Source organism: Bubalus bubalis, chromosome X, assembly GCF_019923935.1.
Source record: "Bubalus bubalis isolate 160015118507 breed Murrah chromosome X, NDDB_SH_1, whole genome shotgun sequence".
In the NCBI taxonomy this organism is placed as follows: domain Eukaryota; kingdom Metazoa; phylum Chordata; class Mammalia; order Artiodactyla; family Bovidae; genus Bubalus; species Bubalus bubalis.
In genome coordinates this window covers 56,088,725-56,159,024 of record NC_059181.1, presented here as the reverse complement: position 1 = coordinate 56,159,024, position 70,300 = coordinate 56,088,725, and the positions used below count along the sequence as shown (strand labels likewise).

Below are 70,300 nucleotides of genomic sequence, written 5' to 3'. Positions count from 1 at the left end.
TCAAAATCTCACTGTTAAGCTTCCCACGGGGCTGCTGCAGCTGCTGCTAAGTCACTTCAGTTGTGTCCGACTCTGTGAGACCCCAAGGACAGCAGCCCACCAGGCTCCACCGTCCCCGGGATTCTCCAGGCAAGAACACTGGAGTGGGTTGCCATTTCCTTCTCCAATGCATGAAAGTGAAAAGTGAAAAGTGAAAGTGAAGCCGCTCAGTCGTGTCCGACTCTAAACGACCCCATGGACTGTGGCCTACCAGGCTCCTCCTATGGGATTTTCCAGGCAAGACTACTGGAGTGGGTTGCCATTGCCTTCTCACGGGGCTAACTACTGCCTAACTCGGGGCCATGGGGAACACTGAAGGAATTAGTACAGGTAAAGCGCTAAGAACAATGCTTGACATAGAGTAATTGCTCAATAACATCTTTGTGAAAGGAATTAATGAACTCTTCTCATCCAGTGAAAGCAGTCCCCCACTGAGCTGGATTTAGGATTCTAATCTCTCCTTTCAGGCAGGCTTCCCATGGACAACTTTTCTGTCCCTCAAAGCAGCCCCTGGACAGCAAGACTTCTTGAGTCAGTGTCTGGTCCCCTGCGCCTGGACACCCACCCCCCTCTCCCCGCCTGGACACCCCTCCCCGGCCCCGCGTTTCCCTCACGTGGTAAGATGCCCTCCGGCACAGGCCGGCCTGGCAACTCCCCTCTCTGACCTTTCTGGAGGCTGAGGGGAGGACAACTTTACACTCAGTGGGGTGCTGGGTGGGAGTTGCAGGCGGACACCTCACTTCGGGAAGAGCCTGGAGAGTTCAGAGCTTGGCTCCTGTCCCCCAATCCCCCCAGCCCTGCTGGAGGAAGCAAGTTTCTTTGCAAAAAGTTAAACATCCTCTTTGTGAGAGGCAAGAAAACAGGACGTGGGAAGCGTCCCACAGGGTAAACCTGGGCCCCCAATGCCTGGCACCTCCTCCTCTCTGTGGAGCAGCGCCTGGTGGCTTGAACCCTTGCTTTCTCACACATACTAACCTCTGAAGGGGGGCCATGTTCCCACTGCCCCCCACAATGCCCTTGAACTCCAGTGACAAACTCTGGCTTCCTCCCTGGCTCTCCAGGGTCTGTGTCTGGCTGTCTACACCTCCTCCCAGGGCCCCACATAAACGCAGAGCACACCACTAGGGAAAGAGTGAAGGAACAAAGCAATAAAAGGGTGAATTCAACAAACATCTACTGAATACCAACTGTGTGCTGAGCCCTATTCTAGGCGCCAGGGAGGCAACAGTAAACAAAACAAAAGAAACCCCTGCCTAGCAATGCTCACATTTCTAAGGAATGATGAATTGGTTGTTCAGTTCTTTGGATACTCTCCAAGCTCATTCCCACCTCAGGGTCTTTGCACTTGGCGTTCCCTCTGCCTGAAATGCTCTTCCTCCAAATATTCGTAGCATGTGCTCCCCTTCCGGCTCAGCTCAAATGTCACCTCCTCTGAAAGCCTTAGATGACCACACTAAAATAGCAATTCAACCCCTGTTACTCTCCATTCCTTTCATCCTTTATTATTCTTCACAGCTTTTATCACCACCTAACATTAGATCCAACCAGTCCATTCTGAAGGAGATCAGCCCTGGGATTTCTTTGGAAGGAATGATGCTGAAGCTGAAACTCCAGTACTTTGGCCACCTCATGCGAAGAGTTGACTCATTGGAAAAGACTCTGATGCTGGGAGGGATTAGGGGCAGGAGGAGAAGGGGACGACAGAGATGAGATGACTGGATGGCATCACTGACTCGATGAACCTGAGTCTGGGTGAACTCCAGGAGTTTGTGATGGACAGGGAGGCCTGGCGTGCTGCGATTCATGGGGTCTCGAAGAGTCGGACACGACCAAGCAACTGAACTGAACTGAACTGAACATAACATTATTTATTTATACTTAAGTGCAGTTACTTTAGTAAGTAGATATATATAGCAGATTTATATATATATATATCAGCATATAAATTTATATAAGATGATATATATATTGTACATATACTATACAAAATGCAAAAATATATTCTATATTTCCATATAATGGCATATGTATATTTATTGTATTGTTTACTAATATATAATTTATATACCAGTAAAAATTAGACATCACTATATATTTCTATGTCACCATATACATAGTAAATGGCATGTGTTTACATCTCTATTATATACATATATACATATCCTCCTTTTCCTCATCTGTAAACGGGGGAAACAGCTATTATTAAACATGAAATTATATAAACTTACAACTAAATTCTGAAAGGTGATACTCAAAATTCATCACTTATTTTACTACATTTCATTATTTCTATGCTCCTGAGAGATCATTTATCCCTATTTTATTTGTACAGTGGAGATAATAGACATGGTGCACTGCTGCACCTCTTCCAGACTCCGTGTTCCGTGACTACACCTTGGTAAGCTGAAATCTGACAAGATAATCGTATGTAAACCATGGAAACTGGCAAATGTTAGAAAGCAGGGCTTCCTTTCCCTCTCCACCTAAATAAATGCTTGTTAACCATTTACCAGAACATCACTGAAAGCACTCAGAGAGTGCCTGGCACATGGTAAATGCTATAATGTTTCCATTACTATATTTGCTTGTGCACTGAGTCCAGACGCAGTCGTTTTTTTCTAGGTCCGAGTTAAAAGTGTTTGAATAACACAGGATTACAAAGAATTAGTGTGCTGAACCGCACCTATTTATTTAATCTTCCCAGTAACTCTAGGTGGAGTCTGTATTATTTATTATCCCCTTTCTACAGATAGAGAAACCGAAGTTCTGAGAAGGTAACAATCAGAATGAGCTATCAATTAGCGGAAGTGAGATTTGAAATCGCAGACCAGTAGCTTTCGCGCGCCCGCGCACTTAACTAACGCACTCTCCTTCCTCTCAAGTTCACCACCCCAAAGGTAACTGCACTTCACGGTACGCAAAAAATAAGTAGGTGCCGGCGTGCTCGTAGTATCTTGGGAAATGTAGTTCACAGGCTCAAGACATACAGTTGTCCAATAAGGGAGGAGCGGAGAAAAAGGCGATTTTTCGCCTTATAACAAAAGAGCACAGTCAGTTCTCATGCCTCGCGATATTTCAGCCTTTCCGTGTGAGACTTCGGCGGCTTTACTAGAGCCCGTTGCATGTTGGGAACGGCAATTCGCCAGACCCGCTACGTCGGCGTGAGTTGCCGGAACTCACGTGGTAAATTCAGGTCCGGTCCCGGCTTCGCGCGAGCCACCGCATTCCACGATGACAGGCGTGGCACACTCTGGTGGCCCTTAGGCATGCGCGACAGACTTTCGGAGCAACTAAGAACCCAAACTGAAAACCTACGACTTCTCACCGGTTTGCGCTCTCGCCGAGGCTTGTGCTGCTCACGAACCGGCCTCCTTGGTTCCTTTTCTCCCCACTCCGAAAGTTGGAGGTAGGCCCTGGGACGCTGAGCACTTGGGTCCCGACTCAGACAGTTAAGGCATGCCTGCACTGTCCCGCCAGTGAGGGAAGGAGGGAAGTTCGCAACTGTGTAGTTTGGGCAGCTGGCATTGGGTAGGCTCCAGACCCAAGGTTTGTTTGGAGAATAGGACCGCTCCTGCGGGATGGGCTAGGGGTGGGGGACGGAGGCGCAGGGGTCCAGATACCGGCGGAGCTGCCTTGAAGGGGGTCTTGTGGTCCTGGTCCCAGTGGGGACTTGGGCTTTGAGGTAATGATGAGGAGGGACCAGTAGTGTAGCCAGAGGGCTGTTAATGGGTAGGTGTGGAGGTTTGGTGAGCTGCGTGGGTGTAGTAGAGGTCTGGTGGGAGTGTTATTGGGGAATCAGTGGGGGCTAATAGGTGTGCTTTAGTCGATGTGTTCATGGGGGCCAGTGGGGATGTGTTCGTTAATTAATGAGGGGATGGTAGAATGGGAAACTGGAAGATAATGGGAGACAAGTAGCAGTGTGATCCCTGGGGGACGAATGGAGTTAAGACATTCAAGGGGTTAATAAAGAGTGATGGAGCATAGTGATTCAAAGGATAATGGTGAGGCTGTGGAGGGAATAAGAGGTGAGGGTCATGATCAAGGAACTAATGGAGTAGTGATCAAAGAAGAGAGAATGGGAAGATCAAGGGGTATTGTGATCAAAGGATTTTAGTTTGTGATGATGGCATGATCATTGAAGAAATAATGAGAACAGAGTGAGCAAAGAGAGGGTAATAGTAAGCTGTTGGGTGTGATCATAAATTGATTATTGGGTGGGGAAACAGGTGGGCAGTGAGGGGAGAACCGTATGTATGGGGAGATGTATGATTATCAGGGATTAAGGTGAGTGTGGTAAGAAGAGTTAACAGGGTCTAGTGATCTGTGAAGGATCAATTGGAGGGCCGAGCTAAAGGGGGCTGATAAATCATAGTAACTGAGAGTTTAATGGGGAACTAATAGACCATGATTCTCCAGGTATTAATGGGGGATGATAAAAGAATTATCGGGCTTCCCAAGTGGCTCAGTAGTAAAGAATCTGCCTGCAATGCAGGAGATGTGGGTTCGATCCCTGGGTCAGGAAGATCCCCTGGAGAAGGGATTGGTTACCCGCTCCAGTATTCTTGCCTGGAAAACCCCATGCACATTGGAGCCTGGCGGGCTACAGTCCATGGGGTTATAAAAGAGTCGGACATGACTTAGTGACTAAACAACAAAAGGAATAATTGGGGGCCTAATCATTTCAGGGGAGAGAGATTAAGGAGGTGGGGAATGCAGTGAGGTAGTGTGAGGGTAATAGAGTGAAAGTAGGGGATTAATGGGGCCTAGTAGGGCTTTATGACTAGGGGTAGAGAGGAGAGCTGGGGGTGGTGGTGAGATGTTATTGGGGTTAAGGTGGGCAGAGAAGGGTTGATAGTGAGACTTGCAGGGTTTAATATGTGGAGTGTAAGTGACAGCAGTGGGAGGTGGACAGGGTCAGTAACATCATCTATGTGATAAGTGTTGGGTTTGTGGGACTTTGGGGGGTCTGTTGGCTTAATGGTGGGATCTGTAGGGTGAGTGGTGGAGCCTGAGACCTCAGTAATGGGATCCTAGGCTCGGTGAGCTCAGTGGGTTAGTGACTGGGCTCCAACCTCGTCACCTGTTGAGAGAACTGTCACATAGATCAGATGAGCCTGGTTTAGTTCATGTGGTTCTCACAGCCCTGCAGAGATAGGTAATGGCCCACTCACCCACTTACTGATATGGGGCAGCATCAGCTTACTGTTGGCAGGTCCGTGGGCAAACAGTGTGGAAGATGGGACGGACGTCAAAGGACAAGAGAGATGTCTACTACCGCCTAGCCAAGGAGAATGGCTGGCGTGCCCGCAGTGCCTTCAAGCTGCTACAACTTGACGAGGAATTCCAACTCTTCCAAGGTCCCCATTTGGTGGGCAATTCACTGGGGGATGGGGTGGGCGAAGGGAATAGACAAGTGGGCTAGGTCTACAGAGCTCTGTGTGGTAGGTGGGCTGACTTGGAGGGTCCGTGGGGCAGTCAGAAAGATGGCAGGTACTCAAAAGAATCTGGGCAGCAAGTAGATATGGGTGCTTCCTGGGGGAAAGGGGTAAACTTTGCAGGGTCCCAGGTTGGAGAGGTGGGTGAAGCTGACCAGTGCACCTTCCTGTGTGTGCTCAGGTGTGACGCGGGCAGTTGACCTGTGTGCAGCCCCAGGCAGCTGGAGCCAGGTGCTGAGTCAGAAGATTGGGTGAGTGTGGAGTCCCAGATGGGAGGCTGGGAGGGCAGACTAGGTTGGAGGGTGGACCAGGAGTAAAAACTGAGCTGACACGGACCATGTTGTCCACAGGGGCCAAGGGTCTGGCCACGTGGTGGCTGTGGACCTTCAGGCTATGGCTCCACTACCAGGTGTGTTACAGATCCAGGGGGATATCACCCAGGTGAGAGCATGGCTGGGGGTGTTGGTGTGTATCCTGGACAAAGGCCCTCCCAATCTGGGGTTTGCAGCAAGTGGAAGAAAGAAAAAGACAAAGAGACCAAGAAAGACAGACAGAGGTAGAGTAACTGAGAGAAACCAAGAGAGGAAAACAGCAGAGGAACAGAACCAGTGAGTTGTCATCACAGAGAGACAGCAAAAAAATATTCCCAGAGATGGAGCTCAGTCTCAGGCAAAGCCTGAGAATTTGGCTGACCTGATGCTGTGGGCCAGGGCCGTGGTGGGCTTAGAGGGCTGTGGTTGGGATGCTGTGGGGCCACTCATCATCCCTCTCTTCCATAGCTGTCCACTGCCAAAGAGATCATCCAGCATTTTGAAGGCTGCCCCGCGGACCTAGTGGTGTGTGACGGGGCTCCTGATGGTAAACAGCAGGGATTGGGAGGCCAGGCGGGGGGTCCTTTGCATGTTCCTCTCTGTATGTCCCACCTCTGTTGGCTTCTTTTATTGCCTCTCCCCTGCACTGTCAGCTGTTCCCACATCTGGCAACTTCTCCCTACCTCTGTTTCCTGTTCTCTGCCTCTGTCTTCTACTGTTTTGGTTTTGTCCACCCTTTTGTCATCTCTCTGCAACTGTTCCATTACTGTTCACTTCTTTTTTTTTAAGTCAGCCATCTATCCATCCATTCAGCACATTTACTGAGCATCTGTTGTGTGTCAGGCACTGTTAGACATGTTGGGAGGATAACATGAATAAAATTCTACTATTCTCTGACCTCATAGAGCTGGTGTTCTAGTGGGAGCAGACAGAAAAGAAACAAATGATTGAACTATAAAGCATGTCAAAAGATGATAGGCACCATGGGGAAATAATGAAAATGAGAGAGAGGGAGGGAATACCTGGAGGAATTTTGAGTAAAGTGGAGAAGGCCTCACTGCCTTTAGCATAAAGACCTAAAGCAGCCAAGGGAGTGGGCTAGGGCACATCTGGATAAAGAGCAATCCAGGTAAAGTGATTGGCACATACAAAGGACTTGAGGTAGGAGGGTGAAGAGCGAGATCACTGTGGCTGGATCAGAGTAAGCGTGAGAGTGGTAGGAGGTAAGGTCAGTGAGGTGGTGGGAATCAGATCCTCAGGTGGATCTTTCTGGGCCACAGTGGTGACTTTGGCTCCTTCACTGAGACAAGAGCATGGAGAAAGCCATGGGATGGTTGTGAGCAGAGGAGGGCCATGCCTGATGTGTGTCTTGACAGGATCCCTCTGGCTGCTGTGAGCAGTGTGAGGGCTGAGACCTGGGGAGGGGAGGCCGCTGTAGTCATCCAGGTGAGTGGCGATGGTGGTGGAGATGAGTAGAGGAGATCTTTTGAAAGAGTTGAGAAAGTTTGCTAATGGCTTAAATGTGGGTGTGAGAAGAGATTGGGAGGGGTGTGTGTGTATCAAAGGTAACTACCTTGAAGGTTTTGGCTTGAACAACTGGAAGGATCAGGTGAGATGGGGGAAATGATGGGAGAAGCAAAAAGATAAAGAGTTTGTTTTTGGATGTGTTGCATCTGAGATGTTCGTTCTGATGTGAATCTGGACTGGAGACAGAAGAAATAATACTCGTGCCTAAGATTGTTTTGAGATTGAAAATGAGTGTCTTAGGGTTAGGAGCTCAGAATATGCATCCAGTTGGCAGATGTAGTCATTTGCATGCAGAACCTTAGCAGTAAGAGAGCTTGGTAAATGTTTTTAGTGCTCTAACCTCTCTGGGACAGGAAGATAGCTAGACTGTATGGCCCCCTAATGCTGTTCCTCTTGCCACAGTAACCGGCCTCCACGATGTTGATGAGTATATGCAGGCCCAGCTTCTCCTAGCTGTGAGTAACCCTGGCTGTCCCTACCTCAGTTTGGCCCCCTCCTGGCTGGCTCTACCTCAGCCTTAGCCATCTGTCCTGCCCATAGGCTCTGAATATTGCTACACACGTCTTGAAGCCAGGGGGCTGCTTTGTGGCTAAGGTAAGTTTCAGGGAACCTGGTAGGGGGTAGAGAGGTGTCCCCAAAGGTCATCCTCATGCCTCCATCTCTGCCTCCCCACCCTGCAGATCTTCCGAGGCCGGGATGTGACGCTGATCTATAGCCAGCTGCGTGTCTTCTTCTCCAGCGTGCTCTGTGCCAAGCCCAGAAGCAGCCGGAACTCCAGCATTGGTCAGTGGGGTGGAGGGGCCGGGCAGGGGTTTCGAATCTCAGGGACCCATCCCACGTGGAATGGAGGCAGCAGTTGCCCCTCACTCTACCTTCTTCCCATAGAGGCCTTTGCTGTCTGTAAGGGTTACGACCCCCCTCAGGGCTTCCTGCCGGACCTGACCAAACCCCTGCTGGACCACTCTTATGGTGAGAGCCCTGGGCCCCATCCCTGGGGAGAGTCTGTCTGCCAATGAAATTTTATGTCCCAGGAGGGCCCTTAGCCCCACGCCCAGCTGAAACCCTGCCCCTTCAGGGAATGCTGTCCCCAAAGGATCTTCAGCCCCACCCTCTGGAAATTCCACCCCTGTAGGGATATTTTGATCTAGGAGGATCTTCAGCTTAGTTCCCTAGTGATGACTCTTAGACCTGGTGAAAGTTCTGAGTCCTACCCCAAGGGACACTCCACCTGCCTAAGGAGTTTCTAGCCTAGGAAGACTCAGTCACACCCCCAGGTAGAAACCCCACCTCTGTGTGGGAATTTTGTCCTGTGAGGGCCTTCAACCTGGCCCCAGAGGGAGGGCTGCTTTTGTGTCAAGCATGCTTGAGTGAGACAAAGTCCAGGCAGTGTATGGCAGGTGGCCATAAGTGCAGTGGGAGAAAAGTAGGTTGGGGAGGGCTGTTTTAGAATGAGTGATCATGGAGGGCTTCCCTGAGGAGGTGATCTGAACCGAATGAAGGATTTCTGGTGCAAGAGTGTAAAGAGTAGCTGGTGGATATGTGAGGGAGGTCTCCATACCCATCTGGGGTGCAGCCTGAGTCACAGCTGACCCCAGACACCCTGGCCCTGTCTTGTCTCATCTGTCCCTGCTTGTCAGATCCAGATTTCAACCAGTTGGATGGCCCCACCCGCGTCATTGTGCCATTTGTGACCTGTGGGGACCTGAGCGCCTATGATTCAGACCGCAGTTACCCACTGGACGTAAGTGCCCTGCCAACAGTGGGTTGGATGGGAGGTGCTGTCCTCTGTTCCCAGGTCCTCACCATCCCTCCCAATGTGTGTCCCTGCAGCTAGAGGATGGCTCAGAATACAAGTACACTCCACCCACGCAGCCCCCCATCTCACCACCCTACCAGGAGGCCTGCGCATTGAAGAAGAAGGGGCAGCTGGCCAAGGAGATCTGCCCCCAGGACTGCCCCATGAGCACAGTGGACTTGTTGCCCCAGTCCCTGGCCACTCCACAGCGCTACACCCAGCAGACCTCTGAGGTCTGAAAACATGGACCCAGAGCCCTCAGTGCCCACAGCGACCCCCTCCTCGTGTGCTGCTTTCTGCCCCAAATCGTGTGGTATCTGGGACAAACTTCTGTTTCCTAACTCCCAATAGCTATAAAAATCAATGGGTAAAACCAAGTATAGTGAGCAGAAAAGCTTAACCAAATATCTGAGTCTCTCTTCTTTTTCTTGGGTAGGTGGAAGACGGAGTGAATTGCTCATCTTAACACATGAAGGTAAATTTGCCTTTTTAATCTAAGAATTTGAGTAAACAGCACCTTTAAGAAAAAACTGAGTAAAATTCTACTTTTTAAAATTTTTACATCAACTGGTAAGATTTCAGTCAGCAGACCTTTACTAAAACTCCTGATGTTATGTGTCAGGAACTGCCTTAATGATTTTACACATTGAGGTACTCAGTAAACATTTATTGAACACATGCTGTGTGCTGGGCATTGCTCTAGATTTGAAGATGAAGCAGGGAACAAAACCCTGACCCTCAGAGCTTCTAGTATAGGAAAGAGGTAATAATTCACAATCTAAATGCAGGAGTTTCCACTCACACATACACATACTATTTATCTTGCTCTGTGTCCACCCATATGTATATAATATGTAAAAGTAACCTGGGATATGAAAAAATTTTAAAGCCAGGTAAAGAGATAAGGGCTTCCCAGATGGTGCTAGAGGCAAAGAACCCACTTGCCGATACAGAAGACATAAGAGACACAGGTTTGATCCTGGGTCAGGAAGATCCCCTGGAGAAAGTCATGGCAACCCACTCCAGTATTCTTGCCTGGAGAATCCCATGGACAGAGGAGCCTGGTGGGCTACAGTCCATAGGGTCATAACAAGTCATACACAAATGAAGAGACTTAGCACATAGCACACAAGAGATCAAGAATTCTAGGTTCTGGCAGTTTGCAGTTTTTAAGATGGTTATCGTGGAAGGTCTCACTGAGGTGATGTTTGAGCAGAGACCTGAAGGAGATGAGGGAGAGAATCCATGTATTAATCTAGGGTAAGAACATTCTAGGGAGAGGAAATAGCAAATGCAAAGGCCCTGAGGTGGAATGGTGGGGGAGCAGTGAGGAGCCAGTTTGCCTGGAACAGTCTGGGCTAAACCTGTCAGTGCTGGAGGGCTTCTCATCCTCAGGACACCACTTTAGAGGACATCCCCGTCTGACAATGGCTTTGCAGTTTATTCAGACGAAGTTTACCATTAAAATAAGTAAAAAAGACACCTTAAAAAAATAAATGGCAGATCACAGTGGGAAAAGATATTTATAATCTGTACATGTATAGTATCCATGATATTTAAAAAGCTGCTATAAATCAATAAGGAAAAGAAAATATGAGAATGCCCAGTAAGTACATGAAAAGCTGCTCTTCAGAGAAATGCAAGCTAAAACTAAAAAGATTAACAATATTAAATATCTGAAAGGACATGCAGCATTGGAACCCTTGTATATACCAAGGGCAGCATATAATGGTGTAACTGCTAGATAATTGTTAGGAATTATCTGCTAAAGCTGCATGTGTGTTTAGTTCCACTAAGAAAGGAGTACTTCAATGTTCCTAACCAGCCTATTTATAGTACCCCCAAACTAAATACAGCCCAAACACCCATAAGCTATAGGATGGATCGTTAAATCCTGGTTTATTCACAGTGGAGAACTACATATCAAAAAGAATGAACATTATATGTTTTATGCATTTTCTGTGTGTTATGGTTCACAATGAAAGTAGAGGAAAAAACTGCACAAAAATGTAGCTGAGAAAACAATGATTATAGTAGAAGACAGTGGGAAACATATTTTGGTTTAAAACTTCTTTTACTTTGACCTTTTAGTTAGCTGGCAATCTGATAAGGACTCGGAAGCTGTTTGCTGTCAGGAAAACCAGAACTTGAGTTGATGAACTTGTTTTCAAATACCTCGTCTACCCATCCTAACAGGCTCTGAGTAGGAACCTCGAGCAACCACCACAAACACAACAAGGAAAGAAACATCCCGGCGTGCCCGTCTGCACTGTAGGGGGGAATCTTGAGTAGGGTCTTGCCTTTCTCTAAATCTTTCCAGCCCTGTGTCCTGAATATGTCCAGAACTCACCCTGAAAGCAGGGCTTCTTAACCCTGGGTAGAAGTCAGGGGTATTTGTGAACTTGATGGAGGGAAATCAGTTCAGTTTTACTAACTGAAATTTTAGCTTTCCTCCAGAATCTGAATGCTGGCAGCAAATCAGTATTGTAAAGTTACTTTTGCAGTAGTAAAAGCAGTGCCTGCAACTTTCCCACCAGTACATATCAAAGTTACTTGTTTATGTTGTTACAGTTGTTACAACTTATTACAGTTGTCATGGGCATCTTAAAATATTGGTCACTACTTTGGATAAGATCTTTTTTAATTTATTTTTTTAATTGAAGGATAATTTCTTTACAGAATTTTATGGTTTTCTGTCACAAATCAACAAGAATCAGCCATAGGAACGCCCAGGTCCCCTCCTTCCCAACTCGCTTCTCATCCCACCCTTCTAGATTGTCACAGAGCCCCTGTTTGAGTCATGCAGCAATTTCCCATTGGCTATCTATTTTACATATGGTATTATTGTAAGTTTCCATACATCTCACCCTCTCCCTCCCCTCCTCCCCAGCCATTTCCTTAGGTCTGTTCTCTATGTATGTTTCTCCATTGCTGCCCTGAAAATTAATTCATCAGTACCATCATTCTAGATTCCATATATATGCATCAGTACACAATATTTATATTTTCTCTTTCTGACTTACTTCAGTGTGTATAATCAGCTCTAGGTTCGTCCACCTCATTAGAACTGACTCAAATGTGTTCCTTTTTATGGCTGAGTAGTATTCCATTGTATATATGTACCACAACTTCTTTATCCATTCGTCGGTCAGTGGACATCCAGGTTGCTTCCATGTTCTAGCTATTATAAATAGTGCTGCAATGGACATCGGGGGTACATGTGTCTTTTTCAGTTTTGGTTTCCTCAGGGTACATGCTTATGAGTAGGATTGCTGGGTCATATGGTGGTTTTATTCCTAGCTTTTTAAGGAATCTCCAAACCATCTTCCATAGTGGCTATATCAGTTTATGTTCCCACCAGCAATGCAAGAGGGTTCCCTTTTCTCCACATCCTCTCCAGCATTTATTGTTTGTAGACTTTTTGATGATGGCCATTCTGATTGGTGTGAGGTGGTATCTCATTATAGTTTTGATTTGCATTTCTCTAATAATGAGTGATGTTGAGGATCTTTTCATGTGTTTGTTAGCCATCTGTATGTCTTCTTTGGGGAAATGTCTGTTTACATATTTTCCCCACTTTTTGATTGGGCTGTTTGTTTTTCTGATTTTGAGTTGTATGAGCTGCTTGTATATTTTGGAAATTAATTCTTTGTCAGTTGTTTAATTTGCTATTATTTTCCCCCATTCTAAGGGTTGTCTTTTCACCTTGTTTGTAGTGAATAAGGTCTTATAATTTGGTGTACTAATTAAAGTTCATTTATTGTAGCACCTCAATGTTGTTTCATTTTAATACGATACTTTTTCTTTTATTGGAACTGTAATTGACATATTGATATAATATGTGTAATTTGAAAGTATATAACATAATGACTTAATATATATTGCAAAATGACTACCACAAGTTTAGTTAACATCTATCACATCACATAGTTAGAGTTTTTTCCTTGTGATATGAGCTTTTAAGATTTGCTCTTGGACTTCCCTGGAGGTCCAGTGACTGAGAGTCTGCCTGCCAATGCAGGGGACACGGGTTTGATCCCTGGTCCAGGAAGAGTCTACATGCAGTGGAGCATCTAAGCCCATGCACAACTGCTGAAGCCTGTGCTCTGTAACTACAGAGTAGCCCCCACTCGCCACAACTAGAGGAAGCCCATATGCAGCAACAAAGACCCAGCACAGCCAAATGTAAATTAATTTAAAAAAGATTTGCTCTCTAAGCAACTTTCAAATGTACAAAATAGTATTGATAAGTATAGTCACTATGCACTATTACATCCCAGAACTTATAACTGGAAGCTGTACCTTTTTACCACCTTCCCCCATTTTTAGATCCATATTTAGTATTTGTGTTTTCTGACTTCATTTAGCATAATGCCCTTGAGGTCCATCCATGTAGTCACAAATGGACTTTCCTCATAGCTCAGTCAGTAAAGAATCTGCCTGCAATGCAGGAGACCTGGGTTCAGTTCCTGGGTTGGGAAGATCCCCTGGAGAAGGAAATGGTAATCCACTCCAGTATTCTTGCCTGGAAAATCCCATGTACAGAGGGGCCTGGTGGGCTACAGTCCATGGGGTCGCAAGAGTCAGACACGACTGAGTGACTAAACCACCACCACCACCTTTTTTTTTATGGCTGAATAATACTCTGTCATATGCATATGCCAAATGTTATTTATCCATTTGTCTGTTGACAAGACACCTAGGTTGTTTGCATATTTTTGCTATCGTCAGTAATACTGCAGGGACATGGGGGTGCAGATAATATCTCTTTGAGTAGTGACTTCATCTCTTTTGGATACAGACCCAAAAGTATATATTTGGGATCCAGGGATAGCTGGATTATATGGTAAGTTTTGTTTAAATTTTTAAGGAACCACCATACTGTTTTACTTGGTATCCATAATAATTCTGTGTATTTGAGAGAGAGTGTGTGTGTGTGTATGCACACGCATGCTTTTAAAAACATTTTATGAAGGAGTTCACAGACTTGATCAGATCAGACGCCATAGGATTCCCTAGAACAAAGTTTTTTTTGGGAGGGCGTGCTGTGTCGCATGGTTTATGGGGATCTCAGTTCCTCAGTCAGGGATTGAACCTGCACCATAGCAGTGAAAGCCCAGAATCCTAACCACTAGGCCGCCAGGGAACTCCCCAGAACAAATTTTTCTTTTTTATGTTAAGAAACCCTTTCTTAAAGGCATGTCAGAAAGTTTGTCATGAGTGCAGTCCTGAATTTACATTTTAGCAAACAGGAGCTGACAGCTACGTAGGCAGGTCTGGTTTCTGCAGCTCACTCACATATCTTTAGAAAATCACCATTCTCTGTGCACACTCCCATCCACTGAGCTCAGGACTACTGACATCCCAGTCTGTAACCCCAGGTGTTTGTACCTGACTTTGTGAACCTGGGAGTGGCCATACCAATTCCAACCCCAGGGCGCCCACACCACAGCTCGTTAATGCAGGAGTCTTCTCATTCACATCAGTATGACCACAGGAATGTCCACACCCAAGTCTGTGTGACTCCAGGAATGTAAAACAGAAGTATCCACACAAAAGGTGGAGTGACATAAGAATATCCACCCCCGTCACCATGTATATTCAGGCAGCATCCACATACAATCAGCAAGAGCCAGGGAGTACAGACAGTCCCATTTGTATAATCCCAGGAGTGTCCTTGTCTCCATTTCGAGGAGCAAAAACACAACAGCCTTTGGGAACCTGTGAGCATACTCACCTCAGGCTGTGTCCCTAGTTATGTCCATCCCATCTATATTACATCTGAAGTATGCACCAAAAGTCTCTCTGATGGGAGCAGTGTCTTAATCCCCAGTCTGTGCAAGCCAGCAGTGTCCACACCTCCAAGGGTACAGCCTAGGAGGGGCCCATCTGGCCTAGGCCTGGTCTCCGACCTCTCCAGAGTGCCCACTCTCCACCTGTCTGGCCCTAGTCTTGTGACCCCAGAATTTTCCACACCCCTCTGTGTGACCCCAGAATTTTCCACACCAAAGTCAGTTTGTCCACAGAGGTACATATACCCCAGACTGTGTGTTCCCAGTGGAGTACTTAACATTAGTCTGAGTGACTCCTAGAGTGTTTCCACCCCAGTCTGTGATGACAGTAATGTTTATTCTCCACTCTTGGTGATCCCAGGCTTTCCACAACACAACCTGTATTACCACCAAAGTGTACACATTCTGTTCAGTTTGATCTCAGATTTGTCAACTGCCTAGACTGTGTAACAACAATGGGTGCCCATTCCCCTGTTACTGTAACCCCAGGGGTTACCACACCTCGATCACTGTCATCCCCCAAAGTGTCTTCAGTGTAGTCCATGTCACCACAGGAGGGTATACACTTCAGTCCGTGTGTCACCTGGAGTATTCAAAACATAGTCTGTGACCCCCTAAGTGTGCATATCCTAAAGCTTCTGACCACAGAGCTGTGAAAACTCTAGTGTTTTACAACAGGGGTGTCCACTGCCAAGTATGTCAGTCAGCAGCAGTGCCCATGTTTCAATCTGGGTGACCACCAATGGCTGTATTTCTGCCTTTGTCACCCCCTGTGTGTGATGCCAGGAGTCTCTAGACCCCAATAAAATGGAGCAGGACCATATGTCCCTTGCCACACCCCCCCCACCAAGTCCTCTGCCTGCCTTTTGCCTGTACAAAACTACAGTCAAAAAATTTAATCAGAGAAGTGAGAAATACTGAAACAAAAACAGTCAAAGGAGACTAAATAATGTAGTCATTAAACATAGTCAAGGACCTTTAGTTCTTTCTCAAGGGCTATAGATAATATTCACCATATCCTGTGAGCTGTCTTATAGATACCAAAACCCCAGGTGGAGAAGTTAACCACATGATGACCAGACTGTACCCAGAACATGAGCTGCCACAATTCTGAGAATTGACCGCAAAGAAGGGAAAAATTTCACTCTGGAACTATAGATGAACTGTACCTGAAACAACCAAGGTGATGCTAGTCAGGACACTGATGACCAGTTGAAGACGACTGTACTGTTTCTGCTTGTAACTGCCCCCCACCCCCCGTCTATAAAAGCTCTCCCTTTTATATCTTCATCCCCTGATTGTCAGGGGGTGGAAGTCTGCCTTTGCACAGATGTCTGCCACCCTCCTCCCCACCTCAGTTGCTGGCATCTGAAATAAAACATACTTTCCTTTCCACCAACCTGTCCTGTTCACTGGCTATTGAGCAGCGAGCAGCCACATCCCCCCACACACACACTCTCCTTTCAGTAACACCAATGTGTGTCCTGAGGGAAGCACACCCCTAGTCTGCATTACAGCAGCGTTTACACCCCAGGTCTCTCACTGTTGACTTTTCACCTCCCAGTCAGTATCCCCTTGCTGCTGTTCAGTCACTCTGTCGTGTCCGACTCTGCGACCCCATGGACTGCAGCACGCCGAGCCTCCCTGTCCTTCACTATGTCCCAGAGTTTGCTCAGATTCATATCCATCAAGTCAGTGATGCTATCTATAACCATCTCATCCTCTGTTGTCCCCTTCTCCTGCCTTCAATCTTTCCCAGCATCAGGGTCTTTTCCAAGGAGTCAGCTCTTCACATCAGGTGGCCAAAATATTGCTTCAGCTTCAGCATCAGGCCTTCAATGAATGTTCAGGACTGATTTCCTTTAGGATTGACTGGTTTGATCTCCTTGCTATCCAAGGGACTCTCAGGAATCTTCTCCAGCACCAGAGCTCAAAGGCATCAATTCTTCAGCACTCAGTCTTCTTTATGGTCCAACTCTCACCATCCATACATGACTACTTCAAAAACCATAGCTCTGACTAGAAGGACCTTTGTCAGCAAAGTGATGTCTCTGCTTTTTAATACACTGTCTGGGTTTGTCATAGCTTTTCTTCCAAGGAGAAAGCTGTCTTTTAATTACATGACGGCAGTCACCGTCTGCAGTGATTTTGGGGCCCAAGAAAATAAAATCTGTCACTGCTTCTACTTTTCCCCCTTCTATTTGCCATGAAGTGATGGGACTAGGTGCCATGGTCTTAGTTTTTTTGAATGTTGAGTTTTAAGCCAGCTTTTTCATTCCTCTTTCAACTTCATCAAGAGGCTCTTTAGTTCCTCTTTGCTTTCTGCCATTAAAGTGGTATCATCTTCATATCTGAGATTGTTGATATTTCTCCCAGCAATCTTGATTCCAGCTTGACCTTCATCCTGCCTGGCATTTAACATCATATACTCTGAATATAAATTAGATAAAAAAGGGTGGCAATATACAACATTGTCTTACCCTTTTCCCAATTTTGAACCAGTCAGCTGTTCCATGTAAGGTAGCAGTATGAAAAAGCGGTGTTCCCTAGGAGTGATCATTCCTCAGACTGAAATGCCAGGAGTATCTACACCCCAGGGTATGTAACCCCAGGAGGACCCACAGTCAGCCTGTGTTTCTCCAAAAGTGTACACATAATAATATGCATGACCCCAAGATGATCAACTTTCTGTGTGACTACGAGTGGCCACCACCCAGTCTGCATGTCTCCAGGATGGTACACCCTTGACTGTGTAATCAATGAAGTCTCCGTGCCCCAGGATCTGTGACCATTGGGGTGTCACTCCCAAGCCTGCAATTCTAGAACTTTCCACCCAGTGTGGGAACAAGGAGTGTCTCCACCTCAATTTCTCTTGCCCCAAGCTCATTCACTACATTGTCCATGTCACCCTAGGAGTAGCTGAACTCCAGTCTGCATGAAGCCATGTGTGTCCACATCCCAAACAGTGTGAACAAAGGTGTGTCCACATGCTAGTATGTGTGACCACAAACACATCCTCCCCTTGTCTCTGTGACCCCAGATGGAGCCAGTGGGTTTTACCCTGGCTGCATCCACATCCCAATGTTTGACTACAGGAACGTCCACAGCCAAGCCTTTGTGACCCCCAGCAGTGTTCACCCCACAGTCAGAGTCCAGAAGTGGCAATAGCTTAGTCTGTGTGATCTTGGAAGTTTTTGCAGTGCAGTCTGAGTGGCACCATGAGTGTGTGCATCTCAAACTGAGGTGACCACACTGCAGCCTCCACGGCCCAGGAGTGTCCACACCTGTTTTTGTGACAGAAGCAACCAGTCTCGAGTGTATGTGACCCCAGTGTTGTTCAAACCCCCCAGTCTCTGTCTGTGGCCTCAATAGAATGTGCTCCTGTCAGTGTGACCACAGGAGTATGAAACTTGCGTGCCTGTGACTGCTGGCTGGTCTCCTCTCCAGTCTGGGTGACCCAGGGGGGGATAACCCCCCCCCCCATCTGTGTGACAAAGGCGTCTACATGCTCCAGTGTGTGTGACCACAGGGACACTGGTCCCCCATTCAGTGTGATTAGAGGAATGTGTGTTTGTGCTGTGTTTAGTTGCTCAGTTGTTTCTGACTCTTTGTGACCCCATGGACTGTAGCCCACCAGGCTCCTCTGGCCATGGGGATCCTCTGGGAAAAAATACTGGAGTGAGTTGCCATGCCCTCCTCCAAGGGATCTTCCCAATCCAGCGATTGAATCCAGGTCTCTGGCATTGCAGGCAGATTCTTTACCAGAATGAGCCACCAGGGAAGCCCAATTATAGGAATGCCCGCACCAAATTTGGTGTTACCACACCTGTGTCCACCCCCGTCTGTCTGTCCTGAGAGGCATCCCTGCTTTAGTTGGTGTGATCCCAGCACAGACCACACTGCAAGCAGCGTGAATACAGAGGTGTTGCCAGCAGAGCATATGATACTTCAGTAGTGGCCGCACCACAAGCATTTGACTGCAGTGGCCCCCCAGTGAATGTGTCCTCAGTCATGTCCTTAGTCCCAGTCTCTGTGACCCCAGGAGTGTCCAGATCCCAGAGGGTGACTTCGAGGGTGTCCACTGTTGAGCCTGGGTGAAACCAGGAAGTACCTGGGTACCATGATAGTCCATGTGATTCCAGAAGTGTCCACACACCAATCTTGAAGGACTCTAGGAGAACACATCCCAGCCTGGGAACTTCAGGAGTGGTCACGCCCCATCCTGCATGACCTCAGTCATGTTCACATTGCAGGCAGTGTGACCACCTAGAGCCCTCACACCCAAGTATGTGACCCCAGGAGGTCCACATCCCAATCAGTGTGACTCCAGGATTGCTGGCACCCAAATCTAGCAACCACATGAATGTCTATATCCTCATCTGTTTGATCCCAAGACTGTCCACACTCCAGGCTATGCAACCCTGGGAGGGTCCATACACAAGTCACTGTGACCCCAGGAAGGGTTACACGTACAGGAATAGTGATCTAGATAAAAGGGGAAAGCCTGTGCAAAGGCCCTGAGGCAGGAGCATACCTGGCATATTTGAGGTACAGTAAGGAGACCAGTAGAGCTGGAGTAGAGTGAGCAAGCAGGTGAGTGACAGGAGGTGAAGTCCAAGAGGTGATGGAGCCTGGTCCTGTAGGGCCTCCTTGGCCACGGGGAGGACTTTGGCTTTTTCTCTGAAGTGGAACAGGGGTCTGAGCAGAGGAGGGCTGTGGGCTGCCTTGGGTTGTAACAGGATCCTCTGGCTACTGTGAGGACAGGCTGAAGTCCTTAGTTCAGATCAGAGATCAGGCTGGGCCATGGAGGGTGGGGGCCCCAGGGGCCAGGACCATGGCCACCTGACAGGCCTCCCCAGGAGGCAATACATTCTCTCTGGGGCATATGGCAGCCCTCCTCCTGTGCGCCAGAAACACAGGATATACTGAGGAGAAGCCATGGGGATTGAGTGGAAATGACCTCACGGTGAGACCTCAGGCCAGCCCCTCCCCTTTCCCTGGGCCCTGGGTTTCCACCTTTGGCAGATTAGTATAATAATTCTTGTTCTGCTAATCTCTCCAGCGTCTCTACTCACCTGTTCTCTCCATCGACATCAGCCTCCTTGATAGTTCCTCAAACACCCCAAAGCATTATTCCCACTTTAGGGCCTTTGGTGCCTGCTGTTTCCCCTCTGCTTGAGCTCTCTTCCCAAGACATGTGCATCGCTCACAGTTATATGGCTGCCCCTTCGCTTTCTTATCTCTGCTTAAAGATCATCTCCTCAGGAAACCTACCCTGACTATCCAAAATAGTGCCCCTGTATCCGTGCATCATTCTTGGTTTTTCTTCATAGAACTTCCTAGTACATTACATATTTACTTGTTGAGTCAGCCAGAGCCCTGCAGTGCAGGTAAGGACACACAAAGCACACACAGGCGGAACTTTGAAGAGACCTAAATGAGAGGACCATTACAGAGGTGCAGAGAGGGTTCAGTAAGCCCATAAGGTTGCCGGCTTATCCAGGGACTGGCATCAGAGGGGTTCTGCCACCATTCCTAGGCCTGAATGGGCAGGAAAGGGAACAATCTTCCTGAAACTCAGAAAGGAAGAGCTGGAACTCAGCCCCAGCCAATGAACACCCAGCTTTCTCTGTCCTTGCATTCTCCAGTCACCTATATCAGGGTCTCTCATTGGCCAACCCAACTAGAAGCCAGTTGGGGCAGGGCATGGCTGATGAAGTCACAGGGACACAGGGCAGGACAGGGAAGGTAGGAGAATGTATTGGGGCAGGAAACAAATAGAATACCCAACATGTTAATATAGTATTTTTCATTACCTATTGAATAATACTGAGTATGGGAGGTCGCTAAAGACAGGTGTTTATGCTTGCTGGGTTTCCTGTGTTTTTGGTACCTAGAGCAGTGTCTGGCACATTTAATGAATATTTGTTGAAAGTATAAAGGAAAGAAAGGACTGATGCTGAAGCTGATGCTCCAATACTTTGGCCACTTGATATGAACAGCTGACTCAGAAAAGACCCTGTGCTGGGAAAGATTGAGGGCAGAAGGAGAAGGAGGCTGTAGAGGATGAGATGGTTAGATAGCATCACTGACTCAATGGACATGGGTTTGAGCAAACTCCAGGAAATAGTGAAAGACAGGGAAACCTGGCATGCTGCTGTCCATGGGGTCACAGAGTCAGACACAACTTAGTGACTGAACAACAACAACAAATAAATAAAATAATAGGTATAAAATAATGCAAAAGTGAAAGCATGACTTCAATAAGTGGTGCTGGGAAAACTGGGCAGCTACATGTAAAAGAATGAAATTATAACACTCCCTAATAGCATGCTGCTTCTGCTGCTAAGTCGCTTCAGTCGTGTCCAACTCTGTGCAACCCCATAGACGGCAGCCTGCCAGGCTCCACCATCCCTGGGATTCCCCAGGCAAGAACACCGGAGTGGGTTGACATTTCCTTCTACAATGTGTGAAAGTGAAAAGTGAAAGTGAAGTCACCCAGTCGTGTCCGACTCTTAGCGACCCCATGGACTGCAGCCTACCAGGCTCCTCTGTCCATGGGATTTTCCAAGCAAGAGTACTGGAGTGGGGTGCCATTGCCTTCTCTGCCTAATAGCATACACACACACACACACACACACACAAAAAAAAAACCTCAAAATGAGTTAGACCTAAATATAAGACTGGACATTATAAAACTCTTGCAGTAAAACATACACAGAATACTCTTTGACATAAATCATAGCAAGATCTTTTTTGATCCACATCCTAGAGTAATGAAAATAAAAACAAGTGGGATATAATTAAACTTAAAAGCTTTTACACAGCAAAGGAAACTAAAAACAAAAGACAACCCTCAGAATGGAAGAAAATATTTGCAAATGAAGCAACCAACAAGGGATTAATCTCCAAAATATACAAACAGCTCATGCAGCTAAATATAAAAACAAAACCCAATCAAAAAAATGTGCAGATCTAAATAGACATTTCTCCAAAGAAGATACACAGATGGCCAAAAAGCACATGAAAAGATGCTCAATATCACTAATTATTAGAGAAATGCAAATCAAAACTACAATGAGGTATCAACTCACACTGGTCAGAATGGCCATCCTCAAAAAATCTACAGGACTTCCCTGGTGGTCTAGTGGGTAAGAATACACCTGCCAATGCAGGGGACACAGGTTTGATCCCTGTTCCAGGAAGATTCCATGTGCAGCGGGGTAGCTAAGCCCATGCACCACAACTATGAAGGCCATGTGACCTAGAGCCCATGCTCTGCAAGAAGGAAAGCCACCCCAATGAGAAGAAGCCCTATGGACTGCAACTAAAGAGCAGCCCCTGCTCGCCGTAACTAGAGAAAGCCCACACGAAGACCCAGGGCAGCCAAAAATAAATAAATAAATGTGGGATTTTTTTAAGTTTTAAAAAAATCTGCAAACAATAATTGCTGGCTAGGGTGTGGAGAAAAGAAAACTCTCCTACACTGTTGGAGGAATGTAAATTGATATAGCAACTATGGAAAACAGTATGGAGGTTCCTTTAAAAACTAAAATTAGAACTACCATATGACCCAGCAATCCCACCCCTGGGCATATACCCAGAGAAAATCATAATTCAGAAAGATACATGTACTCCAATTTTAATTGCAGCACTGTTTACGATATCCAGGACATGGAAGCAACCTAAATGTCCACCAACAGAGAAATGGATAAAGAAGATGTGGTACATATATACAATGGAATATTAGTTAGCAATTAAAAAGAACAAAATAATGCCATTTGCAGCAATGTGGATAGACCTAGATATTATCATACTGAGTGAATTAAGTCAGACACAGAAGGACAAATACCATATGATATCATTTATATGTAGAATCTAAAAAAGAAGAGAGGGTACAAATGAACTTATTTACAAAACAGAAGTAGAGTCATGGCTATAGAAAACAAACTTATAATTACCAGGAGATAAGTGAAGTGAAAGTTGCTCAGTCATGTCCGACTCTTTGAGACGCCATGGACTGTAGGCTGCCAGGCTCCTCTGTCCATGGAATTCTCCAGGCCAGAATACTGGAGTGGGTAGCCTTTCCCTTCTCCAGGGGATCTTCCCAACCCAGGGATCAAACCCAGGTCTCCCACATTGCAGGTGGATTCTTTACTATCCAAGCCACCAGAGAAGCCCAAGAATACTAGAGTGGGTAGCCTATCCCTTCTCCAGCAGATCTTTCCAACCCAGGAATCTAACCGGGGTCTCCTGCATTGCAGGCAGATTCTTTACCAGCTGAGCTATGAGGAGATGGGGTGGGGGGATAAACTGGGACATTGGGAATGACATATGCATATACTACATATAAAATCACTTCCCAGGTGATGCTAGTGGTAAAGAATCCACCTGCCAATGCAGGAGATGCAAGAGACACATGTTTGATTCCTGAATTGAGAAGATCCCCTGGAGTAGGAAATGGCAGCTCACTCCAGTATTCTTGTCTGGGGAATTCCATGGACAGAGGAGCCTTGTGGGCTGCAGCCCACGGAGCCACAAAGAGTTGAACATGAATGAGCAACTGAACACACACATATATAAAATAGATAACTTATTTATACCTCTGTATAGCACAGATAACTCTACTCAATATTTTGTAATAGCCTATATGGAAAAAGAATCTAAAAAAGAGTGGATATAGAGACTTCTCCGGTGGTCCAGTAGCTAAGTCTCCAACGTCTTAATGCAGGGGGCCTGGGTTTGATCCTCATCAGAGAACTAGATGCCACATGCCAAAACCAAGAGTTCACATGCTGCAACTAAAGATCTGCATGCTGCAATGAAGATCAGAGATCCCCCGGGCTTCCCTGGTGGCTCAGTGGTAAAGAATCTGCCTGCCAATTCAGGAGACATGGGTTTGTTCCTTGATCTGGGAAGATCCTGCATGCCATGCAGCAACTAAGCCCATGCAGCACAACTACTGAGCCTGTGCTCTAGAACCCAGGCACCACAACTACTGAAGCTAATGCACACCCTAGAGCACATGCTCCATAAGAAAAGCCACCACAATAAGAAGCCAGCACACCATAACTAGAGGATAGACCACCCAGGAATGAAGATACAGCACAGCCAAAAATAAATACATGAAATTATTTTAAGATCAGAGATGACATGTGCCACAAGGATCCAGTCCAGCCAAATAAATATTTTTTTAAGAGTGGATATAATCCTGAAAGATGATGCTGTGAAAGTGCTGCACTCAATATGCCAGCAAATTTGGAAAACTCAGCAGTGGCCACAGGACTGGAAAAGGTCAGTTTTCATTCCAATCCCAAAGAAAGGCAATGACAAAGAATGCTCAAACTACCACACAATTGCACTCATCTCACACGCTAGTAAAGTAATGCTCAAAATTCTCCAAGCCAGGCTTCAGCAATATGTGAACCATGAACTTCCTGACGTGCAAGCTGGTTTTAGAAAAGGCAGAGGAACCAGAGATCAAATTGCCAACATCCGCTGGATCATGGAAAAAGCAAGCGAGTTCCAGAAAAGCATCTATTTCTGCTTTATTGACTATGCCAAAGCCTTTGACTGTGTGGATCACAATAAACTGTGTACAATTCTAAAAGAGATGGGAATACCAGACTACCTGATCTGCCTCTTGAGAAATTTGTATGCAGGTCAGGAAGCAACAGTTAGAACTGGACATAGAACAACAGACTGGTTCCAAATAGGAAAAGGAGTACGTCAAGGCTGTATATTGTCACCCTGCTTATTTAACTTATATGCAGAGTACATCATGAGAAACACTGGGCTGGAAGAAACACAGGCTGGAATCAAGATTGCCGGGAGAAATATCAATAACCTCAGATATGCAGATGACACCACCCTTATGGCAGAAAGTGAAGAGGACCTCAAAAGCCTCTTGATGAAAGTGAAAGTGGAGAGTGAAAAAGTTGGCTTAAAGCTCAACATTCAGAAAATGAAGATCATGGCATCCGGTCCCATCACTTCATGGGAAATAGATGGGGAAACAGTGTCAGACTTTATTTTTCTGGGCTCCAAAATCACTGCAGATGGTGACTGCAGCCATGAAATTAAAAGACGCTTACTCCTTGGAAGGAAAGTTATGACCAACCTAGATAGCATATTCAAAAGCAGAGACATTACTTTGCCAACAAAGGTTCGTCTAGTCAAGGCTATGGTTTTTCCTGTGGTCATGTATGGATGTGAGAGTTGGACTGTGAAGAAGGCTGAACACCGAAGAATTGATGCTTTTGAACTGTGGTGTTGGAGAAGACTCTTGAGAGTCCCTTGGACTGCAAGGAGATCCAACCAGTCCATTCTGAAGGAGATCAGCCCTGGGATTTCTTTGGAAGGAATGATGCTGAAGCTGGAACTCCAGTCCTTTGGCCACCTCATGCGAAGAGTTGACTCATTGGAAAAGACTCTGATGCTGGGAGGGATTGTGGGCAAGAGGAGAAGGGGACGACAGAGGATGAGATGGCTGGATGGCATCACTGACTCAATGGACGTGAGTCTCAGTGAACTCCGGGAGTTGGTGATGGACAGGGAGGCCTGGCATGCTGCGATTCATGGGTTCACAAAGAGTTGGACACAACTGAGCAACTGATCTGATCTGATATGTATATGTATAACAGATCCACTTTGCTGTACACCTGAAACTAACATGACATCGTAAATCAACAATACTCCAATAAATTATAATTCTTTTTAAAGTGAAAGGATGAACCATAGACTTGGAGAAAATATTTTCAGTTATCTGACAAAGGAGCAGTATGCAGAATATATAAAGAATTTCCACAATTCAATAAGAAAACCAACAACCCAGTTTCAAAATGGGCAAAAGACTTGAACAGACACTGCACCAAAGAGGATATACAGATGGCAAATAAACATGAGAAACAACACTCAACATCATTAATCACTGCTGCTGCTGCTGCTAAGTCGCTTCAGTCATGTCCGACTCTGTGCAACCCCATAGACGGCAGCCCATCAGGCTCCCCCGTCCCTGGGATTCTCCAGGCAAGAACACTGGAGTGGGTTGCCATTTCCTTCTCCAGTGCGTGAAAGTGAAAAGTGAAAGTGAAGTTGCTCAGTCGTGTCCGACTCTTAGCAACCCCACGGACTGCAGCCCACCAGGCTCCTCCATCCATGGGATTTTCCAGGCAAGAGTACTGGAGCGGGGTGCCATCGCCTTCTCCACATTAATCACTAGAGAAATGCAAATTAAAACCACAGTGAGATATACACATTTAATAGAAAGGCAAAACTTAAAAAGACTGACTATACTGTCAGTGAGACTGAAACTCTCTCCTTTGGTGCTAGTGGGAATGTTAAATGGTTAAGTCACTTTGGAAAGCAGTTTGGCAGTTTCTTATAAAGTGAAATATACACCTACCACACAACCCAGCAATCCCACTCATAGGTATTTATCTAAGAAAAAATGAAAAGTTATGTTTGTACAAAAAAATGAAAACTAATATTTATACAAAAACCTATATGCAAATATCCATAACAACTTTATTCGCAATCACTCCAACCTGGAAACAACCCAAGTATCTTTCAATCGCTGGCAAATAAAGAAGCTGATACATCCTTACTTACTACTCAGCCATGAACAGCAAACTACTGATGCATCCAACATAGATGACCCTCAAATGCACTAGGCTGAGTGAAAGAAGCCTGGATAACAAGACTACATAATGTCCAATTCTGCCTATATAACATTCTGGAAAAAGCAAAATTATAGGGCTTCCCTGGTGGCTCAGTGGTAAAGAATCTGCCTGCAATGCCCGACATGTGGGTTCAGTCCCTGAGATCTGAAGATCCCCTGCAGGAGGAAATGGCAACCCACTCCAGTATTCTTGCCTGGAAAATTCCATGGACAGAAGAGCCCGGCGGGCTACAGTCCATAGGGTCACCAAGAGTCAGACACGACTGAGCACACAGAAAGTGGAATGCCTGGGAATAGCAGACAGATCAGCGGTCACCAGGTGGTGGTTAGGAGTGGAGGGAAAGGCTGACTTCAGCATGGCCACACAAAGAACTATTTTGAGTGAGAGAATTTCTTTCTTACTAGTGGCAGTTAACCAATTAGCTTTTGTTTATCAAGTCTCAGAGAACTGGTATGGTACAAAGGAGACATTTTACTGTATGTAAATAAATATACCTCAGTAAATGTGACTTTTTTTAAGTGCACTACTTCACAAGCAATAAAGAATTCTACGTCTACAAGAAGAGCTGTGATCATGCCTGTTGGTACTCCTCCTCTCCATCTGGTTTATGCACAGACACATCTCAGGAACACATCAGAGGAAAAGAAGGAGCTCTAGCCATCCTGCTGCACCTCAATGTAGCACTTTGTTAACTGTTAGGACCTGAATTGTGTCATCCCACAAATTCTTAGGGCTTCCCTGGTGGCTCAGCTGGTAAAGAATCTGCCTGCAGTGCAGGAAACCTGGGTTCGATCCCTGGGTCAGGAAGATCCCCTGAAGAAGGGAATGGCAACCTATTCCAGTATTCTTACCTGGAGAACTCCATGGAGAGAGGAGCCTGGTGGTCTACAGTCCATGAGGTCGCAAAGAGTTGGACACAACTGAGCAACTAACAGACACACAAATTCATATGTTGAAGCCCTCATCCCCTATGTGACTATTTCTGAAGACAGGGCCTTTAAGAAAGTCATTTTAAAATGAGGTCATAAGGGTTGATCATAATCCAATAGGACTGGGGGCCTTATAAGAACAGGAAGAGACACCAGCGAGTTCTTTCCATGTGCATGTGCACAGAGGAAGGACCATGTGAGGATACGGTGAGGAGGTGGCCATCTACAAATCAGGAAGAGATGCCTCACAAGAAAACAACTCAGATGGCACCCTGATCTTGGACTTCCAGCCTCTAGAACTTTGAGGAAATAGTTTCTATTGTTTAAGCCACCCTGTCTGTGGTATTTTGTTATGGCGGCCCTAATACACTGAGCAAACTAATATATTGCCTCTCAGTTTCAGATTTGACTCCAGGAGACACATTTTGGTCATTGGGGAGGGCAGCAGGCATTTCAAATAAAAGAAGGAAAATTTGGCCCATCTTCCTTGTTTAGTTGAAGGGAACTCTGAAGCTCAGAGAAGAGAGGGGTAGCCCAGAGAAATGCAGGCTGAAATCTGCAGCACTCCCATGGATCAGATTCTGGGGGCTGTATCCGCAAGACAATGAGGGCTACTCCGTTTCTTCTAAGGGATTCTTGCCCACACTAGTAGATATAATGGTCATCTGAATTAAATTCGCCCATTCCAGTCCATTTTAGTTCACTAATTCCTAAAATGTCAATGTTCACTCTTGCCATCTCCTGTTTGACCACTTCCAATTTACCTTGATTCATGGACCTAACATTCCAGGTGCCTATGCAATATTGTTCTTTACAGCATTGGACTTTACTTCCATCACCAGTCACATCCACAACTGGGCGTTGTTTTTGCTTTGGCTCTGTCTCTTTATTCTTTCTGGAGTTATTTCTCCCCTCTTCTCCAGTAGCATATTGGGCACCTACCAACCTGTGGAGTTCATCTCTCGGTGTGAAGAGGCAAAGCTCAACATTCAGAAAACTAAGATCATGGCATCTGGTCCCATCACTTCATGGCAAATAGATGGGGAAACAGTGTCAGACTTTATTTTTTGGGGCTCCAAAATCACTGCAGATGGTGACAGCAGCCATGAAATTAAAAGACGCTTGCTCCTTGGAAGGAAAGTTATGACCAACCTAGATAGCATATTCAACAGCAGAGACATTACTTTGCCAACAAAGCTCTGTCTAGTCAAAGCTATGGTTTTTCCAGTAGTCATGCATGGATGTGAGAGTTGTACTATAAAGAAAGCTGAGTACCGAGAAATTGATGCTTTTGAACTGTGGTGTTGGAGAAAACTCTTGAGAGTCGCTTGGGCTGCAAGGAGGTCAAACCATTCAATCCTAAAGGAAATCAGTCCTGAATATTCATTGGAAGGACTGAAGCTGAACTCCAGTACTTTGGCCACCTGATGCAAAAAACTGATTCCTTGGAAAAGACCCCGATGCTGGGAAAGATTGTAGGCAGGAGGGGGATGGGATGACAGAGGATGAGATGGTTGGATGGCATCACAGACTCAATGGACATGAGTTTGTGCAAGCTCCGGGAGTTGGTGATGGACAGTCCATGGGGTCACAAAGAATTGGACATGACTGAGCGACTGAACTGAACTGAATCCACAAGATACCCACAGCCACACTGCAAGATGGGTAAGAATTATTTGGGGAGCTTTTAGAACTGCTGTATGTTTCCTTCTAAAGCCCCCCCCACACCTGGTTCATTCCAGGCTGTTCTCCCAGGGAATACATACGCAGTTTAGAGCCACTGGTGCTGTGGTTTGGGAGAGTAGCTGTAATGGTGTTATCTCAGGCTTGGTGGCAGCCCGAGGTTAGGGACAAATGTCTGAATCCCTCTAGAAGGCAGGAGCTGGTGAAAGCTGAGGTGGATCATCAGTCACAGCCCTCATCTCATGAGAAAGTTCTGCCACACGCAGGAGCTGAAAGTAATTACCTGCCAGACAGGAGGTGGTGAATGAAAGCTTCCGCGGGTAATTGGGTGCACGTGCCTACATGGATGTGTGTGTGCACACGTGTGCATTCCAGCATATATGAAGTTATATGCAAGTGTGCCGGGTGCGCCTATGCCTTGGAGTGCACATTTACAGTGCTCACACATGCACGCATAAGTGGTATGTGGTGCACTCAGGATTTGCTGGTTTGGGTGTAGGTGTGCATGTACATTTCACGGGTGCGAGTGTGCATTTTCATGGAGGTGCTAGGGTACGCATGAGCCCAGTAGGGACACAGGGGCCTGTACCCTGCCCAGGATGCTTGTGAAAAGCAATTGTGTACATGGGCGAGGATGTGCTTATGCCTGAGAGTCTGATTTCAAACCCCTACTGCCACAGGTACAAGCCTGAGTGTTTCTTTGTCTGTGTATATGTGTATACCCCTGGGTGCACACACGTGGCTGTTTGTAAGTATACAGGTGCAGGGGAGCCCATTGGCCCAGGCTTGTGTGTCTAGTGTCTGTGTTCATATACCCCAGGTGCTTGGTATTTGCCAGTGTGATTAACCAAGTGTATACATGGGGCTGATCCTGGGTGTCAGGACACACATACCCCTGAGAGCCTGAGCTGGGCATGTGTGTGGGCATGGATGCAGATATTTCCATTGATCTGGGCATGGCTGGCTGTGCTCATGTCCCCTGGGGTACTCATGAATGCACATGAATGTGTGGATGGACACACAAGTGCACAGGAGCCTGGACTGTGGTGTCTGTGCACATGGACCTCCAGGCACCCATGAATGTGTGTGTGCACAGGGGCATATTGGTCCACAGGCCCTGTATGAATGTGCGTGCATGCGTGTGTGTGTGTGTGGCTACAGGTGTGCCCATGGTCCTGGGCCTCATTATCTGTGCCTGTGCAACTCTGGGGGCCCATGCACATGTGTGTGCATGGTTTCATGTGTGGATGTGGGCCTGAGTCAGGGAATGTCTGTACGTGTACCCCTAGGGGCCCAGGCACAGCACATACTCAAGTGTTCAGATATGCTCCTGAGCTTGGATCTTGGTGTTCGTGCACATGTCTCTTTGGGGGCACACATATGGCATCTGTGTGGGGGATGGACATGCTGCTTCCCTTCCCCTCCACTTGGCTGGGGATTATAAGAGAAACCAAGAAAGGTGCTTTCTCTAGGAATCCAGGTTTTGGCAGAGCCAGGCGAGTGGAATTTGTGACCGTTTTGCTATTCTCCACCCTTGTTACTTGGGACAAAGCTGAAGCTGGGAAATCGCCCCTTCCTTCATTCAGCTGAGCAGGCTGTGCCCTAACCGGAGACACCTGGCCAAGGAGGAAAGTGGGACCAGAAATGCCCTATGTGAGCTAGTGGCACCCCTCAGCATCCAGATCTTGAAAGCAAACAAGTGGAGGGATAGATGAGTCAGAAAGCAGATATAACCCCAGGGGCTTGGCTTGCCTCAACCCAGGAATGCCTCTGAGCTGGAAAAAGTCTCAGCCAATGTCTAGTTTGGCCCTATACATTTTCAGGAAAAAATGTGAAAGGCTTTTAAAGGTGCAGAACTATTCTTAGGTGTTGTTTCCATGGAACAATGGTGTGTCTGGGTGGCCTTTATGGCTTATCTGATCCATAGGGGCAGCACCCTTGTCCCTGACAGCACCATTTTGAAACTCTAAAGAGACAGGAGTTAACATACACAGACCTGCAGAGTCCCATTATTAAACATGCAAGTGAATTTTGTCCTTTCGAAATACAACTGATTTCTGCCCTGTAGAAAGGATGATTCCAAATATCCTAGCATATCGATTGGCAAATTTATCTATATATGTCTATTCTGCAGATTCTGCTTTGAGCTGATTGTAACATCTTACCCGTTCTCTCATTAATAAAAGCCCTAAGTAAAATCTTTGACATGTGTTCACTCTTTATGTATGAGTCATGATATTACCATTATGGAAATTTCCCTTAAACTGCATCTACCAGCTCATAGTATAGATGAGGTCACCGAGGTGGGAGGGGAAGGGACTCATGTAAAATGAACGTCAAGGGCTGAAGTGTGGAGACAGAGCTGAATCCAGGCCATCATGGGTTCTGCCCTGGTCCTGGAGGGAGGGGATGTACTTCACACAGGGTGTGGAATAGTGGGGGTTGGGGAGGTTGCAGTGATACTCCCCTACCCTGAGGATGTGGAATGACCCTCTGGGGTGAGAGGACCCACCCCCATTGATACCACCTTCAGTGCTGAGCTCTGATTCAGATCTAAGACACAGCAAGCTTCCCATTTCTATCTCGGACAGTGGCCGTCGGGGTGGGCTCATTCAGGACATGAAGATGTTCGAATGCCCCATTGCCATCCTGGGCTGCTGGGCTGTTGACACCAGTAGGAATAGCTTTATTCTTAGGCAGATTATTTCAACTACTGAGCCTCAGCTGCCTTATCAATGAAACCCAGGTAATATGGTTCCTGCCTTACAGTGGTTTGGAGCAGATTAACCAAGATAATGGATGAGAAGCTCTCTAAATAGTCCAGCACAGAGCAAGCACTCAATAAATGTCAGCTGCCAGGCATTAGATCTGTCTGTTTTGCAGAACTTATAATGGCAGACATCTTACAAAGGATGCTTGGGCCCCCTTCCTAGCAGGACCCAGCTGCTCCATCCAGGGCTAAGACACCCAGCAAGTGCTCCCTGCATGATGGATCGGTGAGTCAGATCCTTGTCCTGTGAAGACATGTCTGGCTTGCAGTCTCTGGCACTCCCCTGGCTGCCACCAGGGGATCATGGGGCCCAGAGGACAAAGGGGAAAGGAGCACAGGAAAGATGAATTCCCATCAGGTGATTGTGGGGTACCCTGGGAGAAGTTACCTCTTAGAGCCTTGGTTTCTCCATCTGCACAATGGGCACTTTGGAGCTGAGAATTGCTGAGGACCTTTGTAGCCACATTTTAGAGAAGAATAGATGGTCTCTGAGAGCATAACAGCCAGGAGCTGAAGCTCTCCCTCACCCCAGGCCCTGCTTTCGGAGATAAAGCACTGCAGACCAGAGGGGGTAAGGCACATCCCTCCACAAGAAAAAAGTTGCCCAACAGGCTAAGAGACAGAACTGGCCAAGAGCCCAGGTGCCCAGGTGCTCAAGTCTCATGTGGAGGAGATTTTGGTCCAGGTCACTCCCGAGGCCTGCCTGGGGAACTTGTAGGGGCTGGGGGGATGGACACAGTGGCCAGTTCTTGGACCTGAATCCTGGCTGTGGCGTGCTCTGACCTCAAGCATCCATCTTGAAAATGAGCAGAGAATCTCACTGGGGCAGGCGAGGGCAGGAAGGTGGATGTATTCTTCAGAGATCTGTGGGTGTAAGTGACAGAAAGCCAAGTCAAAGCAGCTGAAGGAAAAGGGACTTACTTGGATAACTGAAGAGACCTGGCCTGGGCATAGCTAGTGTGGGGCCTGTACCCTACATCTAAGGACTCCTCTTCTCACCAGGAGTAGGCTCTGCTTCTTCTTTGACAGTTTTACTCTCAGCTGGCCACTCCCGAAGTCACTACCTCACCTCCACCTGAATAGCTAGGAGCCCCAAGGGGGAAAGAGAAGTCTTTTCCCCTGTAGTCACAGCTTTAGGTCATGTTGCCTAGCTTGGGTCACATGCTCATTCCTGACCCTGTCATCAGGGTGACAGATTGCTCTGAACAGCCAAGCTAGTCACAGGTCCACTTTTGGAGCTCTGGGTAGGGTTGGGGGTTATTAGCCCCATTAGAACTACACATGTGGTGGAGTGAGGTGTTTTGTCAAAAAGAAAATGGAGGGTAGTGTTTAATAGAAGAGGGGAAGGCTGCTGAGTTGACAAAAGAAATGCCTGCCTACTACAATTGGCCATGACTGAATTCTTTTTTTTTTTTTAAACTTTACATAATTGTATTAGTTTTGCCAAATATCAGAATGAATCCGCCACAGGTATACATGTGTTCCCCATCCTGAACCCTCCTCTCTCCTCCCTCCCCATTCGATCCCTCTGGGTCGTCCCAGTGCACCAGCCCCAAGCATCCAGTATCGTGCATCGAACCTGGACTGGTAACTCGTTTCATACATGATATTTTACATGTTTCAATGCCATTCTCCCAAATCTTCCCACCCTCTCCCTCTCTCACAGAGTCCATAAGACTGTTCTATACATCAGTGTCTCTTTTGCTGTCTCGTACACAGGGTTATTGTTACCATCTTTCTAAATTCCATATATGCGTTAGTATACTGTATTGGTGTTTTTCTTTCTGGCTTACTTCACTCTGTATAATAGGCTCCAGTTTCATCCACCTCATTATAACTGATTCAAATGTATTCTTTTTAATGGCTGAGTAATACTCCATTGTGTATATGTACCACAGCTTTCTTATCCATTCATCTGCTGATGGACATCTAGGTTGCTTCCATGTCCTGGCTATTATAAACAGTGCTGCGATGAACATTGGGGTACACGTGTCTCTTTCCCTTCTGGTTTCCTCAGTGTGTATGCCCAGCAGTGGGATTGCTGGATCATAAGGCAGTTCTATTTCCAGTTTTTTTAAGGACTCTCCACACTGTTCTCCATAGTGGCTGTACTAGTTTGCATTCCCACCAACAGTGTAAGAGGGTTCCCTTTTCCCCACACCCTCTCCAGCATTTATTACTTGTAGACTTTTGGATCGCAGCCATTCTGACTGGTGTGAAATGGTACCTCATAGTGGTTTTGATTTGCATTTCTCTGATAATGAGTGATGTTGAGCATCTTTTCATGTGTTTGTTAGCCATCTGTATGTCTTCTTTGGAGAAATGTCTATTTAGTTCTTTGGCCCATTTTTTGATTGGGTCATTTATTTTTCTGGAGTTGAGCTGTAGGAGTTGCTTGTATATTCTCGAGATTAGTTGTTTGTCAGTTGCCTCATTTGCTATTATCTTCTCCCATTCTGAAGGCTGTCTTTTCACCTTGCTAATAGTTTCCTTTGATGTGCAGAAGCTTTTAAGGTTAATTAGGTCCCATTTGTTTATTTTTGCTTTTATTTCCAATATTCTGGGAGGTGGGTCATAGAGGATCCTGCTGTGATGTATGTCAGAGAGTGTTTTGCCTATGTTCTCCTCTAGGAGTTTTATAGTTTCTGGTCTTACGTGTAGATCTTTAATCCATTTTGAGTTTATTTTTGTGTATGGTGTTAGAAAGTGTTCTAGTTTCATTCTTTTACAAGTGGTTGACCAGATTTCCCAGCACCACTTGTTAAAGAGAGTCTTCAATCCATTGTATATTCTTGCCTCCTTTGTCAAAGATAAGGTGTCCATATGTGCGTGGATTTATCTCTGGGCTTTCTATTTTGTTCCATTGATCTGTATTTCTGTCTTTGTGCCAGTACCATACTGTCTTGATAACTGTGGCTTTGTAGTAGAGCCTGAAGTCAGGTAGGTTGATTCCTCCAGTTCCATTCTTCTTTCTCAAGATCGCTTTGGCTATTCGAGGTTTTTTGTATTTCCATACAAATTGTGAAATTATTTGTTCTAGCTCTGTGAAGAATGCTGTTGGTAGCTTGATAGGGATTGCATTGAATCTATAGATTGCTTTTGACTGAATTCTTAAATGAAATCACTGGCAGACTTAGTCCCCTCTCTGCTCACTGTTTGGAGGGCCTCAGGCTTACACAGTAAACTTACCTCGTCCCTCTCAGCCATCAAAAATTCTGCCTCTTGTGACAGAATAAAAGGTTGTTGTTTTAGCTGTTCAGTCTTGTCTGACACTCTTGCGATGCTATAGACCATAGCCCACCAGGCTCCTCTGTCCATGGGATTTCCCAGGCAAGAATACTGGACTGAGTTGCCTTTTCTTTCTCCGATTAAAAGGTATTTTATACTAAAATGTCAATGTCCGGACTTCCCTGGCAGTCCAGTGGTTAGGACTCCATGCTTTCACCACAAAGGACCTGGGTTTGTTCCTCAGTTGGGGAACTAAGATCCCACAACCCACACAAGTGTGGCCAAAAAATAATATTAAAATAAAAAATTAAAAATAAAATGTCAATGTCTTCAAGAAGCAGCGAGAATGTTTATGGCAGAGGCAAAGCTTCACTGGAAATGATTTGATCCAGTGGTGGAATTTAGGGCAGTGTGGAAATAGGAAGGGGAGATCTCTGGGAAGACTTCCAAGTACACAGTGGCTCTAGAAGCCCCAAGGCAGTGCAAGAGGAAAAAGAAATTTCTTTCCTATCTTAAGTCTCCATGCAAGGCAGGTGGCCCTCCCAGGCACTTCTGTTCCCTTCCTCTGAGGGCTCTGTCTGCCCAGCTGTCAACCTGTCACTTCAGTTCTGTTCCAAAGCTATCAGGTTGATGTGTATTCATCAAGCACTAGTTTCTAATGCTGAGGAAGTGAAAGTCTCTGAGTCATGTCCAACTCTTTGTGACCCCATGGACCGTACAGTCCATGGAATTTTCCAGGCCAGAATACTGGAGTGGGTAGCTGTTCCCTTCTCCAGGGGATTTTCCCAACCCAGGGATCGAACCCAGGTCTCCTGCATTGCAGGCAAATTCTTTACCAGCTGAGCCCCTAAGGAAGCCCAAGAATACTGGAGTAGGTAGCCTATCCCTTCTCCAGCAGATCTTCACAACCCAGGAATCGAACCAGGGTCTCCTGCATTGCAGGTGGACTCTTTACCAACTGAGCTATCAGGGAATGCTGAGGAAAAAACCTTCTAAAGAGGGAGGTCTGCTCTTCCAGATGACTACAGATAAGTTCTGTGTGGGAGGGTCAGAGGGGAGGCTCCAGAAAGCAGATAGGGCAGGTCAAAACACTAAGACAGTCATCACCCACTCTTCCATCCATCCATATACTCACCCATCACCCAACCACTCACCTAGCCTTACGCCCATTCATCCACCCATCAGTGACCCACCTACCCACTCATTCATTCACCCACTTATCCATCCACCCACCCACATAACTGGAGACTATTATGGATCCAGTCCATACCATATGCACTGGGAGCACAGAGATGAATCATGTCCACCCCCTTGCTTTTAAGCAGCCCCCAGTCTAGCTGGAGAGACAGCCATGGGCATATCTTAATGCATGACTCTGTGATCAATGCTGTGGAGGCCTCAAGAGAGAGAAGAAGGAAGGGCATTCCTGGAAGTGGGAACAGCATGGGTGAATTCTGGGAGATGTAAGAGAGATGACTGTGGTAGAAGAGTCAGGTGGATGAAGGGCCGAGGCAGAAGGTGACTCTGGAAAGAGGAGCAGAAACCTTTCATTCCTGGCCCTAGGAAGCCAGGGGTGACGTTTGAGCAAGAGCCAGAACCCAGAGGATGTGGCTAGAGACCTTTGGGTGACCAGCCTGCTATTGTTTCAGGTCCCAAGGAGACATGCGTGTCAAGTCCAGCCTCCAATTCAAAGGAAAAAAAGACTCTAAATCTCAGAAAGGATGCCTTTGTGGGAACTGTCTCTAAGATGGATGGACAGATGGATGGATGGATGGATGCATAGATGGCTGGTTGGTATGCAGATGCCATCATGAATTCTGACTCATGCCACATGCTCTGGGGACGTGTGAGGGACCCAGCGTGGTTGAGGGCATTGGGCATGTGCATCACAGTGTACCCAGCTCTGCAGGGCTGAGGGCCTTGAAGGATGCCTGGCCACATCACCAAGGGAAGAGGAGGGAGGCGAGCACTGGGTGTCTCTAACCAGGAGGTGGAGGCCACTGCTAGCTGGGGTTCTAAATAAAAATTTCCTGGTGAGAAGAAGCTTCTGAAACTTCCTGAGTGTAGCTGAATCTTTATCTAAGAAACCATCCTAGGCCCCTTGTCAGGAGCACTGGTCTCTGTTGACTCTGTGGGATGGCATTGTCTTTCACAGGGAGAACAGTCGAGGATGTGCCATAGAAATGATATCCCTGGCAGGGGATAGGGCTCAATGGCTTGATAGACACCCATGCTGCGGCCTTCCAGGTGTCAGGCTCAGTTAGCACAAAGTGAAAGTCACTCAGTCATGTCCAACTCTTTGCAACCCCATGGACTATACAGTCCATGGAATTCTCCAGGCCAGAATATTGGCGTGGGTAGCCATTCCCTTCTCCAGGGAATCTTCCCAACCCAGGGATCAAACACAGGTCTCCCTCGTTGCAGGCGGATTCTTTACCAGCTGAGCCACTAAGGAAGCCCAAGAATACCAGAGTGGGTAGCCTATTCCTTCTCCAGCAGATCTTCCCAACCCAGGAATCGAACCAGGGTCTCCTGCATTGCAGGCGGATTCTTTACCAGCTGAGCCACAAGGGAAGCCCTAGTTAGCATAAGCCCACAGCTTGAACAGCTCAACATGAGATCAGTGCTTTCAGATCTTGGGGCACCAGGGGGACCTGGGGCAGGGGACAGTGTGCTAGGAGGCCCTGGGGTGCCAGGAGATATGGAGAAGCCCACATGGACTCTGGAAGGAACAGAGGCAGCAGCTGGCAGGTGGAGTGGAGCAGGAAGCAGAGGGCAATATGACTGGAAAGGGAGCCTCAGTACCCCCATAAATCCAGAAGGTCCTCTTGGCAGCCCTATCCCAAGAACACTCTGGGCAGACAGAGGCCCGCAGCACCTCCCTCCTTCACCCACACTAGTTGGCTGCTTGATAGAGTCCTGTAGTCAGTCCTTGCTGGACACCCCCTGGAACCCCAGTGCAGCCCAGCCCAGGCACTGGGGGCCCCAGACAGAACAGATGTGCAGGCCCTGCCTAGTGGGGAGACAGGCACTCCTGTGTGATAAGGCTTATGAAGGGAGTGTCTGCCCAGGGTGTGGGAGTGCCAAAGGCAGGAGGTGGGAACGATTACCCCGACACCTCACAGGTGATAGCAAGCTGGATCTTGAAGGGAAATCAGGAGAGCTCAAGGATGACAAGTAGAGGAACAGCATTCCAGGCAGAGGGCATGGCATGGGCAAAGGCAGGGATGTATGAGAAGGGAAACAGATGGGAATAAGGTATGCTTCTGGTGACTGTGAGGGACCAGGCTCTGCGACTCAGAGCAGCTGGACCAGGGAGGATGAAACCCTTTGGGCTGATACCTCACTGCCTGAAATTCCTCGAGGGCAGTCCAGGGGTGGGGGTTCCTTTATCCCTCACCTCAACCTGGGATCTTACTGTTCCAATATGCAGAGAGAAAGCTGGATCAGGGAGGGCAAGAAGCCATCCTTCAGACACAATCACGTGAGAGTGCTGCTGCGAGTTCTGTGGCCTGTGCTGGGGGCAGGGGGCGCTGTTGACCTCCTCTTGGGGCCTGGCTGGGCTGGAATGGGCCTTGGGGACAGGTCCCATACCTGCTGGACATATATCTCTTCCTGGGCCCAGCCACCATGGTTTCCAGTTGCCACCCAGCTACCAGCTCAGAGGAGTGCTTGAGGAAGTCCGTTCATCTGTCTAGACCTCATGTTCTCCAACTATTTAATGACATGACCAATACTCTAGCCACAAGGCCATTAATTAAGAGTCCGTGGACTAGAGGTTCCAAAGAGTCCTTGAATTTGCTGTGAAATCTCTAAGTACAGTCAAAGCCCTTCAGTCAAAGGACCCCACACCTGTGCTTGAACAAGTTGATTGCTCCTTGCAACAAAAGACAGCTCACACTGTGGGGTGTCTAAGTAAGAGGGTGCTAGAGAAGATTTCTTCTAGGATTTGGGCTGCTGTTAGATGACTTGGAGGAGGGTTTAAGGAAGCAGAGTTTTGCTCTGGATTGGAGGTGGAGTTATTCTATGATTGGGTATCAGTAAATCTTATCTTGAAAGAGGGAAGACTAAAATGAGTCGTATTTGGTAAAGAACAGCATATTAACCAGGTTAGGGAATCACTTGGTAATTTTATGACTTGGACAATGCACATGCTCTGACTGTGTTCAGATGTGATTATGACATGGTCTTGTTTGTGTCCTGATCTAGGGCGGCTGCAGAGTGGCCTTGTCTAAGGCAGATATGCTACAAAACTGTTCACATTCAACAGGAGGACACCAGGTTCTGGTTGTGAGTGTGAGGCCAGCTCCTGTGTGTTGGGGGCTGCTTTTCTCTTTCTCAGTGTATTCCTAAGGAGAGGGCTTTAATTAGATTTTCTAGAAGATCTTGGATCTTACAAAGAAATAAATAATCTCTAAAATCACCTAGGGGTCTTCCCTGGAGGTCCAGTGGTTGAGACTCCGCCTTCCAAAGTATGGGGGCACAGGTTCGATCCCTAGTCAAAGAACTAAGATTCCACATGCTGCATGGTGTAACCAATAAACAAATACTTTTTTTAAATCACCTAGAGCCCAGACAGGTTTTAAATCACCTTTCAAGATGGCCACACCTGTGACTTGTCATGTGTGACCTCAGTTGCTGCCTCTGGAAAATGAAATTGAAGTGAAAGTGAAAGTAGCTCAGTCGTGTCCGACTTTGCAACCCCATCGACTATACAGTCCTTGGAATTCTCCAGGCCAGAATACTGGAGTGGGTAGCCTTTCCCTTCTCCAGGGAATCTTCCCAACCCAGAGATCGAACACATTGCAGGCAAATTCTTTACCAGCTGAGCCATAAGGTAAGCCCAAAGTGAAAGTGAAAGTCACTTAGTCGTGTCCGACTCTTTGCGACTCCATGAACCTTAGCCGACCAGGTTCATCCCACCACGGAATTCTCCTGATAATACTGGAGTGGGTAACCATTCCCCTCTTCAGGGGATCTTCCCGACCCAGGGAGCAAACCCGGGTCTCCTGCATTACAGGCAGATTCTTTACCATCTGAGCCACCAGGGAAAGAAGCTTCTATAGCAGCATCAGGTTGTGTGGGGGAGGGTGCACCCACCTGCAGAGGCCCTGACAATATCAGCAAAATTCAATGACTGTTAAAATCAGTCTTTGGGTAATTAAATCCCTCAGATCTTAAAACCAATATGGACTATTGAATGGCTGCAATAAAGATGATTTGGTTTCTCTTGTGAATAGCAGCTTTTCTTCTTCGTGCTTTTTAAATAACCTTTTTACAACCCCAGTGCAGGGGAACATGACATCTAACAAAAATGCACACATGTTTCTCTTTCACCCTAGCAATCCCACTTCCAGCATTTGGCCCTAAAGATACACCTCCAACAATGTGAAAATATATATGCACAAGGTTATTCACTGCAGCATGATTGATAATTGCAAAATCTTGGCAACAGTACGGAGAAGGCAATGGCACCCCACTCCAGTACTCTTGCCTGGAAAATACCATGGACGGAGGAGCCTGGTAGGCTGCAATCCATGGGGTCGCTAAGAGTTGGGCATGACTGAGTGACTTCACTTTCACACTTTCATGCATTGGAGAAGGAAATGGCAACCCACTCCAGTGTTCTTGCCTGGAGAATCCCAGGGACAGGGGAGCCTGGTGGGCTGCCGTCTATGGGGTCGCACAGAGTCGGACACGACTGAAGCGACTTAGCAGCAGCAGGCAACAGTATGATTTCTTATACATAGACTGGTTGAACAAACTGGTATAGTCACACAACGGAGTCCTAGGTAGCTGCAAAAAGATAGAGGAAGAAAGTTATGGATGGATGAGGAGTGATTTCTAGGACATACTGTTAAGTGGAAAAAAAGCAAAGTACCCAAAAGGATCTATAGTATGCAACCCTTTGTGTAATAAGAAGATGATATAAGAAAACACGTGTAGACTTGCTTACCTTTACCAAAAAGAAACACACAGAGGCGAGTGTTTCATCACGCATTGAAAATGGTTGCCTAGAGGGGTGGGTGGGAGCCAGCTGGAAGGAATGGGACAGAGAAATGACACTTCTTGTTGTCACAACACACTTGTTGATATAGTTCTGACTTTTGAAACCATGTTAATATTTCACATACTTTAAAAAATAAATGAAGTTAACCAGGGTAGGGGAAAATCCTAAAACAGACAGAAACAAGTGAACCTTAATCACATTTCAAACACAGCTTCACTGAAGGGGACCAGGAGGAACAAACCCAAGTAATTTTTTTTAACATCTTAGTTCCCCAAAGTGAAAGTGAAAAATGTTAGTCACTCAGTCATGTCTGTCTCTTTGCGACCCTGTGGACTGTAGCCCACCAGGCTCCTCTGTCCATGGAATTGTCTGGGCAAGAATACTGGAGTGGGTTGCCATTTCCTTCTCCAGGGGCTCTCCCATGCCGTCTGCAGTGACAGTGCAGAGTCCTAATCACTGGGCCACCAGGGAAGTCCCAAACCCAAGCAACTCTTGAACACGTATCCATCAGGCTACAGACAAAAAAGGACTATTAAAAAATACTGACCTCTAGTTGGTAGACTTCTCTTCCACAGTGAATCAGGTTAGTAAATCTGAAACTACTGAATGTGTATTTTAGGGCTGAGCAAATAAGTAAAATTCTTGTGGCTAATGAGAATCAGGGTTCTTACTATTAGAGAAAAGAGTTACAAACAGAAAAGGGAAAGGCTCGGATGAACACTCTGGTGTGTTGGATTGGTATTGTAGATGTCAGGAATTCAAGGATTTGAATATATAAGGAGAAATATAGATGTGTGTATGGATTTACAAACATATGTATATATGGATTCATAACATACACGTGTCTATATTTATATCCTAATTCTGTCCACTGAGAGTGCCTAGAGTCAGCAACATTACAGAAGAAATGAGCACTTTTAGTACCCAGATCTTGGTGTCGTAAGTGCCATTATCCACTAAAAGAAATGAAGCTTCTTGGGAGAAATGGCTGACTCCAGAGTCAGGACTGGGAAAGTACAAGATGAGCCTGAAACCTCTTGATGTGATCTAAAGAACAGATGTGCTCAAAAAATGATGGAGACATGTCAAAAGGACACAGGAGCCAGCTTGAAGAGAACCCCACTGGCCAAAACTAGAAAAATCTGAGCATTAAAATAAAAAATGATAATTCTTTTAAACAAATGATGTTGGGAAAACTGGATATCCACATGCAAAAGAATGAAGTTGGACCATATTGTATACAAAAATTAACTTACAATGGATCAAACATATAAATGTATGGGCTAAAACTATAAAACTCTTGCAAGGAAACAGAGGAGAAAGCTTCATGGCATTGGATTTGGTAATGATTTCTTGGATATGACACCAAAACCACAGGCAACAAAACAAAAAATAGGTAAGTTGGTTATGTCAAAATTAAGAACTCCTGTGCATTGAAGAACACAATCAACAGAATGAAAAGGCAATCCATGGAGTGGGAAAGAATATTTATGAATCATATATCTCTGATAAGGGGCTAATATCCAGAACATACAGAGAACCCTTACAACTCAACAACAACCATTTTAAAATGAGCAAAGGACTTGAATAGACATTTCACCAAAGAATATATATAAATGGGGTCAATAATCACATGAAAAGATTATAAACATCATTAATCATTAGGGAACTACAAGGCAAAACCAAATTGAGATACTACCTCATACTCATTAGGGTGACTACTATAACAATAAATAAATAAAATAGCAAAAAAAAAAAAAAAGGGTTGGTGAGGATAACCTTGTTGGAACTCCTGTGCACTGTAGGTGGGAATATGAAATGATAGTTACTGTGGGAAACAATATGGCAGTTCTTCAGAAAACCAAAAATAGAATTAACAAATGATACAGCAATTCCATGTCTGGACATACAATATGAAAAGAATTGAAAGCAGGGACTCGGAGAGGTATTTATACACCTGTGTGTGTTCATAGTAGCCAAAAGATGGAAGCAACTCAAGCATTCACTGATGGATGAATAGATAAACAAAATGTGGCATATACATACAACAGAATATTATTCAGTCTGAAGAAGGAAGGAGATTCTGACAGATGCTACAATATGGATCAGTCTTGAGGACATTATACTAAGTGAAATAAGCCAGTCACAAAAGGGCAAATACTGCATGATTCCATTTACATGAGTACTTCAGTTCAGTTCAGTTCGGTTGCTCAGTCGTGTCCGACTCTTTGCGACCCCATGAATCACAGCACGCCAGGCCTCCCTGTCCATCACCAACTCCCAGAGTTCACTCAGACTCATGTCCATCGAGTCAGTGATGCCATCCAGCCATCTCATCCTTTGTCGTCCCCTTCTCCTCCTGCCCCCAATCCCTCCCAGCATCAGGGTCTTTTCCAATGAGTCAACTCCTCGCATGAGGTGGTCAAAGTATTGGAGTTTCAGCTTTAGCATCAGTCCTTCCAATGAACACCCAGGACTGATCTCGCTTAGAATGGACTGGTTGGATCTCCTTGCAGTCCAAGGGACTCTCAAGAGTCTTCTCCAATACCACAGTTCACAATTCTTTTGCACTCAGCTTTCTTCACAGTCCAACTCTCATATCCATACATGACCACAGGAAAAACCATAGCCTTGACTAGACGGGCCTTTGTTGGCAAAGTAATGTCTCTGCTTTTGAATATGCTATCTAGGTTGGTCATAACTTTCCTTCCAAGGAGTAAGCATCTTTTAATTTCATGGCTGAAGTCACCATCTGCAGTGATTTTGGAGCCCAGAAAAATAAAGTCTGACAGTGTTTCCACTGTTTCCCCATCTATTTCCCATGAAGTGATGGGACTGGATGCCATGATCTTCGTTTTCTGAATGTTGAGCTTTAAGCCAACTTTTTCACTCTCCTCTTTCACTTTCATCAAGAGGCATTTTAGTTCCTCTTCACTTCCTGCCATAAGGGTTGTGTCATCTGCATATCTGAGGTTATTGATATTTCTTCTGGCAATCTTGATTCCAGCTTGTGCTTCTTCCAGCCCAGCGTTTCTCATGATGTACTCTGCATATAAGTTAAATAAGCAGGGTGACAATATACAGCCTTGACGTACTCCTTTTCCTATTTGGAACCAGTCTGTTGTTCCATGTCCAGTTCTAACTGTTGCTTCCTGACCTGCATATGGGTTTCTCAAGAGGCAGGTCAGGTGGTCTGGTATTCCCATCTATTTCAGAATTTTCCACAGTTTATTGTGATCCACACAGTCAAAAGCTTTGGCATAGTCAATAAAGCAGAAATAGATATTTTTCTGGAACTCTCTTGCGTTTTCAATGATCCAGAGGATGTTGGCAATTTGATCTCTGGTTCCTCTGCCTTTTCTAAAACCAGCTTGAACATCTGGAAGTTCACAGTTCATGTATTGCTGAAGCCTGGCTTGGAGAATTTTGAGCATTACTTTACTAGTGTGTGAGATGAGTGCAATTGTGTGGTAGTTTGAGCATTCTTTGGCATTGCCTTTCTTTGGGATTGGAATGAAAACTGACCTTTCCCAATCCTGTGGCCACTGCTGAGTTATCCAAATTTGCTGGCATACTGAGTGCAGCACTTTCACAGCATCATCTTTCAGAATTTGAAATAGCTCAACTGGAATTCCATCACCTCCACTAGCTTTGTTCATAGTGATGCATCCTAAGGCCCACTTGACTTCACATTCCAGGATGTCTGGCTCTAGGTGAGTGATCACACCATCGTGATTATCTGGGTCGTGAAGATCTTTTTTGTACAGTTCTTCTGTGTATTCTTGCCACCTCTTCTTAATATCTTCTGCTTCTGTTAGGTCCATACCATTTCTGTCCTTTATCGAGCCCATCTTTGCATGAAATGTTCCTTTGGTATCTCTGATTTTCTTGAAGAGATCTCTAGTCTTTCCCATTCTGTTGTTTTCCTCTATTTCTTTGCACTGATCACTGAGGAAGGCTTTCTTATCTCTCTTTGCTATTCTTTGGAACTCTGCATTCAGATGCTTATATCTTTCCTTTTCTCCTTTGCTTTTTGCTTCTCTTCTTTTCACAGCTATTTGTAAGGCCTCCTCAGACAGCCCAAATTCCTAGAAACCGAAAGTAAAATGGTGGTTGTCAGGGGTTGGGGGAAGAAGGAAGAAGGAGTTGGTGTTTAATAGGTATCGAGTTTAACTTTGGAAAGATGAAAAAAGTCCTGGAGATGGATAGTGGTGTTGACTGTACAACACGAATATATTTAATCACTGAACTGTGCACTTAAAATGGTTAAGATGCTAAATTCTATGTTATGTGTATTTTATCACAGTTTAAAAAATTATGCTCAGTGAAAGAAACAAGACACAAAAGATTTGTGATTGTATGACTTCATTTATATGAAATGTTCAGAATAAGCAAATCCAGAAAGAGATTAGTGGTTGCCTAGGGCTCAGGGACAGGAGTGAATGCTAACAGTCATAAGATTTCTTTTGGGGTGATCACCATGTCCTAAAATTAGATTTTGGTGATTTTTGCTTAAGCCTATATAAATATACTATATTCTATATACATATACAGTATTCTTGCCTGGAGAATCCCATGGACAGAGGAGCCTGGTGGGCTACAGTACATGGGGTTGCAAAGAGTCGGACACGACTGAGCGACTTCACTTCACTTCACTTCACCTTTGCATTGTACAACTAACTCAGGTGAATTTTATGGTATGCAAATTTTACCTCAAGCTACTTTTATAACTACAAAACAATAATAACTTTTAACTATTTTAAAATTTTAACCTGTAAATTATGAGTCCCATACTGAAACAAACAAATGAATAAATACATGGAGAAGAAGACAAAGCTCTTTTTCCCAGTAAAATTCCAGTTTGTTCAGTCACTAAGTTGTGTCCAACTCTTTATGACCCCATGAACTGCAGCATGCCAGGCTTCCATGTCCTTCACTCTCTCCTGGAGTTTGCTCAAACTCATGTCCATTGAGTCAGTGATGGCATCCAACTATCTCATCCTCTGTTGCCCCTTTCTCCTCTTACCCTTGATCTTTCCCAGCATCAGAGTTTTTTTTCCATTGAGTCAGCACTTCGCATCAGGTAGCCAAAGTATTGGAGCTTCAGCATCAGTCCTTCCAATGAATATTCAGGGTTGATTTCCTTTAGGATTGACTGGTTTGATCTTCCTGCTGTCCAAGGAACTCTCAAGAGTCTTCTCCATAAGTCTGTTCTTTACATCTGTGTCTCCTTTGGTGCCCTGCATGTAGGATCATCAGTACCATCTTTTTAAATTCCATATATATGCATTAATATACAGTATTTATCTTTCTCTTTCTGACTTACTTCACTCTGTATAATAGGCTCCAGGTTCACTCACCTCATTAGAACTGACTCAAATGCATTCCTTTTTATAGCTGAGTAATGTTCCATTGTGTATATGTACCACAACTTCCTTATCGATTCATTTGCTGATGGACATCTAGGTTGCTTCCATGTCTTAGCTATTGTAAATAGTGCTGCAATGAACATTGGAGTACCTATGTCTCTTTCCATTCTGGTTTCCTCGGGGTGTATGCCCAGCAGTGGGATTGTTGAAAAGAACAGATTTTTGGACTCAGTGGAAGAAGGTGAGCATAGGGTGATTTGAGAGAATAGCATTGAAACATGTACATTACCATATGTAAAATATATGACCAATGTAAGTTTGATGCATGAAGCAGGGCACCCAAAGCTGGTACTCTTGGACAACCCAAAAGGGTAGGGTGGGGAGGGAGGTGAGAGGGGTTTCAGGATGGGGGGACAGGTATACTTGTGGCTGATTCATGTTGATGTATGGCAAAAACCATCACAATATTGTAAAGTAATTATCCTCCAATTAAAATAAATTAATTGAAAACAAAGAAAATGCAAAGAAAAAAAAAAGTCTTCTCAAGCACCACAGTTCAAAAGCCTCAATTCTTCAGCTCTCAGCCTTCTTTATGGTCCAATTCTCACATCCATACATGACTACTGGAAAAAACCATAGCTTTGACTATATGGACCTTTGTCAGCAAAATGATGTCTCTGCTTTTTAATACACTGTCTAGGTTTGTCATTGACCCATCTTTCAAGGGGCAAGTGTCTTTTAATTTCATGGCTGCAGTCACCATCTGCAGTGATTTTGGAGCCCAAGAAAACAAAATCTGCCACTGTTTCTACTTTTTCCCCATCTATTTGCCATGAAGAGATGGGATTGGATGACATGATCTTAGTTTTGTTTTTTTTTAGTGCTGAGTTTCAAGCCAGCTTTTTCACTCTCCTCTTTCACCCTCATCAAGAGGCTCTTTAGTTCCTCTTCACTTTCTGCCATTAGAGTGGTATTATCTGCATATCTGAGGTTGTTGATATTTCTCCCATCAATCTTGATTCCAGCTTGTGATTCATCTAGCCTGGCATTTTGCATGATGTACTCCGCATATAAGTTAAATAAGCAGAGTGACAATATACAGCCTTGACGTACTCCTTTCCTAATTTTGAACCAGTCCACTCTTCCGTGTCTGGTTCTAACTGCTGCTTCTTGACCTGCACACAGGTTTCTCAGTAGACAGGTAAGGTGGTCTGGTATTCCCATCTCATTAAGAATTTTCCACAGTTTGTTGTGATCTACACAATCAAAGGCTTTAGCATAGTCAATGAAGCAGAAGTAGATGTTTTTCTGGAATTCCCTTGCTTTTGCTATGATCCAATGAATGCTGGCAATTTGATCTCTGGTCCCTCTGCCTTTTCTAAATCCAGCTTGTACATCTGGAAGTTCTCAGTTCATGTACTATTGAAGCCTAGCCTGAAGGATTTTGAGCATTACCTTGCTAGTATGTGAAATGAGCACAATTGTGCAGTAGTTTGAACATTCTTTGGCATTGCCTTTCTTTGGGACTGGCTATACATGTATTAATAAAAGAAAATCATCATATCATATCAGATCAGATCAGATCAGTCGCTCAGTCGTGTCCGACTCTTTGCGACCCCATGAATTGCAGCACGCCAGGCCTCCCTGTCCATCACCAACTCCCGGAGTTCACTGAGACTCATGTCCATCGAGTCAGTGATGCCATCCAGCCATCTCATCCTCTGTCGTCCCCTTCTCCTCTTGCCCACAATCCCTCCCAGCATCAGAGTCTTTTCCAATGAGTCAACTCTTCGCATGAGGTGGCCAAAGTACTAGAGTTTCACCTTTAGCATCATTCCCTCCAAAGAAATCCCAGGGCTGATCTCCTTCAGAATGGACTGGTTGGATCTCCTTGCAGTCCAAGGGACTCTCAAGAGTCTTCTCCAACACCACAGTTCAAAAGCATCAATTCTTCGGCGCTCAGCCTTCTTCAAGTCCAACTCTCACATCCATACATGACCACAGGAAAAACCATAGCCTTGACTAGACGAACCTTTGTTGGCAAAGTAATGTCTCTGCTTTTGAATATGCTGTCTAGGTTGGTCATAACTTTCCTTCCAAGGAGTAGCGTCTTTTAATTTCATGGCTGCAGTCACCATCTGCAGTGCCACCATCATAATACTAATTGCTTCAGGCAAGAATCACCAATGGATGCTAAATTGGTGAGTGGAAGTTCTGAGGAAAAATAGGAGAGATACATAATCTCAAAGTATATCCCTACAAGATACTTCTTAATGTTAATTACAAAGGAGAAAGAGTACATTTCGGTGGAGAAACCTGGAAGACAGCACCTTAATTGAATGATCAAAATTAATACCAACATGTCTGAGTTGGTATTAATTAAATGAGTTAACAAATACTTTGTGATTCTGGAGACACTGAGGAGAACACAGCGTCACTGCTGTGGAATTCCTGCCAAAAATGCATAATCCAAATCTAATCTTGAAATAACAGCAGATAAACCCAAATTTAAGGACATTCTTCCAAAGCACTGACCTATGCTCTTCAAAAACATCAAGATCGTGTCAGTTAATGGAAGAGCAAGATGTTGTTCCAGATTGGAAGAAATCCAAAAGACCTGATAAAGGAAGGCAGCTCGTGACCCAGGATTTCCTTTTCCTATAAAACAACAGTATCAGCACACCCACTAGGATGGCTAGACCCAAAAGAGTCAGATAACACAGTGCTTGAGAAGATGTGGAGAAATCGAAACCCTCATACTCTGCTGGTAAGAACGTAAGAAAACGTCCTTGTTTTTAGAAAATTCATACTGAATTTAATTGAAGGGGCATCACATCTGCAACTATGATCAAATACTTTAGAAAAAATTATAGATAGATACAGAGAGAAAAAGAGAAGGAGAGAGAGGAAAAAAATGGTATTATTCTGAGGCTTGGCAATTTTTTTGTTTTTGCCAATCTAATAAGCTAAGGTTATGAGAACTAGACTGCAAAAAAGGCAGAGCACTGAAAAATTGATGCCTTTGGATCCCCCCAAAAGAGGTGACTGGCTTGAGAGGACAATTAAAAGAAAAATCACCCACTTACGGACCTTTATAGTCAAAGCTATGGTTTTTCTAGTAGTCAAATACGGATGTGAGCACTGGACCATAAAGAAGGCTCAGCACTGAAGAATTGATACTTTTGAACTGCGGTTCTGGAGAAGACTCCTAAGAGCCCCTTGGACAGCAAGGAGATCAACAGTCAATCTTAAGGGAAATCAACCCCGAATACTCATTGGAAGGACTGATGCTGACGTTGAAACTCCAGTATTTTGGTCATCTGATGTGAACATCTGACTCATTGGAAAAGTCCATACTGCTGGGGCAGAAGGAGAAGAGGGCATCAGAGGATGAGATGGCTGGATGGCATCAAGGATGCAATGGACATGAATTTGGGCAAACTTCAGGAGATGGTGAGGGACAGAAAGGCCTGGCATGCTGCAGTCGTGGGGTCACAAAGAGTCAGACACGACTGGGTGACTGAACAACAACAATAAGCAAAGAATGAGATCTCTTTGTTTAATTTTCATCTCTTTAATTACAGGGAGACCATTAAAAATGTCCTAGAACCCATAACCCATAATGACTATACAGTTTACAAAGTCTGAGAAATATTTAATGAGTGTCCACTCTCTACTAAGTTCCAGTGGTAAAAATATAAAACATCACATCTAGCAGATATGAAATCATACCTGTTGTTTTAATTTTACAATTCCTTGATAGCTAAAAAGATTCAGTTATCTATTCATATACATATTGGCCATTTCAGGTGTCTTCTGTGAATTACCTATTCATGTCTACTGTCCATTTTCTAGTGCATTGCTTGTCCTTTTCTTATTGATTTGTAGATGCCCTTTATATCTCCTAGAATCTAGAGACTGGTTCTTTGTCACACACATCAAAAGACTAGATGGAAACAATCAAGTCTGTGATGCTCAGGATACACATAGTGAGGACCTTCCAGTTTTAAATGCCAGGTCTTGCAACCAAAGGAAATAGTTCTTGCTTGTGCTGTGGGTCACTGTTGACTTGAGTATGTTTGAAAACTGAGGAAAAAATTAGAATGAAGTCTAATTCACAAAATTTATGGCCTGTATTCTGCTGTTAAGGAAAGGAATGAATAATTCTGCACCTGGCCTGTGTAATTATTCATTACAGTTGACCACTGAACAACTGGGAGGAGTTTAATCTGTGTATAATTCATAGTTGGCCCTCCATACCCATGGTTCCTCCACACACCAGGATTTAAAACACCCACCTATCAGTGGACCACACAGTTCAAACCTGTGCTGTTCAAGGATCAACTGTTAAATACTTTTTATTTGTAATATATGTTATGTGTTTAAACTCTATTTAACGTTATGTTAACATTTTTTAAAGAGAGGAGACATACATTTTTTTTTTCAATTGCCATTGGTATTTCCAAGTAAATAGCTGCTAATCCCACTATTTTGTTTAACAGAAAGGGACACTGAAGCCTGGGGAATGGGCATGGCTTGCCCAGCTCCATACAGGCAGGCATTAATCTGATTAGAACCTGTTTGATTTAGCTCCTCAGGCTAGGGTGGGGTCCAGCTTGACTTTAGCTTTCTTCTTCCTTCCACTTGATAGCTAAATTTGCAATCCGTGCCCAATAAATGCTCCTTTGGAAAAAGGCCCTTAATCAGATTTATGCTTCATAAATCCTCAGAGTTGGTGCAGATAGAGCCCAAATTCAAACCATTGTTGGGGACACTGTTAAGTTAGTCACCAAGTCATGTCTGACTCTTTAGGAGCCCATGGACTGTAGTCCGCCAGGCTCGTCTGTCCATGGGATTTTTCAGGCTAGAATACTGGAGTGGGTTGCCATTTCCTTCTCCAGGAGATCTTCCCCACCCAGGGATCAAACCCGCGTCTCTTATGTCTCCTGCATTGCAGGCGGATTCTTTACCGCTGAGCCACCGGGAAATCGGTGCTCTGTACTAGCCTCCTGGTTCATAGGAAATACTCAGTAGTTGCTGGGGTCACCCTCAATGCAGGAGTGAGTCTGGTGGGGAAGTCAACCTGCAAATCAGTTCTCAATGACAAGCTAAGTGCTCACTGGGAGTCCCTAGGGGAAAGCCTAGGCGCCTAATTCGTGCTCCCAAGTGACACAGTCAGTACTTGTGTTTCTGGCCGGTCTCTGATGGTGGGGAGGGTTGGAAATTCCCATAGTTCCCTCAAAGGATGGGTAAGGAGAGACCTCGGTTTATTTTCCCATCTGTGAAACGGGGGCAAAACAGTGTCACGAAGACGTGCGCGGGTGGGCAGTTTCAGGGGCGAAGCGGATGAGTGGAGGAACGGGCTTTCTCTCCTCCCTCCCCCATCTTTCCCATCTTGGCTTCCACGGTTTAGGAATTTGGTGATTGGACGGTTTCTTCTTGGATGGTCAGAAGACCTCCCGACACGACACTTTAGGGACTGGCACACTAAAAGGTCGGAAAGTTGCGGGAGCCAACGTGCCTCTCTCCTACGCCCTCCGCGCCCTGCTCCACTCAACCTCCAGCTCCTTCCTTCAATCCTCCCGCTCCCCTCCTCCTTCGTCCCCGCCCCGCTCCCGTTCTCTTATTGGCCGACCGGCCCGGCCCGGGATTTAAAGGGCCCGCTCACCGCGCCGCCCTGAGAGCTGCAGCTGGTCCCGGCCTTGCGGCCTGCGGGGGAGGCTGCCGGGAGGAGGCAGCGACGACGCGGCGGCGGCACGTCCCCAGCCCCTTGGACCGCAGCTTCCTTACTGCCAGGTAGGTCCCCGGTGGTGCACGCTCGGCTCTCCAGCTTGCATCCTGAGTCGGCCTCCCCTTGCGGGTCTGCAGTGCGTATGCTAGGGCCCCTTCTCCATCACCTTTCCAACTCCCCCTTCTGCCGTGTCCCTTACCGCCATCTCCACCTCCCTGCAGCCCCCGGGCCTGGGAAGGGCTTTGTTGGCGGCCGGGTGGGGGTGGGATGGGGCGCGCGGGGGATACAGGACACCCCCCACCTCCGTTCAAGGAGAGATGCACACGGTCCCCGAGTGTCACAGGATCTCGCGCTCTGCCCTCCACACAGTGTGACTCTACCTTTCAAACCAGGGAGCCCTTCAATTTGATATACAGGCCTAGAATGTACATCATTCAATCACCATCGGACCCGGACTGTTCCCAGCGTACAAGAACACAGATCCTTCATTCACCTCAGGTCACAGGCTGTGTATGGGCACCCGGGACAACCCCCTCCCCCCACACACACACACACATACACACACAGTTGACGGCTCAGTCTGATGTACCTGACACTTGCACCTTCCCCCCCACCATACCCTAAACTGAAATCTGAGTGCTCAAATCCGTCCCTTGAGCATCATCTCTGCCCCATGGACATCCCAGCTAGCCTCCTCTGTGTCCCTCCTTTGGCAGGTCTATCCATCTGTCCATCCATCCGTGGGGGTCCGCAATGGCCACCTTCAGCCGCCAGGAATTTTTCCAGCAGCTGCTGCAGGGCTGTCTCCTGCCTACTGCCCAGCAGGGCCTTGACCAGATTTGGTTGCTCCTTGCCATATGCCTCGCCTGCCGCCTCCTCTGGAGGCTTGGTAAGTGCCTGCCCCACCATGGGCCACCATGCCAAGCCATATCACACCTGCCACATTTATCCATACCAAGGCCCACTTTATTCTGCCATATCTTGCCAAACCAGGCTCCTATGTGTCCAGCCTACCACATCACACCAGGCTAAGCCCCACTCTACCACCCCACATCCTACTAACCTGGCCACCCCATGCTACATCACACCAAGTCTCATCCTGCCATGCCAAACCATGCCTTTCAGTATCCCTGGGTTCTGGGACTCTTGAAAGCTGAGGTTCTTAAATCTTGGGGTCTTGAAATGCCTACATCCCAAGGTTATAAAATTCTGAAATGCACATGTCACAGGGCTATGGAAAGTACCATGTATCCCAAAGTACCATGTCACGGGGTTTGGGGATTCTGACATGTTGAAATTCTCACATTCTATGCTTCCAAAATGCTGGCATTCTGGATTTCTAGAATCATAATAAGATTTCTGGATTCTAAGATTCTGAAATGTTTCCACAAACCGGGGCATGCCTTTATCTAAAAGATAAGATTCCAAGTCCCCAAGGTTCTTATAGGATGCTGAGAATTTTGGAAATCTGAGACTCAGAAGTTCTACACTTTCTTTTTTCTTGTTCTTTTATCTTAAATGGATGTTTTATTTTTCCCCAGGTTTATCATTTTGAAAAATTTCAAAGTTACTGCAAAGCTAAGTTGAAAGAATAGTACAATGAACACTCATATACGCATCACCTGATTCTCCAACTGTCAACATCCTGCCACATTAGCTCGCTCTATCGATCGCTCGATCATCTTCCTGAATCACTTGAATAACCTGCTGACACTTCACCCCAAATCCTCTTGCATGTGTCCCCCAAGAATAAGGACATCTTCCCCCCACAACCATAGCCTAAAGCATCACCCCTCAGGAAATTTAATCTCAATGCTATAGTGTTATCCAATATAAGTTATTCAGATTTCCTCCAGGGTTCCCAAAATGACCTTTATAGATGTCTCTTTTCTTTAAACCCAAGCCGCCTCCCCAGCTCCCCAAAACCTGCTTTGTGTCACCTGCAATCCCACCACATTCCAACCTCTAAGCCTTTGCCTGAGCTGTAAACTCTGCCCAGGTTGCCCTTCTACCAACCCTCCTCTAGTTCCCTATCATGTTCTCTCTTTCTTTCACCCAAAGGGTTGCCATCCTACCTGAAGCATGCAAGCACCGTGGCAGGCGGCTTCTTCAGCCTCTACCACTTCTTCCAGCTGCACATGGTTTGGGTCGTGCTGCTCAGCCTCCTGTGCTACCTCGTGCTGTTCCTCTGCCGACATTCTTCCCATCGGGGTGTCTTCCTCTCCGTCACCATCCTCATCTACCTGCTTATGGGGTATGGGCGTGAGTCTTCATCCCTGTACCATCAGCAGAAGAGTGGGTGGGGGTGGGTGGGTCCCCAGGGCACCCCTCATGAGACTGTCCAGGGCAGGGAGGGCATAGGATGTTTCTGGAGGTGGTGGAAATCTGGGAGGCTTGTTCTTTCCAGAGGGCTACCCTGGACAGGTGGCACTTGAGCTCCCCCTGGAGGAGGGAGCCCTGGAGAACTCTTCCTCCATGAGGTTGTGCAGGGCAGGGAAAATATGCTGTCTCTGCACCTTGGTTTCCCCCCTTTGCGGTGTCTGAGGCCAGGGGAGTCATAGGGCCAAGATCACCACCTTTTTCCTCAGTGAGATGCACATGGTGGATACCGTGACATGGCACAAGATGCGAGGTAGGCAGCCCTGGCTCTGTCCCCTGCCCCAGCCCTCCAGCCCCACTCCACCTCTCCTAAATCCCCCCACCCTGTCTCTTTCCTTCCCCATGCTTCTCCCTCATCTGCCTAGCTCACTGGACACGCAGCCCTCAGACTCCCCTCACGTCTGTGTTTCTCTCTACCATGCCTCTTCCCCCACCCCATCTGTCTGTCCCATCTCATGTCCGTGCCTGACTCTCTATAGAGTCAGAACATCTGCCAGTCCTGGGCCCACCTGCTCAACTGCCTGTCTGACCCTGTGCCCACTCTCCACCCTTGCACTCTTCTTTCCTACCACCTTTCACCTGGTGATCCCCACATCCCCCCATGGCTACCTGCTCTCTTCTCATCCACTTGACCATGGGCACCACATGTAGGGGCCCAGATGATCGTGGCCATGAAGGCGGTGTCTCTGGGCTTCGACCTGGACAGGGGCGAGGTGGGCGCAGTGCCCTCGCCTGTGGAGTTCATGGGCTACCTCTACTTCGTGGGCACCATCGTGTTCGGGCCCTGGATATCCTTCCACAGCTACCTACAGGCCGTCCAAGGTCGCCCACTGGTGAGGCCCTGGGTAGACAGGTGGGCAGGGACCGTGGGAGCCACCATGAGGCAGTGTTCATGGAGCCTTGATTCCCATAGAGCCGCCGATGGCTGCAGAAGGTGGCCCGGAGCCTGGCGCTGGCCCTGCTGTGCCTTGTGCTGTCCACCTGTGTGGGGCCCTACCTCTTCCCGTACTTCATTCCCCTTGATGGTGACCGCCTCCTTCGCAAGTGAGCACAGCCTTCGAGGCCTCTGCCCGGCAGTGAGGGGGTTGGGGAGGGACCTGGGGTCTCCCCAGCTCTGAGCTTGTCTCTTAATGCTTCTATCTGTCTTCTGTTACTACAGCAAGAAACGCAAAGTCAGGTAAATGAGGGCAGGTGCTGAGGGCAAGTGGGGCTGACTCGGGGGTGGGGGCATAGTCTGTAACTGATTGGTTCTGTGAGTCTGAGACTGTCTGATCATCTACCCAGTGACTAGACAGAGATTGAGTGTTTGTCTGAGGCTTTGGTTTGACCATGATTGGCCCTATAACTCCATGTACAGTAGATACTCCATTACATACTGTACCTGTCTGTCCATCTGTTCTGCTATTCCACCATTAGAATCAAGTTATATGAGTGCAATAGAGAGCAACAGATATGTGTTGGTTGGCGATGCTGACCTGTCTGTGACACTGGCTAGAGGTGTGTATGGGTTTCTGCCTGTCAGCCAGGGACTCCTTGTGTGGGACTGGAGTTCTGGCTGGCTGGCTGGCTGTGCGGTTGTCTGTGATGGGAGCATGTAGCTGTCACTAGATAGGCTAAACCTGGCTTGTCTCTAACTGTGGCTGGGAATGGATCTGTGGCATGTTGTGTGTGTGTCTGTGATGATTCTGCCTATGGATCTGCCTTCTCTGGCTCTTCAGTATTGTCCAACGGAGGGGCAGGACTGACCATCCACCTCTGGTGTGACTAGGATTTCATCCAGCTCTTTGATTACATGAACTTCTCCCCTCCTTACTGGCTGCTGATTGTGTCTGATGCTGAATGAGGCTCTGAAAGGTGGGATGACTTGCCCACTGTCACCCAACTACAGCCAGACATTAATCCCAGGCCTGAATCCAGAACCTACGCTTTTTCCAGTGGAAGATGTTTCCTGTCTTTGACCATGTCTGATTGTACAACTGACAGGATGACTGTCTTAAGTGTAGAATTGTTTATGTGTACATAACTGGGTGCTTGACAATCTCTGAGCCTAACTAAAGGACTTCCGTGTGTCTTATGGTCACTGAATCTGGTCAGAGAGCTGGGAGTCTGATAGTATGTGTGTCTGCCCATGTAGCTGTGAGATCAGCCTCTAACAGTGGCTGGGTCTGGATGTCTGGCCAGGTGAGGCGGTGGGACCATGTCATATCATAGAGCAGCTCACACATCAATTTGAGCCACCTGAAACTAACCAACAGAGCATGGAAGGATGGATGTGTGTGACTATCATAGCATGACTGTCACCTCTTTTGCTGCCATGTTTCTGTCTGTCTTGTCAATGAACAACTCAGACCAGCTTCCAGGGCCTCTCTGACTCTCTTTCCTTTCTTCTCTGCTGCCTTCCTGACCCCTAGGGGCACCATGGTAAGGTGAGTCTGCGGAGTGGGGCCAGGGATGCTGGCAATTGGGGGGTGTCACGCCTGGACCTGGGCATGATGCCTCTCTCTCTGGCTCCTTTTCCCCCAGGTGGCTGCGAGCCTACGAGAGTGCTGTCTCCTTCCACTTCAGCAACTACTTTGTGGGCTTTCTGTCCGAAGCCACGGCCACGTTGGCAGGGGCCGGCTTCACCGAGGAGAAGGATCACCTGGAATGGTGGGGAGGGCTGGGGGGCTCCATCTCCCACAGGGTGCTGCCTAGAGGAGCATCAGGGAGGAGGGGGGATGCTCCCAGGGGAGGGAACAACTAAGAACAAAAGTGTGACTCTCAGGTGGGTTAAATCCCAAATAAGTTTGCGTGTCTCTTTTGCCCACAGGGACCTGACAGTCTCTAAGCCACTGAATGTGGAGCTGCCCCGGTCCATGGTGGAAGTTGTCACAAGCTGGAACCTGCCCATGTCTTATTGGCTAAATAACTGTGAGTCACAAAGTCATCACTCCAAGAGGGTTGGCAGTCAACCCACACCCCTTTTCACATTCATACAACAAGTTGAAGATAGTAGGGACCAAAAAACCTCCCAAACAACTTCTGTCCTTGTGGAGTTGACATTTTTGTTGGGGGGAGCAGTATAATTTTAAAAAAGACACAGTAGTTCAGGTGGTGATATGTGCTGTGGTAAGAAAAATAGAGAGAAGCTGAAGATGATCTGGGAGTGTTAGGGGTGTGTGGGTGGGAGTAGATGCAATTTTAAATAAATCAACCAGAGCAAGTCTCCCTGAGGAGCCAGTCTGAGCAAAGACCTAGAGGTGAGAAAGCAATCAATGCAAATATGCATGGGAGAAATGTAACAGAAGGCAGCGACAGCAGTGCACAGGCCCTGAGGCAGGTGTGTACCTGGCACATTTGAGGCGCAGTGAGGAGACGGAGCAGAGGGAGCAAGGGGATGAGCGGCAGGAGGTGAGGTCTAAGAGGTGACAGAGCCTGGTCCTATAGGGTCTCTCTGGCCATGGGGAGGACTTTGGCTTTTTCTCTGAGAGAGACAGAGCAGGGGTATGAGCAGAGGAGGGCCACGGGCTGCCTTGGCCTGTTGTAACAGGATTCTCTGGCTATTGTGAGGAAAGACAGGGTGTTGAGGAGGGCAGCAGTGGAAATGGAGAAGTCAAATTCTGGATAAACTCCAAAGCTGGAACTGACAGAATATGCTAAGCGTTTGGTTATGAGAGTCAGGGGAGAAGCAGATCAAAGGTGATAGTGAGGCTTTTGGTCCTGATGAATTGGAAGGGTTTAGTTGACATTGGCCACACTTGGAAAGACTATAAGAGGAACAGGTTGGGAGGGATAATCAGGAGCTAAGTTTTAGATAATGTGAAATTGGAGGCCATTATAGAGAGACTTCATCCTGGGGGCCCGGAGAGGTTGTGGGTATCCTCACCCTGCCCTAATGGCCCCCCAGGAAGGGCAGGGGAAAAGCTTAGGAGACTCTTGCCCCACCTCTCCCCACCCCCCGTAGATGTTTTCAAGAATGCTCTCCACCTGGGGACCTTCTCAGCCGTGCTGGTCACCTATGCAGCAAGCGCCCTCTTGCACGTGAGCAGAGCAGAGTGGGATCAGGATGGTAGCTGGGTGGGGGTGGTGGGGCCTCCTGCTCACTCACCTCACTGCCCCCAACCCCACCCCAGGGCTTCAGCTTCCACCTGGCTGCAGTACTGCTGTCCCTGGCATTTATCACTTACGTGGAGCATGGTGAGTGCAGAACCCAACCCAACAGATGGGATGGGTGGCTGGTGTTGGTTGGTGGTGGGCTGGAACCACTGTCACCTGAGGCTAACCTGACAGTCTTACCTTCCCCTTCCCCGCATCTGCCCTAGTTCTCCGAAAGCGCCTGGCTCGGATTCTCAGTGCCTGCGTCTTATCAAAACGGTGCCCACCAGACTGTTCACACCAGCATCGCTTGGTGAGGATTCAGCCTAGGCAGCCTTGTGGTCAACTCCCCCCATTAAAAATTATTTCTCTTTCCATCTTATATCTATCTCATGGTGCCCAGCTTTCTCTTCCAGTCCTGAACCATGTTCATAACCTCACCTCTATTCACAGGCATCCATCTCTCTAATAAGAATGTATCAAGCAACTGCTGTATACCCACCTAGCGTTTATTTTCCCAATGAACATCTGTTGAACACCTCCTGGTACCCGGCATTGTTCTAGGTGCTGGAGACACAGTGATGAACAAAATAAACCAAAATTTCAGCCCTCTGGGACAAACATTTTAACAGGGGAGACAGTAAATAAAAAATAAGTCAGTTAAGTGTAGTAGCTTGTTAGGTTGTGATTAGTGCCAAGGAGAAAATACATAAGGGAAGGGGAGAGGGAAGTATCAGGGATGAGTGGTTTCAAGTTTAAGTGGAGAAGTGACTTTTGAGTTCTTTAACTGAAGGAGGTAAGGAGGGGGAGCATTTTGGGCAAAGGGAACAACCAGAGTAAAGGCTTCGAGATGGGAGAGTGCCTGAAATATTTGAGGAATAGTGAGGAGGCCAGGATGGCTTGAGCAGAGTGAGTCAGAGGGGGAGAGGTGGGCCCTATAGGTCATAGTAGCGATTTGCTTTGGTTTGTGTCTTTTTTTTCCTCATTCTTTTGGCAACAAGAAGTATGGAGAATGTCAGATTTGCCTCTAACCAGCCAGCCAATGTTTATCACCATAAACCCCCAACTCAAAGCCCCACCCATCACTCTTCCTCCTCTGCCTGAATGCTTGAATCTCCCCCAATTTGGACATTCTCAAGCTAACAGTATCCTCATCCTTGGATACCCCTTGAGCTCCAGGAGGATCAGAACCATCTCTTTCCTACTCTGGCAGGGGGGGTGCCCTGGACATCCTTATTCCTGTGCCTAGAGTGTTTCCCTCGGAGAAGGCAATGGCAACCCACTCTAGTACTCTTGCCTGGAAAATTCTATGGACGGAGGAGCCTGGTAGGCTGCAGTCCATGGGGTTGCAAAGAGTCAGACATGACTGAAGCGACATAGCAGCAGCAGCAGCAGAGTGTTTCCCCGGGAGCACCTGCCCAGGTGGGATTGGAGGACAGTGATTAGGTCCAGCTGCCAGGCTTATCCATCTGTCTTCCACAGGGCCTGGGGGTGCGAGCCTTAAACCTGTTCTTTGGGGCCCTGGCCATCTTCCACCTAGCCTACCTGGGCTCCCTGTTTGATGTTGATGTGGACGACACCACAGAGGAACAGGTAAGGTGGCCCGGGGATGGGGGGACCCTGGGCTGGGGGTCACCCAGGGATGTGCTACCTGCTCATCAGAACCATAAGAACAAAGGTGTGGAGGACAAGGCATGAGGACCTTGTGTCCAGTGTCTCCAGTTTGTGTAACCACTGCTCCTTTGTCCTTCTCTCCCATTGTCCCTCTGGTTGATTGATACTGTTGGGTCTTTTACTTGGATAAAGTGTGCAAAATATGTTTATTTTACTTATAAAATTTATTTTCTATAGATAGAATATAAAATCTGAGTTTTCCTTTTTTAAAAGTTAATTATTTCATCATATTGTTACTTAGGTAGAACTCGCAAGTTTTCTTTATTTAATTTGTTAAAAATAGTTTTACTTATATTGATTGTGCAAATCCTGGATTCTACTTTAAAAGTGTATGTTAAAATGTATATACTGTTTTTATTCAGGTAGAGTGTGCACATTCCAGATTTTACTCCTCTTTAAATGAAAAACAATTTGAAAGTAATGTTTATTTATATGGCACTAACAGGATCCAGGTTTTGCTTCTCTTTTTTTTTTTTGGCCGCACCAGGCATCTTGCGGGATCTTAGTTCCCTGACCAGGAATTGAACCCTGGGCCACCACAGTGAAAGGACCTAGTCCTAACCACTGGACTACCAGGAATTCCCTTAGTTCAATTTTTAATTGAAAATAAAACTTTATGTTTTATATTTTGTCATTAAAAAACAATTTTTGATTTTTCATTCAGGTTGAATGTGTAAAATCTGGGTTTTGCTTCTTTTTAAATAAAATTGTTGGTTTTTTATTAAAACTTTAAAAAATAGTTAATACAGGAAATTCCCTGGCAGTCCAGTGGTTAGCACATGGCACTTTCACTGCTGGGGCCCAGGTTCAATCCCTGGTCAGGGTACTAAGGTCCTGCAATCCTCAAGGCACAGCTAAAAAAAAAAAATAGTTAATGCATATCGCATGGTTCAGACACCAAACAGTGTACAAGATATTCAGGGGAAAGTCTTATTCCTACCGTCTTACATCCATCCTCTTATGGGTACCCACTTTTGTTCATTGTATTGAACTATTCTTCTAAAATATAAGCATAATAAGCAGATATAAAAAATATATTTTTAATTCCCTCCCCCTGGTTTTTACCCTAAAGGTAACACATGAATGACACTGTGCTGCATGTTGCTCTTTTCACATAATTCCTGAAAACTTCCCACATTAACACACAGAGTAGGGACTTCCTTGGTCCAGTGGCTAAGACCCTGAGCTCCCAATGCAATGGGCCTGGGTTTGATCCCCATTCAGGGAACTAGATCCCGCATACCACAACTAACACCTGGCACAGCCAAATAAATAATTTTTTTAAAAAGACACAGAGTATCCTCATTCATTTTTTCCATTGTGATATAATATAGTTTGTCCCTTATCAGTGAACACCCAGGTGATTTTCCACTCCTTTTCTATAGTAAGTAATGCTACAGCAAGTAATAACGTCACATCCATGTGGATTCACAGAGGAGCAGCCAGAACTGTAGGATCTAGTCTTGATAGCAATGGAGAAGTTACCTTTTCACCCTCCCACCAGCAGTGTGTGATCGTGCTTGTCACAACAATAACAGAGTGCCTCTCACACTTCACAGATATGTTTGTCAGTTTGAGTGGAAGGATGATGCATGAGGCTGAGTATCTTTTGATATGTTTAAGAGCGATTTCATTTTTTTTCCTTTTCTGAAAATGGCCTACTCACCTCCTTTGCTAATGTCTGTCTTTTTAAAAACTCAATTTCTAGGAACTCTTTATATATAAGGGAGAGTACAGGTCAGAGAGTGGGATCGCCTTGTCTCATATTTAAATTTTTAAAATAGGAGAAAACACAAAAGAAAAAAGACTAAGTCTGCTTACCTTTCATATGTACTCAATCTCTTCTCTGGGGCCTCACTCAGGGTTGCAGTGGAGTCACAGAAACATCCTTGAGCAAAGGATGGGTTTTCCTGAGATCTTTATTCTTGCTGAGTGGGACCAACCATCACCTCTTTCCCACAGGGCTACGGCATGGCATACACTGTCCACAAATGGTCAGAGCTCAGCTGGGCCAGTCACTGGGTCACTTTTGGATGCTGGATCTTCTACCGTCTCATAGGCTGAGACACATCTGTGGACCATCACAAGCTCCCTCAAGACCCCTCCTCAGGGTGCCAGCTCTGATGGGTGATGAGGGAAGGCCCTCTAATTCTTGACCCTCTCTCCATCCTTGACCCCTCTCAACACCCATACACAAACACACACACACACCATTTCCATGCCTGTCAATCCCCACCCCACCACAAGGCGGGAAGGGAGTGGTCCCTCCTGGGACCTAGGGGTGGGGGATGCTTGGGGAAGCAGAGAGGGGGAGATCCAGGGCCTCCCCGCCTTCCTTGTCCCTTTTTATACAGTTTGTTATTATCAAATAAAAGTAGAAAATATACAAAAGCCTCTTTCTTCACTGCTCAGTGGGGAATAGAAATGAATTAGGAAGGGGACACAGCATGGATAAAGGTTTGGAAGCTAGAAACCATGAAGAGGGAGGTTGTGATTGGTTTGTAGTTCATTTATTATCTTTCATGATTGAATGATGAGCCTGAGGATAGTACTGCTAGATTTGAGTGGGACCAGGACAGATTGGATACCTGGATGTGGGGGAGGCCTGATACTAATTGTTTCAATTAGCTGAAAAACTGAGGAATTCCCATTCTAACTGGTTGCCCTGACTGGGACAGTGGAGGAAAAGCAAGACTGATGAAGAGTTGATGCCTATTGGTCCTTAGGACTGAGGGGTGTGGATTCTAATTGGATAGAAGGCCTGGGTTGGGTCTGGAGACTGACTGAATAGTCTGGGTGCCCACTGGGTTAGAGTTATGGAGTTTTGATTCACTCTTAAGAGTTGGCACAGGGGGTTTGAGGGCCTCCATGTCAATTGGTCAGCAAGGCTGAGGGGCTTGGGTTTTGATTGGTTGTTCTGACTTGAAGTCCGGATGGAGATGGCCTGAGGGAGAGGCGGAGGCAGCAGTAAGATTTGATCTGCCTGTTAGCTGTATCCAACTCGCTGCAACCCCATGGACTATAGCCCACGGGTTCCTCTGTCCGTGGGATTTCCAAGAATACGGGAGTGGATTGCCATTCCCTTTTCCAGGGGATCTTCCCGACCCAAGGATCGAACCCACGTCTTCTGCATTGCAGGTGGATGCTTTACTGCTGAGCCACCAGGACTTACTTGTTTTACGTTTCCTTGCCCATTTTGGGGGGTTAGGATTGAAGGTTGATCTGGGAAAAGTTTTGGTTGCTCTGCTTTTACAAATAAGTGCAACGCAATGCTGATTCAACAGCAGATAAACACCCGATTTCCGATGGGATGGATAAGGGATTAGGGAAACAAGCCAAGACTTGCCACAGACTGGCTTCTGGCTGAAAATGCCCACGAACCTTGGCTTCTCCGCAGCAAAAATGGTACCACGCGCGAGGGCGGGGTCAGCGGCACACAGACAATAACTATTGGTTGAGAGCGGCACGGGCCTCCTTTCCAGCTCCTCCATTGGCCAGTTCCATAAGGCGGAACCTGTGAGAGGTTGGATTTTGAAGTAGTGATATTTCGGAGCCAGCGAGCGATCTTAGTGAGACCCGGGAGCCTGTGGGAGAGGCCGCTGCAAACGCGCTGTTGAGTGAGTTGCCCTCCGCCTGAAATGCCTCTCCATCCCTTAGCTCTCAATTGCTAAATGGCCAGACCTTGGCGCGCTTGCGCGAGACCTTTCCCCCGCCCCCACTTCCCCCGCCGCTTTGCCGCCCTCACCACCCCCACGCGCCTGCGCCGGGCGGTCGGCTACTGCGCGGTTGTCGGGACTGCAAAAGATCTGCCTTCTCATCAGGCAGCTGAACCAGAGAGTTCTGGTTCTGATTGGTGGTCTCTGTATTTGCCCCTCCTTTTCCTATTTAGCTCCCGGCGCAGGACCCCTGCCCTCCACTTTCCTCTTTCTTGCGGGTTGGCTGCAGGGTGAGCAATTTCGGGAGGGGTCGGATAATCCCATACACTGAACCTGAAGGTGTAGTTCTGATTAGTCATCTTTTTTGCCTGTCCTCCAGTTTCCAGGACTATGGGGAGGGTAATAGCTTTCTGTTGCAGGATGCAAGACAGTGACCCCTGCAAATCTTGTCGTTGTGTCCTCCCCTAGCAGACCAGTGAGGCATGGCACCGGGTCTGGCTCCTGTGTCTCCCCCAGCGGACTGTAACCCCTGAGGGCGGGTATCAGACCTGGTTACTGTGTCTCCCTGCCAGAGCATGACCAATGAGGGCTGGGACCTGGTCTGATTGTCGTGTCTGGCCACCAGACTGTGACCAATGAGAGCAGAGACTAGGCCTGGTTCTATCTTCCCAGTGAGACCAATGAAAGCTGGGACCTGTTCTGGTTCCTGTGTCTACCATATCATATGGCTCCCAGAGGGCAGGAACAAGCTTTCGGTTTTTCTGTGGCCTTATATTCATGTTTTTAAAATAGTATATAATTAGATTATTTTAATTGAGTCAGTCTTAATCGGTTAATTGAGTCCACTTACGTTTCTTGTCATAATAAACTATATGGATTTGATTTTATGATCTCATTCTATGCCTTTGTATTTGTTCAGTTTTTTTTTTTTATTCTCTTTTCTGCATATCCACACACCACCATCAGCCTACAAAGACATGACCACCAACACCAGCCCCACGCACCCCTACTGGCCTCGGCATCTGAGACTAGACAACTTTGTGCCTAATGACTGCCCCACCTGGCATATCCTGGCTGGCCTATTCTCCGTCTCTGGAGTCTTAGTTGTGGCCACATGGCTGTTGTCAGGGCGTGCTGCGGTCGTCCCACTGGGGACTTGGCGGAGACTGTCCCTGTGCTGGTTTGCAGTATGTGGGTTCATTCACTTGGTGATTGAGGGCTGGTTCAGCCTCTACCACGCGGACCTTCTCGGAGACCAAGCCATCTTATCTCAACTCTGTGAGTCCTGGGTTCTTCAATATGCTGTGCAAGGGAATTTCCTGGACAAGGATTGGTTTAGATGTTTACCCACCCACCAACTCTTATTCCATTTGTTTAAAATAAATTTTAAAAATTTATTTAACTTTTGTTACATATATATTCACATGGGTCCAAAATGAAGCCATTTAGAGCTATGCAGTAAAAATCTACCTTCTATCCACCAGGTTTCCCCAAATAATTGCTTATGTTTCTTTTCAGGGTTTACACATAAATTACACACATAAGCCTCAGTTTGCTCAACTGTAGAAGAGGGATAATAGTCATACCCAAATACATGTAAGACACTTAGAACAATGTTTGGCAGACAATACACGCCATATAACAGTTTATCATCATCATCATCATCATCATCATTTTAATTTTTCCTTTTGTATAAATGGTAGCATGCTTTTTTTAAATGAACTTTGCTTCTGAACTTTGCTTTTTTTTTTGATGAGGACATTCATCATAAGTTTATAAGGAGTTTTGAAAGCATAAATGTTACAGAATTATTTGACTTTTCCAGTATTAATAGGTATTTCCCCCAATCTTTTACTGTTACAAACAGTATTCCTTTTTGGCCTCATGAATAAATCTGCTAGAACATTCTTCTTCAAGTCTCTGTGAAGATCTGCTTTCATTTCTCTTGGGTAAATGTGGAGGAGTAGAATGTCTGGGTCCTGTGGTAGATGTGTGTTTAATATTATGAAAAACTGCCAAACTTTTCAAGAATGGCTGCACCATTTTATATTCCCACCAGCAGTATATTAGAGTTAGTTTTTCCACATCTTCATCAACACTTGATATGATCAGGTGTTTATTAAATTTTAGTCCTTCAAGTGGATGTGAGTGATATCTCATTATGGTTTTAATTTGCTTTCCCTTAGTGATTAATGAGTACCTTTCATGTGTTTATTCACCATCTAGAATCCTCTTTTGTGAAAAACCTATTTCAGTCTCCTGTATATTTTTATATTGGGTGATCTGTCTTTTCCTTAGTGATCTCTGCTCACTCTTTCATTTACTCATCTGTTCACCTTCGCACTCTCTCTCTTTCTCTCATTGCATACTTTCCTCACTCCATCATTTACACCTGCCTGATTTTATTCCACAAACATTTATTGAATAGCAACACTTAATGCTCTGTGTCAGGTTTGCACACATTATCTTGTATACATATAAAAACAGCTGCCCCATTTCACAGATGAGGAAACTGAGGCATGGGGAGGTTATAAAGCCTGCCTTCTTACATGAGCCCTCGGCTCTCACAAGTCTGACTTCCTTTTACTGCTGATATTCTTCATATAAGTTTCTTGTCTTCCTCAGGGAAAGAGTATGCCAAGGGAGACAGCCGATATATCCTGTAAGTGTTTGTCAAGGGAGACCTGCATTGTTTTGGGGGGAGGTAAGTCAGGGAGCATTAAGGGGTGCCTTGTAGGTAGAGCACAGTGATGCCAGTGCCCCCTCCATCCTTTCTCTTGCAGGAATGATAACTTCACGATATGCATGGAGACAGTCACGGCTTACCTGTGGGGACCACTCAGCCTGTGGGTGGTGATTGCTTTTCTCCGCCAGCAACCCCTCCGCTTTGTCCTACAGCTTGTGGTCTCTATGGGTGAGGAGAAGGCCCACAGTGGGTGCTTGAGGGCTTGATGGGGGATCTACAGACATGGGGGCATTCCTGCAGGTGGGACTTCTCAATTGTGCCCATCCAGGGCTGAGTCAGACTGAATGACAAACTCCCGGAGGTTTTGGAACAGCCATGCCCCTCCAGGCCTGTGTTCTCAATCCAGGAGAGTTCATTTCTCCTCCCACTCCATCACAAAGTCTCTCATGAGGGTTACAGTTACATGAGGTGGCTGGATCAAGATTCTGAGCTTCCTTCATCTGAGATTCAGTCCTCTTATGTTCTTATGTTGTTAGCTTTCTGGAAATGTGAGTTCTCTTTAGTCTTGGAATCCTGAGCTGTATTGAATGAAAAGATTTTGAGCTTAAATTCTGGAGACATGAACTCTCTTGAGTTCAGAAAGTCTCAGCTTCTGATTTCTGGAATTCTCACATTTCTGATTTCTCAAATCTTCAGTCATGTGATTTCAGAACTTTTATGTCTCTGTTTTGGGAATCCTGAGCTCTAATAACTTGGAAAATGGCTTGGAATTGTTCCTCCTCCTTACAGAGTTTCCTTCTCCTTCTACCTCCCACAGGTCAGGTATATGGAGATGTGCTCTATTTCCTGACAGAGTACCGTGATGGATTCCAGCACGGGGAGCTGGGCCACCCACTCTACTTCTGGTTTTACTTTGTTTTCTTGAACTCCCTGTGGCTGGTGGTGCCCGGACTCCTCATACTGGATTCTATAAAGCAACTTGCTCATGCCCAGAGCATACTGGATGCCAAAGCCCCCAAAGCCAAGAGCAAGCAGAACTAAAGAGTGATGAACTAGGCTTAAACACCGGCTATTGAGGAACTCTCCACCTACCAGAAGATCTCAATCCTTGCTCCCACAGGTTGGAAGGACAAATCGAATTGATCTGTCAAGCTCAGGTCGATGGGTGGGCAGTGGGAAGAAAGGAGCCATGTGGAGCCACTGTCAGGAGCCAATAGGACAAAGGTACAAGAGAACCTAGGAAGTCTGTGATGGGGACAATTTTTTAAATCAGGAAATAAAGATCTTGACCCTATACTGAGAGATTTTTAATTATTAACCCCAGAGATGCCCCATGACTGACCCTATAGATCCTTCCAGCACTCGTTCCACAGACCACCATTCTCTCAGCCATAGACCAGCATCATTATCCCATAGACCTGGAACCTATGACCTCACAAATTTCCATCACTGACCCCACAGATTCCCCTGATGGTTAATTAGATCCATGAATCACATCTGTAAAGTCTTTTAAGGCATGATTGTCCATCCACACCCTTGGCATTCTCTCCAGGATATACCCTTTCTTGTTTTGAAATATGGTCAGGCTGAGAATTTTCCAAATCCAAGTTCTTCAGTTTACTCAGCCTCTTATCTCCTGATCAGGTATCCCACAAATAGCCCATTACTAACTCCATGTATCCCCTATTACTCCAAAGAACCCCATCACTACCTTAAAGATTCCCATGACTCACACCAGAGACCCCCACAAAAGTCACTCCACTACACTCCCATCACTCACCCCACATACTCCATCATTAAATCCTAAGATACCCATCACTCTCCCCACAAACAGCCTTTCATTTGCTCCATTGATGGAGAGAATCATTCACCTCACAGACCTCCATCACTCACACCACAGAGCCCATCACTTGCCCCAAGAGACCTTCCATCACTTACAACTCTATGACTCACTCATAGATCCCCCATCATGTATTGCACAGACCTTATCACTCTCCTACCAAATGCCCTATCATTTACCCCATAAGTCTCATCACTCACCATAGATCCCTCAATCACTCACCCTGTAAACTCCCCATAATCACTTTGAAGAATCTATTTACCTTACATTCCCCATCACTCACCCTATAGATCCCCAATTACCCCACAGATCTTCCATCACTTACACCATATCCTATCACTCATCCCACAGACATCCCTTCACTCACCCCACAGACCACTTATCATGTACCCACAGATACCCCTAACCCTACAGACCCCTATTGCTCATCCAGCAGTCTCTGTTTTTAACCTCATAGACCTTCAGTCATAAAACAAATGGGTACTTGAGAAATTTTGTGGAGATGACCATGAATAATTAAACTGCAGATACCTATAGATGGGCTCCAGGTGACCTGTGCAGAGCAGGACTTCAGTTTACTGCTTGAGCCTACAGTGTCACTTTTTGAGAAATGCCTCACTGTTAACCCAAAACCCTGCATTAATTTCTCACCTCAGATCCATCACTTACTTCATTATTTTCTTAAGGCATGATGGTGCCCTTGCTCTCCCTCAAGCATAGCAGGCACAGCCCCACCTTCTGTCCATTGCACTCTCTTCTCTCTGTGCCATTTACTATCCCTTTGCCCTTGAGCATGTTTTCCCATGACATTCTTTCAGTGCTTTATATGTAAAATGCTGATAATGATAGTACCTAACTCAGGATTTTTATGCAGATTAAATGAATTAATATATTTAAACTATATGGTATACACTTTGTTGAATGGAAGAATGAATAAATGAAAGAGAAAATTCTCCCCCGCACTGTGGCAAGGACCTCCTTTTTGCTCTCCTTGCTTCCAGTATATTTCCTTCCAGAGGTTTCTCCACAACCAAGACAGGGGCATCTGAACACATCATAAGCCTGTGCTCCAGGGCCCTCAGGATAAATTCCAAGTTCTAGGCTAATGTTTTGCTCATTCCACTGTATGATAATTTTAATGAAAAGTGACTTTCAAACTCCTTGTTTTCATCAGAAAATCTGGCAGTGCCACAAGAAATGTGTTAGAAAAGGAGACTTCTCTAAAAAGGTAACATTAAGGGTAACATCTGTACAATACTGCAACAATAGCTGAAGTCCAGGTACCTTACAGGACTCCTTGGTTAGAAATTACATTTTTAAGGGCAGCATGTATTTTGTCCAAACCATAGAGACGTTGTACAGTAAAGTGAGAATGGCTTTTTGCATTTTGTGGCACATAAACTTTCTCCAAGGAGTCTAAAATATGTCCAGTATTCAGCTGATATTTGGTAGGCACACACCGTTTAATAACAAGACTGACTTCAACGTGTTGTAAAGATTCAGTAAAAACAGAGGCAAACTTGTTCACAGAGCATACAAATGGATTTTATGGGTAAATTACTTATTGAAGTATAACATGCAGGCAGAAACTGCAAACATCTAAATGTACAGGTCCGTGAATTTTCATAACGTGTAAGCTATTTTTTAAAAGATTGTGGAAAAAGGATTATTCTTGCATTCAGCAGATTCAT

General features: G+C 46.1%; 3 protein-coding genes across 15 annotated transcripts; all 3 read left to right on the top strand.

Moving 5' to 3' along the window:
* The first annotated feature begins 3,160 nt into the window (after positions 1-3,160).
* On the top strand, positions 3,161-11,872 carry FTSJ1 (FtsJ RNA 2'-O-methyltransferase 1). Of its 8 annotated transcripts, none has more exons than XM_006045668.3 (13): positions 3,161-3,445; positions 5,238-5,396; positions 5,656-5,725; positions 5,825-5,915; positions 6,254-6,332; positions 7,715-7,767; positions 7,853-7,906; positions 7,993-8,095; positions 8,198-8,281; positions 8,956-9,053; positions 9,143-9,340; positions 9,544-9,582; positions 11,199-11,872. In XM_006045668.3, the coding sequence occupies exons 2-12, from the start codon at positions 5,276-5,278 to the stop codon at positions 9,571-9,573; spliced, it is 981 nt and encodes a 326-aa protein (XP_006045730.1). In that variant the 5' UTR covers positions 3,161-3,445; positions 5,238-5,275; the 3' UTR covers positions 9,574-9,582; positions 11,199-11,872. The 8 variants fall into 8 exon arrangements, 7 of the variants coding, with proteins under 7 accessions (XP_006045730.1, XP_006045729.1, XP_006045728.1 ...); XM_006045667.3 differs by having other exon boundaries at positions 3,162-3,445; positions 5,252-5,396; positions 8,950-9,053; XM_006045666.3 differs by having other exon boundaries at positions 3,162-3,445; positions 8,950-9,053.
* A 17,162-nt stretch (positions 11,873-29,034) lies between these two features.
* On the top strand, positions 29,035-62,813 carry PORCN (porcupine O-acyltransferase). Of its 5 annotated transcripts, XM_044937568.2 has the most exons (17): positions 29,035-29,174; positions 51,983-52,365; positions 52,717-52,798; positions 53,017-53,189; positions 54,362-54,554; positions 54,889-54,932; positions 55,331-55,512; positions 55,593-55,723; positions 55,839-55,856; positions 57,091-57,105; positions 57,203-57,328; positions 57,489-57,589; positions 58,623-58,699; positions 58,792-58,855; positions 58,981-59,066; positions 60,236-60,346; positions 62,390-62,813. In XM_044937568.2, exons 4-17 carry the CDS (start codon positions 53,054-53,056, stop codon positions 62,489-62,491), a joined length of 1,386 nt encoding a protein of 461 aa, XP_044793503.1. In that variant the 5' UTR covers positions 29,035-29,174; positions 51,983-52,365; positions 52,717-52,798; positions 53,017-53,053; the 3' UTR covers positions 62,492-62,813. The 5 variants fall into 5 exon arrangements, with proteins under 5 accessions (XP_044793503.1, XP_044793502.1, XP_044793504.1 ...); XM_044937567.2 differs by lacking the exon at positions 52,717-52,798; XM_044937569.2 differs by lacking the exons at positions 52,717-52,798; positions 57,091-57,105.
* A 1,074-nt stretch (positions 62,814-63,887) lies between these two features.
* LOC102394825 (EBP cholestenol delta-isomerase) lies at positions 63,888-68,063 on the top strand. 2 transcript variants are annotated; one of them, XM_006045675.4, is made up of 6 exons: positions 63,962-64,044; positions 64,317-64,373; positions 65,050-65,361; positions 66,709-66,745; positions 66,867-66,997; positions 67,587-68,063. In XM_006045675.4, the coding sequence occupies exons 3-6, from the start codon at positions 65,061-65,063 to the stop codon at positions 67,808-67,810; spliced, it is 693 nt and encodes a 230-aa protein (XP_006045737.1). In that variant the 5' UTR covers positions 63,962-64,044; positions 64,317-64,373; positions 65,050-65,060; the 3' UTR covers positions 67,811-68,063. The 2 variants fall into 2 exon arrangements, with proteins under 2 accessions (XP_006045736.1, XP_006045737.1); XM_006045674.4 differs by lacking the exon at positions 64,317-64,373 and having other exon boundaries at positions 63,888-64,044.
* Positions 68,064-70,300: the final 2,237 nt, after the last annotated feature.

Excerpts from the sequence above, each read along its gene's own strand:
- FTSJ1 (XM_006045667.3), top strand. The coding sequence starts at position 5,276 with ATGGGACGGACGTCAAAGGACAAGAGAGATGTCTACTACCGCCTAGCC. Across the intron at positions 5,916-6,253 it reads TCCAGGGGGATATCACCCAG|CTGTCCACTGCCAAAGAGAT; the intron begins GTGAGAGCATGG and ends TCTCTTCCATAG. Across the intron at positions 7,768-7,852 it reads AGGCCCAGCTTCTCCTAGCT|GCTCTGAATATTGCTACACA; the intron begins GTGAGTAACCCT and ends TCCTGCCCATAG.
- PORCN (XM_044937567.2), top strand. The coding sequence starts at position 53,054 with ATGGCCACCTTCAGCCGCCAGGAATTTTTCCAGCAGCTGCTGCAGGGC. Across the intron at positions 57,329-57,488 it reads GAGAAGGATCACCTGGAATG|GGACCTGACAGTCTCTAAGC; the intron begins GTGGGGAGGGCT and ends TTTTGCCCACAG. Across the intron at positions 58,700-58,791 it reads CAGCAAGCGCCCTCTTGCAC|GGCTTCAGCTTCCACCTGGC; the intron begins GTGAGCAGAGCA and ends ACCCCACCCCAG.
- LOC102394825 (XM_006045674.4), top strand. The coding sequence starts at position 65,061 with ATGACCACCAACACCAGCCCCACGCACCCCTACTGGCCTCGGCATCTG. Across the intron at positions 65,362-66,708 it reads AGCCATCTTATCTCAACTCT|GGAAAGAGTATGCCAAGGGA; the intron begins GTGAGTCCTGGG and ends TGTCTTCCTCAG. Across the intron at positions 66,746-66,866 it reads GGAGACAGCCGATATATCCT|GAATGATAACTTCACGATAT; the intron begins GTAAGTGTTTGT and ends TTTCTCTTGCAG.